This window comes from Canis lupus, chromosome 1 (genome assembly GCF_048164855.1).
Source record: "Canis lupus baileyi chromosome 1, mCanLup2.hap1, whole genome shotgun sequence".
In the NCBI taxonomy this organism is placed as follows: domain Eukaryota; kingdom Metazoa; phylum Chordata; class Mammalia; order Carnivora; family Canidae; genus Canis; species Canis lupus.
The window spans coordinates 122209709-122278769 of record NC_132838.1 but is presented as its reverse complement, the minus strand read 5'-3'; the positions used below and the strand labels follow the sequence as shown (position 1 = coordinate 122278769).

The 69061-nt window shown below is 59.0% G+C and overlaps 1 protein-coding gene and 1 long non-coding RNA gene across 8 annotated transcripts; one reads left to right on the top strand and one right to left on the bottom strand.

Annotated features, from left to right (window-relative positions):
- Positions 1–38181: 38181 nt before the first annotated feature.
- LOC140608254 (uncharacterized) lies at positions 38182–50517 on the bottom strand. Of its 6 annotated transcripts, none has more exons than XR_012010297.1 (5): positions 50481–50517; positions 49738–49849; positions 48890–49069; positions 38723–38933; positions 38182–38577 (listed from the first exon to the last, which is right to left on the bottom strand). It is a non-coding gene; the product is annotated as an uncharacterized lncRNA (long non-coding RNA). The 6 variants fall into 6 exon arrangements; XR_012010292.1 differs by lacking the exon at positions 50481–50517 and adding an exon at positions 50248–50474; XR_012010287.1 differs by lacking the exon at positions 50481–50517 and adding an exon at positions 50330–50474.
- A 3264-nt stretch (positions 50518–53781) lies between these two features.
- CCNE1 (cyclin E1) lies at positions 53782–64698 on the top strand. Of its 2 annotated transcripts, none has more exons than XM_072783073.1 (12): positions 53782–53847; positions 55400–55455; positions 55544–55631; positions 55840–55908; positions 59709–59854; positions 59974–60109; positions 62117–62263; positions 62822–62917; positions 63134–63268; positions 63380–63491; positions 63571–63728; positions 64020–64698. In XM_072783073.1, the coding sequence occupies exons 2-12, from the start codon at positions 55433–55435 to the stop codon at positions 64140–64142; spliced, it is 1233 nt and encodes a 410-aa protein (XP_072639174.1). In that variant the 5' UTR covers positions 53782–53847; positions 55400–55432; the 3' UTR covers positions 64143–64698. The 2 variants fall into 2 exon arrangements, with proteins under 2 accessions (XP_072639174.1, XP_072639166.1); XM_072783065.1 differs by lacking the exon at positions 53782–53847 and adding an exon at positions 54985–55069.
- The last annotated feature ends 4363 nt before the right edge of the window (positions 64699–69061 follow it).

Sequence of the window (69061 nt, the reverse complement as noted above, 5' to 3'; positions counted from 1 at the left end):
ACCACAGCCTGGATTAGGTGGACTTCAATAGCATCCCCCTCTCCTGGGGCGCCCGCGTTGGCACGACACTCCCCCTCCCGAACGTGAGACCCACGGGAGAGGGACTGGCTGTGTCTTCCCTCCCCCCGTGTCCTTGGCACCCACCGAATGACCAGACGGAACTGGAGTCCACCAGCGCTGGTCGTTACCTATCATGGTCTAGCAGGCGTCAGCCTCGTGGGCGTCTCCTAGTCGCTCAGGTTCTATGCAAGTCACTTCACGTTCATGACGAAAAGCGGCTGAGGCTCCCAGCCCACGTGGCGTGGAACGTGGGCGCAGCACCCCACGGACCGCCAGAGAGGAGCGCGGCAGCAGGGCGGGAGCCCCCGGTCGTCCGCTTGCCCTCAGCCTCCTGCGTCAGCTGCTTGCCCGGAGGCCCCTCCCGCTCCGCTTGCCTGGCCCGGGGGACTGGGGCGCCCAGGGCCTCCCGGCTCCTGCCCGAGGCGTCTCTAACCCCGCGCGCTTGCTGTCGGGGACGTGGAGGGTTTACGGCGGCCAGAGCGGGGAGATGCTATTGAGACACCTGCCCTCCCGGGGCCAGCCCCTCGCCCTGTCACCCTGGACACCCCCGCCCAAGGCCCGCGCCGGGTGGATGCTCCTCCCCGGTTGGGGGTCGAAGGCTGCAACTAACTCCTTACCCTCGGGTTAGCAGGTCACATTGTTGGGCGTGCGTCCACTCGAGGACAGCCGTGGGCGAGACGGCTGCCTGGAGTCCCACGGCGGGTTATGTAACGGCCCTTCCCTTAGAGACGCACGCACCCCCATCAATCATTATGCGGTTTTTAAAATAGCAAATCTTAAATTCTGGGTCTTCGTAGATACACAGACGTGCCCGCAGGACAGCTGATTAACACAGAAATAGCGTCTTGAGAAAACTGACAAATCTTGAGTACTTATTTATTCATTTTTAAGGTCTTATTTATTTATTTTAGAGCAAGAGCCAGAGAGCAGGAGGAGGGAGGGTTGGGGTTAGGGTTAGGGTTAGGGTTAGGGTTAGGGGGTCTGTCGGTTAGGAGGAGGGAGGGAGAGAGGGACAATTCAAGCACACCCCCCGATGAGTGTGGAGCCGGACACGGGGCTCGATCTCAGGGCCCTGAGCTCAAGGCCTGGGCCGAAACCAAGAGTGGGTTGCTTCTCCGCCCGGCCATGCAGGCGCCCCAAATCTTGGGTACTTTTTAGAACTACTTTTGACGGACGCCTGAGTGGCTCAGCAGTTGAGCACCTGCCTTCGGCCCAGGGCGTGACCCCGGGGTCCTGGGATCGAGTCCTGCGTCAGGCTCCCTGCGTGGAGCCTGCTCCTCCCTCTGCCTGGGTCTCTGCCCCTCTCTCTCTCTCTCTGGGTCTCTCATGAATAAATAAATAAGATCTTAAAAAAAATAAATACAACTACTTTTGTAAAAGATCTCTCGGTGTATCCCACATACGCCATCGCTTTGCAGAGCAATCTGTTGCCCTGCCCTGACCCGGGGCGTCTCGGAGACGGTCTGTCCTGCAAGGCTGTGAATGGGAGCAGTGGCGCAACTGAGTGCGTCCCCAGTGCTCCGTGGGCAGGTGCGCCGGGGCAGGGGGCCAGAGGGCGTTGCGACGTCTCAAACAGAAATATAACATCTTCTTTCATCCTCTGCAGAGTCTGGAGCTAAATTCACACCTTTTTTTTTTTTTCTTCCCATCACTTAAAATCAGATCCTCGCCCTTAATACTTCCTTTCAAAACTGCACCAAAAACGATAACGTCTCCTCATGCATATGAATTACCCGAAGCGCGTGACAGTCGGCCCCACTGGACTGTGCTAGAGCCTCAACCCAACTGCACTGGAAGCTGCTGAGCCCCGCTGAGGCGAAGGTGCCTTTTCATTCCGTGAGACATTTAGGGCAGTGGACGTCACCCTGCCCTCACGTGCTCGCGTGGGCCGACTGTAAGGAGGACATGTGCTCCCCGTACCTGTTCCTGAGCGAGGCAGGATAACGAATTCGGGTTTGGGACGGAAGCAAGCAGTGGCCGCTGTCTCCCCTGCGCCCACCCGCGTGGATGCCGCTTTACCTGCCTCCTTCGCTGTTCCTCTGCGGAAAGGGGCTGCGCCTTCCACCGACATCTCGGCCCCGCAGCCACGCGGACGCTCAATGGTTACTCGCTCCGGGAACAGACGGAGCATAAAACACGATTATTTATTCTAAACACAGACGTAGCACCAAAGACTCAAACACCTGATGACTGGTCCTTAGAGGAAAAAAGCCCTGAAACGGGCTGGAAATTTCAGGCTTCACGGCCAAGCTCGGAGCATGAGTGGAAGCCGCCACGAGGGGGAGCTCGGGATCTGGAAATCCGGGAAGCGCGGCTCCCAAGCCCTGGATTTTGGTCCAACAGACGAAGCTCTCACTTTGCGGGGGCTGCGCAGCGACAGCGAGGCCGAGTCTCCCTTCGCCATGGTGCTCCGCGATTCTTCTCCACGTGCCCGGACGGGGCACACGCGCCCCTGCAAGGCCCAGGGTCTCGGGCTGGCTCCAGGGACAGCGCGGCGGCCGCGCACAGGCCTCCCTGTGCTTTCTCCTCCCTTTCGGCCCCCCGGGGACTGACAGGGGTGCTTTCCCAGGGGAAGGGGGAGTTTGGAGACTCTGGCTTAACCTAGGTCCTTCCCAAAAATGCGGAGCTCCAGGAAAGGCCTTGACCCAGGATGGCTGCTCTGAGAGGCCACCCCAGGGACAGGGATGAGGGTCGGGCGGGCACGGCCCAAGAGGAGGGAGAGCAGGTGTAAGGATGCGAGGCCTCGGCTGGTGGGTGCTGCTGGGGGCGGCCAGGGCGCAGCCCCACGCAGACTCCTGGATTCCCTGCCTACCCCGCCCCCCGCCCGGACGCCAGCTAATCCCCCGTCCCCACCGGCCCCGACCCCCCTCCATCGCCCACCCCCCAAGGCTCCCCGAGTGTCACCTCCTGCCCTCCTAGGCTGCACCTGTGCCCCGTGTGCCGTCTGCCGCCTGGTGCCACGGCGTTAGGGAGACCCCGGGGCAAACAGCAAACCACACACTTGAGGCAAAGGTGCTATCGGGGCCAGATAAGCTGAGGCTTGCCCCACAGCCGCAGCTGTGGCGTCAGAGCTGAGGCCAAGGGGGACGTGGGGCAGCGAGAGGCTTGTCCAGCACGGTCCACCCGGCCCCGCTCACACCCTGTGCGCTGCATCAGCTCCCATCTGCCGCCAGGTCTTCAAGGCAGAGACCAGCCACCGTCCCCGCGGCCGATGGCCCTGGAGCCACGGCGATAGCCATCACCCCCGTCCCACACCAGCCACTCCGGACTCCCTGGTCTTGGCCGGTGGGAAGCAACAAGCCCTGCTTCCCCTTCCGCCAGCCCCTGTGACCCATCAGCTCGCTGCCTCGGTGCACTTGCCTGCTCTGGACGTTCCCCGCGAGCATGGTCGCACCTGCTGCCCGTTCAGGCCCGGCGTGTTTTGCTCGGCGTCGTGTTCTCAGGTCCATCCCCGCCGCAGCGGGTCTTGGAATCTCATTCCTTCCTGAGGCCGAATGTCGTGCCTCTGCGCGTCGACCCTGGATTAGTGTCCGATCTGTCGATGGCCACTCGTGTGCCTCCCGCCCTCGGGGCTCTTGCGAATACTGCTGCAGAGGCCGCCGGCGTTCGTCCGAGTCCCTGTGTCCGATATTTTGGATCTATCCCCTGACTGCAATTGCTGCTGATTCTGTTTTTAATTTTTTGAGGACCCACCACCCCGCTGTGGTCCACAGCAGCCGTGTCCTTGTGCATTCCCGCCGACGGCGCACGCCAGGGCCCCGACATCTCCACATGGTCACCACCACTTGTCCTTTGCTTCCTTGTGTACTAGCCTTTCTAACGGGTGTGACGCCGTGTCTGCTTCATGGTCCCACTTGCATTTCCCTCAGGACCGGTGCTGTTGACCATCTTTTCATGTGCTTTTTGGGCACCTGTACATCTTTTTTTTTTTTTTTTAAGATTTTATTTTAAATAAAATAAAATAAAATAAAATAAAATAATAAATAATGAATAAATTATTTTAAATTTTAATAAATAATAAATTATTTTAAATTTTAATAAATAATTTTAAATAATAAATTAGATTATTTTAAATAAAATAAAATAAAATAAAATAAAATAAATAAAATAAAATAAAATCTTTCATGAGAGACACACAGAGGGAGGCAGAGACACAGGCAGAGGGAGAAGCAGGCTTCATGCAGGAAGCCTGATGCGGGACTCGATCCTGGGACCCCAGGGTCACACCCTGAGCCAAAGGCAGGCACCAAACCACTGACCACCCAGGGATCCCCGGGCACCTGTACATCTTACTTAGAGACATGTCTATTAAGTCCTTTGCCCGTTTTTCAATCGATTTGTCTCTCTGTTGTTGAGGGGTAGGAGTTCTTTATATACAGTTGACCCATAAAAACACGCTTTTGAACCATGTGTGTCCATTTCCACATGGAATTTTTTGATAAATATACTACAGTAGTATGAATGTGGTGTCTGTTCCTTGTGATGCTCTTAATGACATTTTCCTTTCTCCAGCTGACTTTATTGAAAGAATATAATACATAGCACATATAACGTACACGATATGTGTTAATCAACTCTTCATGTCATTGGTGAGGTCAACAGTAGGATACCAGTCAAGTTTGGGGGGAGTCAAAAGCTATACGTGGATTTTTAGGGGGCCTGGGTGGCTCAGTCGGTTGAGTTGTGCAGTCATTGTTTTCACCTTGGGTCCTGACTTCGAGGTCGTGGGATTGAGGCTCATGGTGAGCTCCTCGTTCAATGTGGGACCTGTTGTCTTTCTCCTTCTGCTCCTCCCCAAATGTTATTAAATAAATCCCCGCCCCCCCAAAAAAAAGACTTTCCAAAAAAGAAAAGGTACATAGATCTTCAACTACGTGGGGGTCAGGGCCCTAACCCCTACATTGTTCGAGAGTCATCTGTATTCCAGATATTAACCTCTTATACGATTTACAAATATGTTTTCCATTCCATATATTATCTTCTCACATTCTCACTAAGGTCCTTTGATGCACATGTTTAAGTTTTGATGAAGTCCAATATATTTTTTCTTGTGTTCTGCATGTTTTTGGCGTCATAATCTAAGAATCCATTTCCAAACCCACGGTCAAGAAGTATTGCCCCTATGTTTTCTTCCTAGAGTCTTATGGTTTTAGCTCTTGTGTGCAGGTCATCGATCCATTTTGAGTTGGTGCTTGTGGGCAGTGTGAGGTAGAGGGTCCCTCTAGCTGTGTTAGGCATTTCTTTTTGTCGTGGGAGTTGTTTGTTTGCATCTGGCCCACTTCCGTGAGGAACCCAAGGTGACCAGGGAGTAGTCATGTTGTCAAGATCAGTGACGTTTCCAACGTCCCCCTGTGGAAGAATGTGTCCTCCACTCCCACCACCCTCGTCAACAACCAAGACGGCTAATTTGCCAGAGTGTGACCTGAGGTCGTGAGGACAAACAGCACGGATTTCTCAAGTTGGTCCCTAAGATAGAAGGTGAGAGAAGCCACTCCAACGTCCGCCCTTTGGTTCCCAGACCCATGTGTCTCAGCTGCTGGGAAGAGAAGACCAACCTGGGGTTTAGCACATGAACTACCGTCTACAGGATGGCCTCCCAGCTACCTGGGTTTTCCCTTCACGGCCTCCTAACAGGCCATTCCGATTTTCTATCAGGCCAGCTGCTTCTGGGTGAATCCTGTGGTCACAAGCCCATTGTCTACCTCCTTTCCTAGCAAACAGATCCCCAGGCTTGAGCCAATGGTTGAAACTCATGCCAATAAACCCGGCGTCTGTAAGTCCTCGGATGGTCACGCTGGTGAAGACACTACGGCAGGGAAGGAAATCTGTATCTAGAATAAGTGTTGATGCTGGCGAAGAATAACCACTGTCCCTCGCGGGCAGAAGGAATCTGATTAACTTCACACCGGTGGCTGGTCTCCTTAAGAAATGGCGTCACATGTAGGACCTGCATAGTGGTTTATGTTGCTGGAGAAAAGGTATTGAGCGGTCGCAGCAGCCAGACTATCTTTAGTAAGAAGGAACGCATGGTGTTGGGCCTGCCGATGGCCTGATCTTTGCCACCTTGGCCATGTCAATCAGGAAAGCGTTTATTGCCCAAGCAGTGAGGTGGCTGATGATAGAGCCGCAGGATGAATCATCTTATCTACCTCAGTGTCGAGAGTCTCCTCTGCAGGAGATGTTTTCTGACTAACCCTAACCCTAACCCTAACCCCCAACCCGAACCCTAACCGCTAACCCTAACCGTTAACCCTAACCCTAAACCCTAACCTGAACCCTAACCGTAAACCCTAACCTGAACCCTAACCCCTAGCCCTAACCCCTAACTATAACCCCTAACCCTAACCATAACCCCTAACCCTAACCCTAACGAGGGGCGGGGGGAAGGGTGAACCCTTAACATAAATCCAAAGATTGGTGCACGCGTTCCCATTCCCATAGATTAGTATCACTGATTTATCCTTTTGCCTCAAGCTTCAGTATAGCCCAGCACAGTGCTGTTACTGAGCCTGTGCTTATTGCAGTTTTTGGTATTTTACTCATCATGGGTGTTTTCGTATTAATTTTGACTTAAATGTTATAGTAACATTTATCTTCACTACTGATAAATTTTTCACCCAAGGTGTATCCCACCCTTGTCCCAGCCTGAGGGCAATAGTTTATTTTTACTTAACACCTACGTATGAGCCAGGTCCAAGTTTCCTCCTCCTCCATCAGCAGGACACAGGCACACGCGTCCTCCACCCTACCGGATGCCTACACGGCCCTATCTTAGTGCTTTCGGGCTGCTGTAACAAAACGTCGGGGACAAACATTTATTTCTCACAGTTCTGGAGGCTGGGAAGTCCAGGGTCACGACGCCAGTAGTTTCGGTGTCTCGTGACTGTCTCCTATGGGTTGCAGACCACCAACTTCTCCCTGTGTCCCTACCTGGTGGAAAGGGCTAGGGAGCCCTCTGGGGCCTCTTTTATAAGAGGACTAATCCCATTTGTGAGGACTCCATCCTCACGGCCTCCCAGAGCCCCCATCTACTAATACCACCACCTTTGGAGTTTAGGAATTCAAAATATGAACTAGAGGGGCAGGGAACACAAACATTCAAACCATAGAGGCTCTAAGTGTGAGCTGAGGGAGACCTGTCATTGCATCAGAGACAGATGATGTAAGGGTCTAGGCCTCCTGTTCACACAACTTCTACGTTCCTACTAGACTTCTTTGGGCCTGATCCCAAATACACCATTTTCGTTGCATGATGGATTGCTGTGATTGCTATTGTGCCCTTCCAATCAGTGACTGGTTGAGTCTGGCCATTGCCAACTCATTGGTGTTAGTCCAACGGCACGGTCGCTGCTCTCCCTTTAGTCGGTGCTAAGTCTCTGGCCGACCCAGCTGCACAGCAGGAGCTGGTTTTCACACCAGAGTAGTTCTCTGCGGCAGAAGGAAGCGTCTTTCTCCAGAAAGCTGAAGGTCTCTACTAGGACGACTAGGACTCTCCCACTGGGGCTCGCCAGAGACAGCATGGAACCCTTCTCCGTCATAATGGATACTGAGTCTATCACCTTTGGTTCCTCTGGGTCACGCAACCTTAGTAGAAGAGCAGATTGCTGAAGAGCCTGCTCTTGCTCTGAACTCCCTCAAAACGGGCAGGCCTCCAAGTCATCTGAGTAATGGATTTGGAGAAATATGTCCAAGTGTGCCTCTCCTGGAATCCCAGGAGTGCACCCAGCTCTGTGCTTCTTTCTCCGTAGGAGATGATCCAGCATTGCCACTGCTCATGCTTTACCTTAGAAGGGAGTCCTGCCAACTGGCAGGCCAGTGGGACCTCTAAAAACTCACCCATACGGCAGTGCCCTGAATACCCCCCACCTCCTGCCCTTGGCATGCAAGTGTCGTCTTAGTAAGACATCCAGGGCTTGCCACCTGCTGCTCACCAGGTCCACTTGGCCTAACGCCATAATGGACACCATCGTGCTGTTCAGACCATATCGTGGTAGAGAATCCCGAGGTATCATTTTAAATTCATGGCATTCTGATTCTTAGTTTTATAAAATCATTTTGAGGACAGGGTCTATGTAGGATTCCTTTCTGGTTTCCAGCCCTTGCCCAGTCCCTGGCACATGGCGAAAGGGTCAGTAAAGGTTAGTTGCTTGGTTGGTTGCTTGGTTGCTTGGTTGGTCGGTTGGTTGGATGAATACATGAATGGATTTCCATCTCTTTGGAACTTCTCCCAAGACATCAGTAGGTTCCCACAAGGTCAAAAGAGCAACTTATGGTAAAATTTGAAGATCTATAGATTAGATAACACTATTATATCAGCAGTTATTTCCTGATTTTGACAATTGAACTGTGGTTGTATAAGACAATGTATCTGTTTTGAGAAAATATACCCAATAATACTTAAGAAAGGGGAAGTAGATCAGCAACTTATTCTCAAGTGTTTCGAGAAAGAAATGATACTATATTTCTATCAATTAAGAGAGAGTGATAAGATAGATGTGGCAACGTGAAAACACTTGGAGAAGCTGAGTGAGGGACAGATAGAAGTTCTTCGTTCTATTGTTGCAATTTTTAATGAAATTTGAGATAATTTCAAAATAAAAGTTGAGAATAAATACATTAACAATTTAAATTACCAATCTGATCAGTCATAAATTATCATGCTCATTAAAATCAAAAGCCAAAACAAACAATAAACCTGACTCCTTGGGACATATTTGTTCACTTAGAATTGGATGGAAAGCTTCAAACAGAAGCCGCTTAAAATGGACGCCTGGGGGGCTCAGCCGTTGAGTGTCTGCCTCCGGCCCAGGGCGTGACCCCAGGGTCCTGGGATCGAGTCCCACGTTGGGCTCCCCGTGCGGAGCCTGCTTCTCCCTCTGCCTGTGTCTCTGCCTCTCTCTCTGTGTCTCTCGTGGATAAATAAATAAAATCTTAAAAAGATAAAAAAAATAAATAAAAATGAGTAAAAAATATGATTTGGTTATTGCCCTCAAAATTGAACCTATCAACTATTTGAAAATAAGTTTGTTTTCAATAATTTACTAAATTAAACTAAAATCTAGGTTATTATGGCCACTATGCTCTAAATATTAGGGCAAAGGATGAATTGACTATTTCCTATTATAACTTTTATATTTTATATTATTTATTTCATTATATTTTATTTATAACTTTTGTATTGTTGTTCCTAACTGTCTTAGTTTTAGGGAGAGAAGGCTTTTCTGGCCGAAGCGCATGATGACATGCTGTGGCCCCCTTAGCTTACGACTTCTACAGGGTGATCACAAAAATATCATTCTTTTTAAAAACATGTGAGGTTTCAACTATTTGATATTTGAATCATTCTCCTTTGAACTCCTACAAGTCAACATTTTTGTCGATTTTCTTTCTTTTGATCCTTATCTGATCTAAGTTGGCCAGAGGCTCAGGGCTTTCCACATGATCCCAGAAACTCTCCAACAGCATTTTCATCAACTTTCACAAAGTCCTTGGTCTTTGTCAGGATTTTCAGCCCCATTCCACAGACAGTTTGCATCCCACCTCCTTTCTGTTGGTGGAAGTTTCGAACATGCTCCGGTCGGAGCCGGGTGCTGACGTGCCGGGCAGGGAGAGATTCTGGTGTCGAGACGAAAATGAAGTTGGGGTGATCCGTGTGCACACAGCGGCCTCTGCTTCCCTTGCCTGTGCCCCTGAAGCCACGGGGGTGAGGGGGGCCCTGCGCGCTCTCTAAGCGACGGAGCAGCCCCGACTTACCTTCTGAGGAGTTGGTAGGAAGCTTGGCACTCACCGGGCTTCCTAAATCTATGGAATCGGGGACCCCATGGGGTCTGCTGGAGACAGAGGGCGAGACAGAGACCAGCAGCTTTTCCAATCAGATGGTTCTAACCATGGATCAAAATCCTCCTTCCTGGTTCCTGGGAGTTCCTCAATCTTTTTTTTTTTTTTAAGATTTTATTAATTTGGGGCACCTGGGTGGCTCTGTGATCAGCTCAAGTGGTGATCCCGGGATCCAGGATCAAGTCCCCCATCGGGCTCCCTTCAGGGAGCCTGCTTCTCCCCATGCCAGTGTCTCTGCCTCTCTCTGTGTCTCTCATGAATAAATAAATAAAATCTTTTTTAAAAAAAGATTAATTTATTTGAGAGAAGGAGACAGCACAGAAGAAGAGGGAGGATCAGACTCCCTATGGAGCAGACAGCCGGACACGGGGCTCGATCGTGCCTTCAGCTCCATCCCAGGCCTCCTGGGTCACGCCCTGAGCCCAAGGCAGAGGCTTAACCCACTGAGCCCCCCAGGGGCCCCGTGCGATCCTCAATTCTTAACACTCAAAATAAGTGTTAAGTGAAGGTTGGGGCCTTTCAAAAAGTGGTTTTGAAAAGGGAGGCCGGGGAGGGATGGACGGGTTAGGAGGGTGGAAATGCCCCCTGTACGGTGCCAGAGTAGGTGCAGGTCAGTGTACATTTGCCCAAACCTATCGAGTGAACAGCCCCAGGAGTGACCCCGAGACCGTGGACTCTGGGGACGACGACGTGTCAGCACAGCTTGGTTCACAGTGACAAATGCACCCCCGGGTGGGGGCGCGCTGACGGCGGGGGGTGGAGGGCGTAGGTGGGAAACCTTTACACCTTCCCCCAATTTTGTTGTGAACCTAAAACTGCCCTAAAGAGCTAAGTATAACACAGAGGGGGATTTGTTTCAAGGTGATTCGGGACTTGGACTTGGGGGCCAGGATCGTCGCTGCCTCTGGTTTTCCCAGCCCTGGGCTGTGGGGTCGGCTCCCGGCCCCCCGTGTGCAGCTCCCTGACGGAAAAGCAGTTACCGCCTCTTACCAAGGACCCCCCAGCCCTGCCGTCCCCTTTCTCACCCCCTGGGGCCCTCAACCTCATCTTGGCCCCTGGGACCTATGGACCCTCTGAGGCCATCTGGGACCCTCTGCATCCATCCCAGGCCCCGCCCGTCCGTGCCCCTGGTCCTTGTCCTGGAGCCCGGGGCCGCGCTGAGCTCCTCGTTCTCCGGGGACTGCAGGGACGGGGGGCGGGCACAGGCCCCGTCCCGCGTCCCAGGCTCACTCCATGCCAGTCCCCCAGCCTCCCTGCTCAGGACACCCCAGCGTCCTCCACCTTTTCACCCAAGGTGGCACCCCTCGCCCACGTAGGCCTCCTTGGCTCCCCGGAACACAGCCCCGGCGGGCTTCCTGTGCTGGGCCCAGCAGGCTCCGAGGTGGGCCTGGGGGCCGGCCCCCTCCCCGCAGGCACCCCATCTCTCCCTGCGACCGACTCCTCAGGCTCCGCAGCACACGCCTGAGCCCGGGGCTCCCTGCGCAGGGTCCGTGCCCCTCGGGAAGCAGGGCCACAACCGTGTCACGGACCTGGAGCCTGTCGTCTGTGCGGCCACCATCCTTTCTCCTGGACGCCGACGGCCCGAGGAGCCAGACCGTCCTTGCCTTTGGGGCAAGGGGCCCCCCAGTTAACAGGACGTTTGCTGCTTCTAATGCATCTCCCTGGGCTCCAGTGACACTGGGGACAGTCCCGGGCACGACAGCTGCAGCCACGTGGGCTCTGGGGGCGCCTCCTCCGAGCCTCAGGGCTGACCAGGGCCCCCCTTTCACGGATGCGGCCCAGGGCGGCTGCAGGGGTCTTTCGCCCAGAGCCCTGCGGCTCCAGGCCCCCCGAGCGCTGTTGCAGGAGCTCTCAAGGGCCGGAGGGTCCTCGTGCAGCCACCTGTCACCCTTTACCGGCCGGGGGGGACGCGAAGCTCGGAGGGGGAGAGGATTTCCCATAGCGGCTCAGCTGGTCGCATCGCTCAGCCGGTCCCCCACCTGCCCGTTGCCCCCACCCGCTCACTCCTGGCAGGTGCCGGTCTGCACCCAGTCGCCACCCTGGGGTCCAGACTTCAAGGTGTCCGGCCGAGGGGCCGCTGTGCCGCCCAGGCCCGCCCCTGGGAGCCCCGCGGGGGACCCGGGCGTGTGCAGGCAAAGCCCAGGCTGTCCTCGGGCCACCTTCCCCAGCGCGACCTTTCAGTTAGGAGCAGAGGCTCCCTCTTGTCTTGCCTTGAGGGGCAAAGATCAAGTCTAGGCCACAAGGACTTGCTAGGAAGATGCCCTTTGATTGCGGTTGGGGCTGAGGTGCCCCCCGAACCCCCTTGCGCAGGTCCTCCCCGGGGACCCTGTGGCCCCCGCCGCCCCCGTTCAGGATGAGAGGGGCCCGCTGGCTCCTCACAGCCCGTGAGTGCAGGTTATTCGACGAGGTCCCGTCTCATTGCTCCTAAAGGCCCTGCCCACGGGACAGAGCCCCGGAGGGCCGGGGGATGCGGGGACTGTCCTCGCGACGTGGAAGCTGCTGGGCTGAGGGGCCGGCTCCCAGGGAGAACCAGGCCCTCGGTCCCTCATGGTCCAGCATCTCTGCTACGGCGGCTGCGCGAGTCTCTCCCGTCGTCTCTCATCTCCCCTGTGTCCTGAGGGTCGGGTGGGGGGGGTCAGGATGAGCTGCGGCAGGAGGGGCCGGCCGGGCCTGCGGGCCCCACTGGGTCATGGGGCTTTGTCCTGGATGCTGGGCTGCCAGGCGGTGTGGGGGCAGGCGGGGCCTGCGGGGGGAGCTGCCCCCAACAGGAGCAGGGGCTGGGGGTGGAGGAGCCTGGGGGGCTGGCCCCCACCCCATTCATATCTGAAGCCCTAACGCCCAGTGTGATGGTCTTAGGAGGTGGGGCCCTTGGGAGGTGCCCGGGGTAGCTGAGATCACAAGGGTGGGCCCCTCCTGACGGGATTAGTGTCCTTATCAGCGGGGAGCCCAGAGCTGGCCTCCCTCCCAGTGGGGCGGGTGCGGCCCGGAGCCCAGCTCTGCGCTTCTGCCTCCGAGGCTGTGGGGAAACACGGGCCCCCCGACCCCCACCGACATCTCCGGGCGGCACCCGGGCTGGGCCAGGAGGGCCAGGAGGCGGGCTGGGGGCCCCGGCTGTGAACAGCTGGGGGGCCTGGGCGGAGGCAGCCGGGGGGCACGACACGCCTGCTGCTGTGGGCACAGAAGAGAAGGGGGTCAGGAGGGACCCCCAGGTGTCCGCTGGAGCCCCAGGGAGACGGGCTGCCCTGCTGTGGGGGGCGCCTGGAGGGCCGCAGGCGGAAGCGGAGTTACGGGGGGAGGGCCCGGTGGTGGGGCCGCTGGGGCTGCGCCCGGGAGCCGGGAGAGAGCGGCGCTGGGTTACGGGCGCCCTGCTGCGGCCGCCCCCCGGACAAGCCATGCCCGTCCCCCGCCTCTGCACATTCAGGCTGTATCCGTCCTTCGAAGCCACCGTCTGTCCCTGCTTCTGTCCTGAGCTCCCCAGGCCCCACTCCCCTCTAACGTCCGACCCAAGGGCTGCGTGTGCGCCCCCGGGATGGGGGTGAGCTCCTCACCCGTGTCCGAGTCCTGGCAAACGGTCAGGTGCCGGGCAGACACGCGAGGAGGGGCGTGGGCGGCTCCACGAACACCCGAGCTAGGGGGTCACGGTCGCCGGAGCATCTGCTGAGCCGGAGCACACCAGAGGGGTCCGCGGCACACGCAGGCGCACGGGAGGCACGCGGGCGAGGCACCCCTGCCACAGGGAGGCCGCGGGCACAGCCCCAGGACAGCGCTCGCCGACCCCGGCCCCCCCTAAGAACGGGGCAAGAGGAAGGATCCGGACGGCGGGAGGATTCAGCGTCGTAATTCCAGAGGTTGGCACTTGGCTTAATCGGAAAATATTTGCCAACCTATTATGAATAACAATATTTGCAGCTTAAAATGCTTACCCTCCGCAGCCCCCGCGTGGGAAGATGAGCTTCCACCCGACAAAGACGTGCCCACCGCTGCCAGAGCAAATTGACACAGGGAGCTTACCGCCTAATTGTTGGCGTCGCTGCCGCACCTCCTCCCTCGGGGCCCTTGGCTCACCCGCCTGACACGCGGGGGGTGCAGCGGGGCCCCCGGGCCAGGGGCTCAGAGGGCCCCCAACCCCACCTCCTGCCAGCCCACGCACAGCCCTCGTGTCGTCGCGGGGTCCCGGGCCATCTTTCCCACGTGGCTTCAGGGACGTGGTGACCGGCACGTGCATGGCCTGCAAGGCCCCGTGGGTGTGTGGTCGGCGCCATCCGCCGACGTGGGTGGCCCGGCCCCCGGAGCTCTCAGGCCCCGAGTGTGTGCACACATCCCTGGAGGAGGGGCCTCTGTCCCTGGGGAATGGCCAAAGACCAGCCGGAGCCCCGGGGACACAGGGAGACGTGTCTGCGTGCCACTGGGCCGGGCGCAGGCACGGACCCATCAGGGGCCTCCCGGGAGCTCGTGGCAGGAGTTGCCGGGCCCCGTCCCCACCCTCGACCCGAGCAGTAGGCGCAGAGACAGGTCGCTGCCGTCACAGAGCCCACGTCCTGCTTGAGGGACGTGGCCGACGCACAGGACGAGCCAGATAACAGTGGAGGCTCCGGTCAGAGGCTGGGGAGCAGGGCACCTTGGCACGGGGGTCCGAGGAGACCTCCCGGATGTGACGCGGGGACTCGGGGAGCTGAGGAAGGGAGCTGCGCACAGGGACCGCCAGGGCCAGGGCCAGAGGACGGAGGTGCTCCCGGGGATGGTGGGGAGCCCAGGAGCCCTGTGCACTGGGCCTCGCCCGCGGGGCTCCCTGGGCCGCTGGGCACAAGGGCCCAAACCTGCTGTCCACGGGGAGGCGGAGGCGGAGGCTGGGCCAGCACCCCGGGGCCTCCCGAGACCCACACAAACAGACGATAAACCTCTGCAGGGCCGTCCCGTCGGGCGTCTTAGGCCTGAGTTCCCACCCAGAACGTCCCCTTTCGGTCCTCAGCGGGCCGGGCAGGACCTGGGGGTCTCGTCATTCTCCAACCTCAGGAGTGAGTACGGCCCCGGCCCTGGGGGAACAGGGACCACGGCCCGTCGTCTTGTCCGTCGTCGCTCGTTGTGACCCGTCAGGGGTTTGGATGCTCACGTTGGCAGACCCGACCCCGCCGAGGGCGCCCGCAGCACCATGGGAGGCCGGCCGCTCGGTGGCCCCACGGCCCCAGCACACGCGGCGGTGGCTGCGCTGAGGCGGCAGGTGCTCGGGGAGGCACCGCGGCGGGTCCGCAGGCCTCGACCCGGGCCGCCTGGAAGCAGCGTGGACGCTGCCCCCGTCCCCCCACCCCGGGCAGCGGCTGGGGCCCTCGGGGCGAGGCTGGGCGGCGGGGCCACTAGGCAGGTGGCCCGACACGGACGGCCCTCAGCAGGTCTCGCACTCGTGCAGCTGGGAGGCCGCCTGCGCCCTGCCAGCCTCGCTGCTGTCGCTCGGCATCGACGGGCGCACTTGAAACCCCTGCCGTGGGCCCGGCTCGAGGTCACGGGAGCAAAGTTTGGAAGGAAGAAGTTTCAAAGTAGAGCTCTGGCCTCCGCAGCACTTGGCAGCAGCCGGCTCGTGTCGCAGATGCACCCACCCCCCCGCCGTCAGCCGGTCCCCCCACCCGGGACCCGGAGCCCACCCTGGGGGCAGGGACCCAGCACGGATTGGAGGCGCGTCACCCCCACAGCCAGCACGGGGCCTGGCACACGCTTCCATAGTTCTTCCCTTGTAAAGGACGCTCCGTGTCACCAGGTACAGCTGGGCTCGCGGGTCAGGCCTGCTGCGTGGCAGCGGCGCTCCTGGGGACACCTGGCGCTTGGGGACGGAGTGGAGGCTGTCATGGGCCTCCCGGTTCTGCGTGGGCAGAGGGACCCAATCAACGCGGGCCCAGCGGGTGGGTCACCTCCATCACCAGCCTCGGGCCTCCACTGGGCAGGACCTCAGGACCTCAGATTCTCTTCGGATTCGCAAGATTCTCCGAGACTCACCCCGTCCCCTGTCCTGAAAGACGCATCCCGGGTGCCCGGCCTTGCACGCTCGTCCCCGGCCAGCTCTAGACCACGGCCACTCCCTCAGCTCCCAGCCCCGTCCCCCACGGCCCCCCTCCCTGCAAGGCCACTGTCCCCCGGCCGCCAGTCCGGGCCCTTGAACAAGGACGGAGAAGGAGCAGGGCCCAGGGCACAGTGAGCGGCGGGGCTGGGCCTCCTGCAGGTGGGTTTGGGCAGCGGGGCCAGACGCAGGGAGCGGGGAGCGGGCCTGTCCCCGGCTGTGCCCGGCCGACGGGTCCTGCACTGCACAGCGGGGCCCGCGGGCCGCAGCTCTGTTCCGTACGTTTGCATTCTGATTATTTCATACCCGGCCTTCTGATGGACTCATTTACTGGGAAGCTAAAGATACTCTTAAATGCCTAAAAATAACCCCGATCTGCTAAAAATTCAGCATTTCTCTCCCTCGCCTCCACCAGCTGGGCCTGTCTGCTTTCACTCCAACACCATCAGGAGCTACAAACAAGATTTACAAAAGCGAGCAAGTTTACACGGGCCTGATTAGCAGATTCTCTTTTCTCTTCAATTTGCCAAAACATTTTGGGGATGTTATTATTGAGACACTTTCTTTTCTTTCTCTCTCTCTCTCTCTCTCCTTCCCTTTTTTTTTTTTTTTTTTAATCATCTCAGGTTTTGAGACTTGTGCGCCTTTACTGTAGCGTTCGGGAGGACTTTGGTCAAGAAAGCAGGCTTCCGAAGTTCTCGCCCGCTGGCCGGTAGTTTCTCCCCCTTCGATTATTTCAGGAACTCTCCTGGGTCCCCGTGGGCACCGCGCGGGTCTGCCTGAAGGCCAGTTAAGAATAAACCTGCTAAACCGATAAATTACATTCACCCTCATTTCCAGAGGAACCCTTTTACATAAATATCCGCCACGGAAATAAATCAGATAAATTAATAAGAACTCTCTCCTCCCCCCTCCCCCCCAAACCAAACACTGAACAGTAATGGTTATCAGACCAGTTAAAAGAATAAACCTATTAAATAAATAAATTTGCTCTACACCAATTTATGTCACCGATGTACTTAAGGGGAAACCTTTTAAAGGAGGAGATTTACGGTGCGCACACACAGATCTCCACTGGGTATGTGTAATTACGCATAAGAAAGGCATTACTTTTAAAGTGGATGGATGGGCGATACTTTTTTGATTTACTGTTAGAAACAGAAAAAAAATGGTAATGGCATGAAATAAGCGTTTGCAAACCCATTTCGGAAGACGGGAAATGCTTGATTTACCTCGGGCACCCATCATGTTCTGTATCTCAGATCGAAGTAGATAAATGGCAAAGGCAAATGGATATTTGGGGGGAAATCTATAGCCTTTCTGTCAACTGTGCGAGTTAAATGTTTGGAATAAAAACGCAGAGAGCGTCTGTGGGAGGGGAAGCCGTGGTCCAGCAGCAGCCCAGCCCCCGGGACGGCGGGCTTCCCCGTGGGCCCGGCCCGGCCCCTGCCCTGGCGCCGACTCTGCCTTCACCCGTGTCAGCGGGGTCGCAGATGCCGCATTTCGCACCACGCAGAGATCAGTACGTGGAACTGGCCACGGTGTCAGGAGCCACGTCTACACCCAAAGAGAGCATTGAAGCGAGCCCAAACCTCGTTCTCCTAAACCGCTGCCCGAGTCGCTCCGGGTACCGCCCCCTCTGTGTGTTTTCCCTTCAGCTCACACGGCCACGAGGGGAGCGCCAGGCGGGACCCGACGGCCGCCTGCATCTCGGGGTCTCAGGCCCGGCCGGGGGTCACTGGCCGGGCCACTTGGTGCCTCTGAATTCCCGTGTGCGCATCTCCAAACGAGTGTAGGCACCCCGAGCCCGCGGCTATTAAATGGGGTCACAAATACAGGGACCGACCGTGCGCAGCGGGCAGAGAATAGGGACAATCGCTGCGCTGTCGTCACCACCAGGGACTCGCTGACCCGGCGACACTGGGCTGTGTGTCAGCCCTGTCCTAGGCGACCCCGGGGCCAAGACGCTGCAGCTCGGCCTCCAGATGACGCGTGTTCCTGGGTGCGACAGAGAAGGAAGAAATGTTCGGGGGTCTCTGTGTATCCACGCAGGCAGGGGAGGCGGAGGGGCGAGCCGCGTCCACGGGGCAGGATCGTGGAGAAGGCAGGAGGGCCTGTGGAGGTGAGGCCGGGGGTGGCAGGCCGTGGGCGTCGGGCCAGGAGGGTCTCGGGCGGCCTCCAGGAGGGGCTCCCTCCCTCCCCGCAGCCCCCCAGGCAGGATCCCTACGGCGCCCCCAGTCCCCACCCGTCCTCGGAGCCCCCAGCAGCCCCGGGAAGGGTCCCCATGGGGCCAGGGCCCTGGGGCCGGGCGGGGCCGCGCCGTGAGCTCCCACGCAGGCTGCAGGTTCCAGGCGGTGGCAGATTTACGCAGTCGGATGCGCTACCATCCTTCGACCGGGTGAAGAATAAATCCGGCCGCGCAAAACGTCGTTTTTATGGGTATTTACAACCAAGACACTTTGTAGACTAAGAACTAATATTTCCCGGGGTGGATTCCGGCTCTCGATTCTTGATAACCGATTGGAAATCGGCTGCAGCCCCGGGTCAGAGGCTCCCGGGCGACCGCTGCGGGGCCTGAGTCCCGGCCCCAGGGATGCGACGGGACAGGCCGGCCGCCCCGGGGTCAGCCCGCAAGCAGCACCGCCGCCCCGGACGCAGGATGAGGAAACCCGGGCGGAAGGTTCCAGCAGTTCTGGGAAGGGCAGCGGGGCTGACCGGGCCTCCAGCTCCGCAACACTGAAAGGACCGCCGCCTGTCACAGGTGGGAAGGCCCAGGTGACACGGACATCCGAGCCGTCAGAGAAGCACGTTGGCGCAGGTCATAAGGAGGTGCAGGGCTCCTGTCCCCGTGCCCGGCCACCCTCACCCCTGCCCACCGTCCCCCAACCTGAAACTCCCCTCCCGTTCAAACGCAGAGGGGACAGGAGGTGAGGAGCTCGTGGCCCCTGGGGCCGCCACACGTCACAGGAGGGGAAGGACCCATAGAGGAGCCGCGACCCCAGGAGGCCGCCCGTACCCCCAGCCGCCGGTCACCTCCAGCGTGGGGACAGGTCGGGGCCCCGCAGCGCTGGCTGCTCCCCTGATGGCAGGGAGGACCATAGCTGCCGCCCGCGGCCCCGGGGTCTGGGGAGGGCCGGCAGGTGGTCCCGAGGCCACCGTACCCCGGCATGCGGGCCCCGGGCACACGCCTGATTACCTGGTTAGGGTCCCCAGCCTCTCACCTGCTGGAATCATGACGCGTCTTAGGATCGCTGGGCGCCTGGTCCTACTTCTTTGATTCCCCCAAACCCGGTGTCACCCAGGCTGTTGTACAAGCGACGACACAAAGGGTCCCTGAAGCCAGCTGGCACTAGGCGGGGGCCCGGGGTTCTCACATAGCCAGAAAGCAGGGGCCGTGTTGAGGCACCGTGAGGAAGGGGCTCGGCCTACAGGGGCCCTGGGGACCGGGGAGCCGGGGGGCCGGGGAGCCGGGGTCGGTGGGCAAGGAGGAAGGGCGCCAGCCCCGCTCTGCCCCCGTGGCACCTTGGTCCCGAGGCCCAGATGGGAGGGCGGGCTGCAGGCCGGGGCCGGGTTTGGGGTCTGCAGGTTCCAGGAGCGCGGCCACCACACCACACAGTCGTTGGCACAGGCGCTCCCACCCCTCCAGTGGTTCTGGGAGCAACAATCCAGCAGATGCACGGACTCGGCCAACGCACGACTCTGACAGCTTGAGCCTGAAACCACTTTAAGACTCACAAATGTTGCCTCAAAGCAGAGCCCTCTCCACCCAGTGCGGGGGCTCCCTGGGCCCCCGGTGGGGCCACAGCAGGCCCGGGGGCCACCCCCCAACCAGCCAGGTGGGGCTGGGGCCCACACAAGGGGTCCTGGTCCCGGGGTCGGGGAGGGGGTGTCCTTGCACAGACCGTGGCTGGTGCCCTGGGTTGGGGTGGAGGAGGAGGCGGTCAGGGAGGCAGGGGGCTGGGCCGCGGCCACAGGGCGCCCAGGAGGAGCCCGGCCGGGACGCCACCGCTGGGCTGAGAGGCAGGGCTCCGGGAGGGCCTCGACACAGTCCTCGGGCCGATCCTGATGGACGGTGAGGGGGACCCACACCCCGGATACAGAGGCCGCCTGGACGTGGACGGGGGAGGAGTCACGGATGCTGCCCAGCGCTCGGGGCGCAGAAACAGGACAACTGCACGTCCAGGACAGGGCCCAGTCCCTCCAAGCGACGAGGACACATTGAGAGACCAGCCGCGTGTCTCGGGGGACGTGGTTGGGGGCTGAGGTCGGACGAGGCAGCGGGGCGCAGGCGGGACCAGCCGTCCCCAGCGCTGCTAAGTTGTATTTATCTGAGACAGAGAATGAGCATGAGCGGGGAGGGCGGGGAGAGGGAGATGCTGAGCGCGGAGCCTGACCCGGGGCTCGAGTCTGCAACCCTGACAGCCTGACCCGAGCTGGAACCGAGGGACAGAAGGTCGACCGGCCGAGCCACCCGGGCGCCCCCAGGTCTCCCCGTGTTCCAGGGTCACTATGAAGACACGGATTCCCGCCTTGCTCGCGCGTCTCGAGTCACGGCAGCCGCCATCCCTGCCGCTCCCGTTGTCGGCCCCTAGGAAGCCAACCCTCCCAAAGTCCCCTCCCTCAAGACGCCAGGGACACGGCAGGCCCGATGGGCTATTTTTCTCTAGGCACCCGTGCAAAGCACTTGGAACTATTAAAATATAAGCATCGTTCGCCCGTGTGTTGCCAAGACTTACCCTGAGCACCCAAGAGGCGGCCGCGCACCACCCGGGGCTGCAGGCAAGGGGGACTTCAGGGAGGAGGGAGCCGCGGACTCCCCGGGATCGGGGTTACCTGCTGGGGGAGGGGGGCGGGGAGGGAGGGGTTCGGCCTCATTCTGGAAGCAGGTTGAACGGGTCAGGGCCGGCCACGAGGGAGGCAGTGGCCCCCGTGGGCTCCCGTCACCGTGCGTGAGTGAAGGGCGGCCTTCATCGGGCCTGTCCCTCCCCGCGAGGTTGGAATCCCACCTGGCCGAGGGGACGCGCCCACACAGACACGGCCCCCTCCCCAACCACGCTGGGCACCTAACAACCTGGAACGTCCTGCCCGAACAGCCCCAGGCCTGCTCCTGGGCCCCGAGCCGACCTCAGGACTGTGTTCCTCTGGGTCGGCGGGGGCCGTGACTGCCTCCCGGGGCCCTTCGGCCGTGTCTGCACACGTTTGGTGTTTGCAGCTGGAGGAGGGGTGCTCCTGGCATCTGGTGGGCAGAGGCCGAGGGTGTAGGGTGTTTACACCCTGCGGTGCCCAGGGTGGCCCCTGAGAAGGACTCATCGGCCCCAAAGTGTCAGCGGTGTCCAGATGGAGAAGCTGTGCCCTGGGCCCCAGGGGCGGCTGAGGGGCGGCGTCGGGGGAAGAGAGCCAGCATCCCGCGGGCGGCGGCGCCCCTGCACGAGGGGGACAGCACAGCCCGGACAGGGGTGGGGGCCCAGGAGGCCGGGTGGGAGGCCGGGCCCGACTGCTGAGTCAGAACCTGGCTTTCGGGGTGGTCGTGCTGTTGGACCCGTGGCGGCAGGTGGAACACGGAATGTGTGGAGCTTTGGTTCCAACCAAGCCGCAGCCGGCAGCGCGCAGCCTCCGCCTCTGCCCTCGCTCCCGCTGAGGACCTGTGAGGTCCCATGAGGGCCCCAGAGAGCTGGGGAGGGGCGAGGGGGGCCGCGCTGGGGGCCCCGGGCCGGGGTGACCTCTGGGACCCGGTTGCTCATTGGGCGACTGCTTGCTGATGCCCAGCTGGGTGCAGGGGCTGTGGCAGTCCAGGGCGAGAGGCCAGGGTCAGCACGAAGCCACCGCGACAGCCCGCGGGGGGGCGGGAAGGACACAGCGGGCACCTGGAGAGCCAGGCCCGGGGCCGAGTGCACGTGGGCACCCTTACCCCGTGTCCACAGCTGGGGGGTCTCCCTGTAGACCACGCTTGGCACTGCCAGGGTCACCCTGAGGGCAAGTGGTCACTGGAATCCGGGTCCAGACACACAAGGCCGTAATCTCCGAGATCGCCCATGTGCCCATTACAGAGATAAGGAAACCAAGGCTCCGACTTGCACGGGGCCAGGCACAGGGGGCGTGGCGGGGCCCGGCCGAGCCAGATCAGCCAGTTTCCATAGCATTCCTGCCGCTGCCACAGGCCTCCCCACCCAGGCTGCCCCGGGCGCGGGGGGAGGGAGCCTCCACAGATACCGGTGTTCTTGTGTCTTTGAGAGCCGGTCCTGCTTCTGTTTCACTAGACTAAAGAGCACCCACTAGGGTCGCCCTGCCCCAGCTGGGCCTGTGTTATGAGCCAGCATGGAGCCCAGGACGAGGGCCTGAGGGATGAGCAGGGGGCTCGGGGTGAGCCTGTCGGGGCCTGACTCTGCAGCGGGCATCCCGGGGCGACCATGAGGAAGGGCAGGTGCCCGCCTCTGCACCCACCATCCTCGCCCACTGGAAGGCCCTTCTCTGCCTGGTGCCCGCCCCAGACCCCGGTTTCCGGGACCCTGGCCCACTAGTTCAGTGAGGCGGGCTGAACTACCACCACGGGTCCTCCGAGGGCCCGGTCGGGAGACCCGCTCAGGAGGCTCCTTTTCCTGGAGCGCTGGCCCAAAGCATCTTCCAGAAGAAAGCAGCCCGGCTGGACCCCAGGGCCGGGGACAGCATCCACACACACACACACACGGGCCCCATGGGAGCTTTGAGACCAGGCTTTCCGCCGTCGCCCCTGCTACGTGTCCTACCTCCCTGACCAGCTCCCCACCTCGTGTGCTGCTTTGCAAAAATTAAAAGCAAATTCCTCACGGGGAGCCGTGTTTCAAGCTACAAAGACCCACGAACCTCTGCTCTGCCCCCTGGGGCCCTGCAGGGAGTTCTGAGAAGTCAGGAGTCCCCCCGACCCCCACCCCCCGCCCCTGGGATAAGAACATGAGCTGGGCATGAAGCCCACGGACGAGAGGGTCTTGCGGGCCAGGTTGGGAGTAGGAGGGAGCAGCAGAGCTTTGCTGCAAAAGGTAGAGGCTGGGCAGCCCGGGGGGCTCAGTGGTTGAGCGTCTGCCTTCAGCCCAGGGCGTGACCCTGAGGTCCCGGGATCAAGTCCCGTGTCAGGTCCCTGCATGGAGCCTGCTTCTCCCTCTGCCTGGGTCTCTGCCTCTCTCTGTGTCTATCATGAATCAATAAAATCTTAAAAAAAAAAAAAAAAAAAAGCTAGAGGCTGACTCTGGATCCCCTCGGCCGGGACTCAACCCTGTTTTCAGCTGCGTGGCCCTGGGCAAGTCACTAACCGCTGTGCCTCAGTTTCCCCCTCGTACAGAATGAGGGCGCTAGGAGTGCTTGTCAGGGAGTTCGGCAGGACGTCACGGGAGCGAGTGCTGGGCCTGCAGGTCCGCGTGGACGCGCTCTGGGCGCTCAGCGTGACGCTGGGGCCGGGCCTCCGCCTCCGTGGAAGGGCTCGGCAACCTGGCCGCAGGGGGCGGGGTGCGGCCTCCACCCGGGCACGCGGCGGGCTGAGCATCTCAGAGCAGAGGGCCAGGGCTCAAGCTGCAGAATGCGGGGCTCTCCAGGGCAGAGGGGGCAAAGGAGGCGGGGGGCCGCCCCGCACCCCCACCCGCGCCCAGCACCACTTCTCTGCCTTCTTTTCTTTTCCTCTCCTTTTTTAAGAAGAAAACTCGTCTTGCTACAGTCTGCGGCAGCCCGTAAAAGCACGTTAATCTTTAACGTGTTAGCAAAACAGCCTCCAATTTGAATACCGGCTCTTCCTCCCATCTGTGGTCGCTCGCACAGATTTCCCCCCCGAGTGGCAGGATGCCTCATCCACGCGCCAGCCGGCGGCGGGCTCCCTCCACCGCCGCAGAGCCTCCCCCGAGGTGAGGACCCCTCTCCCAGATGCCCGCCTGGCCCCACCCGCAGCCTCCGCGCAGCACCGAGCCTGGCAGGGGGCTCGGGCCCCACCCAAGTTCGCGGCCGTGGGCCCCCGGGGCTGCGCAGCGCACATGGGACAGCTTCTCCCCCAAACCGACTGCAGGGCTCCCGGCTTTGCCAAGGAAAGCTATTGGAGAGGGGGGGAAAAAGAAAAAAATAAAATAAAACAAACCCAAAAGCTATCATCCAAAGTCGTCTTCAGTTCACCTACGAGAGGAAGGGAAAGAGGATTTAAGAATTTAAGAATAAAAGTTCTTTAAACTGAGCAAATCCAGCTTTATGAAGACCCTCCCTCCCGGCCCCTGTTGTTTCCATTTTTCTCCTTTGCACTTAAAAATCACCGTTGGGGAATCTGCAGGTCTGCGGCGGGGGCGGCGGTGAGCGCAGCAGGGTGGGAGCGCCCGGCTGGCCGTGACCCCCAGGCCCGTGGGCTGCTGCCCCCCGCCTGCGGCCCCCTCGGCACAACCACGGCGGAAGATGTGGTCCTCGGGAAGCATACGCTGCTCCAGAGCTTGTCAAGTGGCAAAGAATCAAGGAGGGAATAAATAGCAATATTTTATAAGTTTCAAAATGCTATTTTAGCACAACTACCAGAGCAACTATAGCATAAATCAACAGAGACACCCAAAAGTATGTTTGTACAAGAAATGTAATAAGCTGGTATGAAAAACAGTGTCAACTGGTGCAGATGGCAGAAAAAGCCAATATTCAAATGTATGCTGTTTTACTAACACATTAAAGATCAACATTTTGCTACCTGCTGCTCATGATGGCAGGATTTAAAAAAAAAAACACACACACAACACACACATATAGTCGCGCGCGATACCCTAACCCGGAGAGCGAGAGAGTCTTAAAGAAATCGTCAGGCACTTTCTATACTTCATCTGGTGGTTTTAAAGCTTCTGTGGTTCGGAGAAAAATTTACATCTGAAAATGCAGCTTTCCCCCCTCTGCCTGATGTTTGAGAAAATTAGCCAAGGCGGGCGAGAAAGTGTCAGCGCACCCCCCGGAGGTCCCGGGGAGCCGGAGCCGCAGCGGCAGGAGCGGCGCCACCCTGCACGCGGGCTGCTGCGCCCCGGCCTGTGCGCCGCCCCGGGACCCTTCCTGGCAAGGCGCCTCGGGGTGCCCCACCGGGCGGGGCGCAGCAGCCCCGCACTGCTGACAGGCCAACCGAGGCCCAGGCACGGCGGACAGATGGCCGAGGCTCGAAGGCCTCCGGGGGGGTCCGGGGGGGTGGCGGATGGAGCCGTAAGGCAGCCAGCAGGTTGCAAGGGGCCTATGGTGTTTGCTCTGAAGCCCTTCAGCTGGGGGGAGGGGAGCAGCCCGGGCTCAAACTCCAGCTCCGCCCGACCTGACCTTGGGCAGGTGACCTCACCTGGAAGGGCGCCCCGCCTAGGCTGGGGTGAGAACAGCGAGACCCTTCCCACAGGGGTGAGGCCTGCAGAGCGGGGAGCCACCCGAGCCAGCGAGCGAGCGCGTAGGGCGCACAGGGCAAAGCGGCCACCGACAGAGGGGGTCAACGACCCGTTATTTGGGGCTTCAAAACATCCTGAGGCCAGGAGACGGTTCACCTAAAGATCCAGGGTGCTTCCTGCCTTGGTAGTCGCACTCAGAAGCTCTGGGAACCCAGAGCCGGATCCGAAGGCTCCGCAGAGATCACCCTGGGCCCCCCGACGGGCCTGCAGCCGTGGCAGGTGCACTCGCGGGACTGGACGGGCGACCAGGAGGAGGCGGGAACGCAGACGGGCCCAGAGACTGGAGCGCCGGCAGCGGGACAAGGCAGGGACGGGGCGCAGGCTTGCTCTGGGACTTGGGCCTCCAGAACCCAGACAGAGAACGCAGTTCCGTGGGTTCAGCCACCCAGGGGCGCCGGGGCGGCTCGGGCAGCCGAGGGTCTGCCTTCGGTCCAGGGTCGAGCCCCCAGCGGGCCCCCTGCTCGGCGGGGAGCCTGCTTCTCCCTCTCCCTCTGCTGCTCCCCCTGCTTGTGCGCTCTCTCTCTCTCTCTCTCTCTCTGTCAAATAAATAAATTAATTGAATTAAGAGAAAAAGCCACCCAGTTTTCACCGAGGGTGCTCTGTTAGGGCAGCCTCGGAAAGCGCATCCATGGGAGGCAGCTCAGATGCCTGTGGCCCCGCTGTTCCGTGAAGTCCCCTTGGCTCAGACTTAGGGGCTCCCGTGGCCACGTCCTCAGGACCCGGCCCGGCCGCCAGGGTCCCTAAGCCCCACCTGCCCTGCCGGCCCCGGGACCCCTGCGCAGGCTCCACGGGCCGGGCCCTCTGTTGCCTCGGCCTGGACGCTCTCTCCTCCCCACCGCACCTCCTCCGGGCAGCGGCCCCGACCTGGAGTCTGACCTCGACCTCTGCTGCCCTGACCCCACGGCCCCAGCACCCAGCAGAGGTGCTCAACCAGAGCCGAGTGCACACACAAATTCACGCGCAGACACCGGTGAACGCAACAAGGGGATGCCGCGTTTACACACGAGGTTGGCAAAAATGGGAAAGTAGGATAATAGCAAGTGTTGGCGAGGGTCCTGGGCAAGTACGCCAAGGACGGGAGTGTAAATGGGGACTTTCTGGTGCACTTTTCAGTGTATTGAACCATTTTAAACAAATGTGCTCTAGGATACAGCAGTTCCACTCTTCATATCTACCCTGGACTATCTTAGAGAATAAAGAATGACATGCACACGACAAGACTCTATTCCTATTTTTACTTATTTTTGTTTTTTTGGCAAAATCGTCCGACAAAGTAATATTACCCATCATCTGGGCCGTGGCTCTGTGATGCTGTGATCTATAATGAGAAATAAGTATTTGGTCTCTGTCCCTGTCTGTCCCAGAGAGAGCGCCTAAACCCTGGGAATTTCCCAGGTGATGAGAGCTTTAAAGGTGTCTTTATGTTCCTGAGGTCACCCAAGGATGGGAGCTGGTGGCCAAGGGGAACCAACCTTGTGATTTCAAGGCTGCGACTTTCAGCCCCACCCCCCTGACCTCCTGAGGTTGAGCCAATTCCAGTGGCGGGTGATTCAATCCATCATAACTATGCCTTGAAGCCTCCATAAAAACCCAAAGAGCTTGCAGGCTGGCGGACACGTGGCGGTTTGGGGGCCGTGGTGGGCTGGGAGAAGACGGGAGCCCTGAGCCCCTTCCCCGTACCTCTCCCTAAGCACCTCCTCCATCCGGCTGCTCCTGAGTTCTATCCTTTTATAATATACCCGTGATCGAGGGAGTAAAATGCTTCTCTGAGTTCTGCCAGCCGCTCTAGCAAGCGGATCCAACCCAAGGAGGAGGCCGAGGGACCTCCACTGGGGCACAAGTGCAGGAGACAACCCAGACATGGGCTGATGTCTAAGTACAAGGGGACGGCCGGCTCTGTGGGATCTGCCCCGGGGCTCCCAGTAGGTAGCGTCAGAACTAGGCTGAACGGGAGGGCACCCAGCTGGCGTCAGAGCGTTGCTTGATGCTGTGGGACATCCCCCCCCCCAACACGCACACGCACACGCACACACATTGACATTGGGAATTGGGTACAGAACCGGTTAGGTCCACAGCAGAGTGGTACTGCCCGCCCCCACCACCACTACCACCGGCCACGTAACAACGTCGGGGGGTATTTTGGTTGTCACCACTAGGCAGGGGGTGTGACCGGCACCCAGGTGGAAGCCAGCATGTCATCGTCCCACAGAGCTCAGGACGGTCCCCACAACACAGAATCATCCAGCCCCAAGAGTCAGTAGTGCCAAGGTTGAACCACCCTGCTCTAAAGGAGGAATAAAACTGGAAACACACAAGTCAGCCCGGTGACGGAGGTAGCAGCCTCTGGGGAGTTGGGGTGCGGGTCAAGAAGAACTTTAACCCTGTGGGTGACGCCTTCCCTTTATTTCCTAGGATACATATGTACGCTGTCGTATAAATGAAGGACAGGGGCAGAAGGAAGGGGGGAGGGTCAGAGGGGACCACGGCGGCCCCAGGCCTGGGCTGCCCCTCCACGACCCAGGGCAGCAGAGGCACGACAGGGGTGTCCCCACCCTCCAGTCCAGAGGCCTTGGCTCGGGGCAGCTGGAAGCACCCAGGCCCTCCTCCCCTGCCGTGACGGCCACGCCAGCAACATATTAGGGTTTCAAGTCCTTATAATGAAAGTGACTTTTAGCAACTTGGCTACGTGTTTTTAAAAACAGCCTCTTTCACTGAAGCATCGTCACCAGCAAATTTGTCACAGCTTCCACACCAACCTCCCGTCAGCTCACGGCTACGAAGCGCCGCCATCCTCATGGGCCCCTGTGGGATTCCCCTGACAACTGGCGGGGAAGGGGTGACATTGGTGGGGCCATTTGAACACTCGGCAGAGACGCGGCTTTCCTCTCTGATCCAGCAGGGACTGAGACCTGGGCCGGGGACGGCGCTCGATGTTTTATTACCGTTTAAGCACTTGCTTGAGACCTGAATCTGGCCTCCTCTCAGGACTGATGGGGCACGGCAGTAAGGCCAGCGTCCCTTTGACCCCGTGCGCCCCACACCGCTCCAGTCTTACCCAGCTGGTGGGGGGGTCACTGCTGGATTTTTATCCTGTGTGTGTACATAGGTGTATGTACTTGGTCGATACAGGTGATGGGTTGTCAGCTCAGAGGGATACCTAGTCAGAGAGGGGTGGGCCGCAGACACAGGTGGATCCAGGTGAGAGAGAGGGAACAGGCGGCAGATAGATCGATAGACACATAGACTTGCAGCAACTTTCCTGGGGCTTCCCTCTCATCGGTGGCACCACATTTTTCCTCAACTTGCCTTTTCCCCCCAGCACGAGCCTTGGAGGTCTTCCCGTGGCCGTGGCCGCGGCGTGCTGTCAGTCACGTGTCCTGAGGCAGGCCAAGGGCGAGTGGGGGCTGAATTCAGCCTTGCTCTCTGGCCTAGAGGCGGGGGCACCTCTTTGTAATGCACCTGCTCGGGGGAAGCTCCTTTCCAGGAGCCACACAGGTGTCGCGGGCTGGCCAGCATGTGAGGGCTGCCTGGTACCCAACAACAAGTGGGGGCTTCCACTTTGAGTGGGTGACCATTTAGGGTCTTCCTAATGGATTGTCATAAAGGATTCCACCACAAGCACACTTGTCCTTGCCTCCTGGGATGCATGTGCCTCTGCTTCGAGGTCCCAAAGCAGCCACAAATGCCATGTTTTTTGAGCCTCCCCTACCCCATGAGGAAGGCAGCCTGAGGACTGCAACTCATGGACAATGAAGGAAGAACCTGAGCCCCGAGGAGCAGAGCCTTTCCTGAAGTCGCCTGGTGAGGGAGAAGAAGCACTGGACCAGCCCCAGGCACCAAGTTTGGGCCACCTCCTCTGCTCTGGGAGGCAGCCAGAGCCACAGGCCCAAGCCTGGGACCCCTGCACCAGCCTGCCATGGTGACTATCTCAACCTAGCTGGCCCTTCCACTGCCCAGGACCAGCTCCATCCATGTCTCCTTCCCTCTTACCTCTCCTCCCATCTGTTCATCCATCCCTATCTATGCACTTGTCTATCCATCTAACTGCTCATCCATCTACCTATCCACCCATAGCCCATCCATCCATCCCTATCCATCCATCTATGATCCATCCATCCATCCATCCATCCCTAACCATCCCTATCCATCATCCATGATCCATCCATCCCTATCCATCCATCCTTATCCTCCATCCATGATTCATCCCTCCCTCCCTCCCTCCATCCATGATCCAACTCTCTATGACCCATCCATCCATTCATCCCTCCAGCCATGATCCATCCATCCATCCATCCATACCTAAACATCCCTATCCATCATCCATGATCCATCCATCTACACATCCCTATCCATCCATCCCTATCCATCCATCCCTATCCATCCATCCCTATTCTCCAACTATGATTCATCCATCCGCCCCTCCCTCCCTCCCTCCATCTATCCATGATCCAACCATCCATCATCCATCCATCCATCCATTCATCCCTCCATCCATGATCCAACCATCCCATCTATCCATCCCTAACCATCCCTAGCCATCATCCATGATCCATCCATCCACCCATCCATCCTTATCCAACAATCCGCTAAGCGTAATTCACAGAACACATAATTACTGAGTACCTACCGTGTAGAAGGCACTATTCTAGGCACTGGGGCTAGAGCAGTGAACAAATAGTCCATGATCCCTGAGTTCAACAAGCTGATATTCCCAGGACAGGAAGGTCACAATAAGCAAGATACAAGAGCAGTAGGTCCCATGCAGAGGAGACAGTAAGTGTCACAACAGATGGGGAAGGCAGGGAGCTCAGGGAAGCACGTTCTGGGGAGGGATGCCTCCTGCAGGGGGAGGAGGGGCCAGTCATGCGACACTCTGGAGGAAGGCTGTCCCACGGAGAGGAACAGCAAGTGCAAGGGCTGGGGTTGGGACGCACTCGGTGCGGGCTGGTAAAGGTGTGCAAGCTCTGTGACTGAGCCGTGATGGGGAGGGCAGTGGGCTGGTGGGTCCAGGGCCCATGGCGCTCAGCAGCAGCCACACCTGGAGCAACCTGGGAGATGACACCAGGTGTTGCCCCCGAGGGCCCTCCCACAGCCTCCGGAGTCCTGGGCCCACTGATCCCGCTTCACCCCCAGCCCCAAGTGGTGCGGCAGATGGGGGAGCATCGTGGGTCCCTGTCCCTGGGGCCCTACAGGGCCCAGAGAGGTCAGGACCTGTCCCACCCCTCACCCTCCAGCCCTGTGTCCTATCCACTGGGCTGTTGCTCTGAACACACAACAATGGCAACAGGACATGTGCAATCAGGGCCCCAAAGACCTTCCCCCAAACAGACCCCTATCCTCACCCTTTGCACGCCCATTGCTAACGAACCGGGTGGCTGGTGGGTGGGTCAGCTGACATGTCAGACCCAGCTGTCACCCGCCCCCAGGGTGGCCCCCAGCCAGCCACCCCCCTCTCCCACCTCAGATCCCTCCTGGGTGCAGGATGGAAGCTCCTGAGGGGGAGGCTGGGGTCTCGGGCTCTCAGTCCCCGTGCTCCCCAGAAACCCGTTCTGAAGCAGGAGTGGCCTCCCACCAGCACCCCCTGAGTCCCAGGCCTGGCTTGAATTCCTCCCCCAGGGGCTCAAACCCCGTCAGGGTTGCCTCTGCTTGGCGCACTTTTTTTTTTTTTTTTTTTTTTGCTTTTGAAACAGGGTTTTAAGTGACTTTGAAATCATTGCCAATGTTTAAAAATTGGGAGGAATGACATTAAAAAACGAAAGATTCCCTGCTTTTCTGAGAAAATAAAGACCTGGTGGCGCTGGCCCTGCTGAAGCGCGCCGGCCGCCGTGACACCTGGCAGGGTTGAGGGGTGTCCGCCCAGTGCCCTCTGGGGTCTGCACCCGCCCCCGCTCACCCCTGGCCCCGGGCACGGGGACCGGAGGGGGCACGTTCCCAAGCCTGGCGTGTCGGACAAGCTCCCTGCACCCAGATGGGACCAGGCAGCAGAAACTCTTGGATGGGCACATTCTTGGTTCGAGCGTCCACACCATCTTGCCCCTGCAGCTGGGAAGGAAAGGCGTCAAAGTCACCAGAATGTGCACTGACGTGTCTGAGAGTCCCCACGTGCCCTTCGGGATCAGGCTGGCACCTCCGCAGGGCGGTCACCGTGAGCCGGCTGGGCCCGTGCTGCCGGCCGTCACACTCCCTGTGGATGCCGTGTGGCCTCTAAGGCGGTTTCCAGGCAGAAACCGGGAGGGGTGCGCCCCCTTTCCCGCCCAAGCTGCAGGTCCCGGCCTTCCTGCCTGTCAGGTGGCCCTGCTCGGGGCCTGGAGCCTGGCCAGGTGAGGAAAGCAGGGGTCCAACGTCCCGGGCCCGACCGTGCCCGCGGCTGGCTGGGCGCTCCTCCCGGCCCTGCTCGCCGCCCTCACCGCGCCTCTGGGGCCGGGGCTCCCTGGGGCGGGGAGCTGGCCCTCGGGGCTATTTCTGGGCCCCCAGGACGCGCTAGATACAGGAGAGGGCAGCCTGAGCTGGGCGTCGCCTGTGGCTCATGAAGACACTCTGCAGGCAAAGCAGCCCGAGGGTGCTAGAGGGGGCTGCGGACCCTGCCGCCCCCCAGCCCACCGGTGCTGCACCCGGGCATGTGGCCGGGCCTGCCTCCGCGGGCACACGCGGCTAGGCCCGCACCCCGCACCCCGCACCCCGCGATCCCAGAGCCTGCTCCTCCCTGCCCCTGCCCCTAAGGTTCCGCGGGCCTTACTGGCGGAGGCTGCCCCACGTGGAGCATGTTTCCCGTGTAGCGGGTCCTGCTTCCTGGGGTTCAAGGGCAGTGGTGGCATGACTCTGTCCACCGGTGTGGGACGGGCTGGAGGCCTTCTGCTCCCTCCCCAGGGGAAAGCCCCTTGCACCCGAGGAGCCGAGGCAGTTCTCAGCCCAAGGACCCCAGCACGGGGTGGGAAGCGCCCGAGTCAGAGAAAGGGCCCGGGCCCTGGCTCACCCCTTGCTGGGGGCCTCCGGGTGGGGCCTGTCTGCCCTCCCCTCCCTCCCCCTCCCTCCTTCTCCCTCCCTCTCCCTCCCCCACTCCCCCCACACAACCCCCCCCAGCCCGTCCCATTCTAGGACAAGCTCCAGGCACCCACAGCAACATCTCAGCCGCGGTTCTGCTGGGCCCCCAGGCCTGAGGGAGGAGGGCTGGTGGACGTGGAGCCCACGCCCCGGGGGCGTCGGGTGGGTGCTCGTAAAGGCCCCTGCTGACCTTCTGTCGGGGGCAGAGGAAACGTCTGGTGGGCGCAGCCTACGCCACGAGTACGCCTTGGACCGAGGAGGCCCGGGGAGAAGCCCTGCTCCGGCCACCGAGGTGGAAGGCGGGGAGGTGTCTCTGTGCCCCGAAGAGCAGGGCGCGCACCACGTTGGAGGGCTGAGGCGCCAGCCTGGGGCTGAGGCTGTGCGGGGCCGCGGGTCTTCTGTCGGGTGGAAACCAGGGGCGCGCGGGGCCAGCTGGTGGGGGGCGGGGGGCCCAGCTACTGCTCAGGCTAGGGCTGAGGCGACGCCAGGGGCTCTGCCGAGGGGCTCCCAGGGGCAAGTGGACCCGGAAGGAGCCGCCGAGGACACGGCTGCCCCCCAGGGTGCCAGAGTCGCGCCCCTGCCCGAGGCTCGGTCCCCTCCACTCAGCGGGCAGCCACCGAGCTGGGGTCTGAGGGCGCAGCCGCCCCTGCTGCCACCCGGCCGCCCCTGGATGCCCGGGGACAGTGGCCCACACACGCGGAGCCTGGGAAGCAGGCGGAAAGGACGGGGGGCGCTGAGGACAAAGCGGGGTGGCCGCCGGGCTCGCCCCAACAGGTGCAGGCGGCTACGTTCAATCAGGAGGGGCTCTTGGGGGGAGGGGTCACGCGACCCCCGGTCCACGCACCCCTGCCAGCGGGCCCCGATGCAGCCCCCTGGGGTGGCGTGGGTGCGGCACGTTCCGGAAGGCCAGTTTGCAGGGGCCACAGCCTGGCGGCGCAGGGGGCAGCGGGGCCGGGCAGCTCCCGGGACCAAGCCGGAGTGTCGCCGGGGAGCATGAGGACCTGCCGCGGGCTGGCCGGAGGGCAGGACGCGCCGCGGCCACAGAGGGGTCGGGACAGGCTCCCGCGGCCACAGAGCAGCGTCCTGCCCCCGGCCCTGGGCAGCGGCGCGGGGACAGCTGCTGCATTGTCGGCGCAGTTGGACGCCGTTCAACACGCTGCTCAGCCTGTAATTTCCGCGGGCTCATCCAGTTCCGCCCGCGGGCGGGTGTCGCGGGGGCTGCGGGCGGGGGGCGTCCTGTCCTGCTGCGGCTCCCGGGGCAGGGGTGGGTGCCCAGGCGGCCTCCCCGGAGGGGCCACCTTCCTGGCGTGAAGCGTCGAGTCGCGGCGGAGGCCGGGTGCACTGGGCGGGCCAAGGGCGCAGACGCAGGGCCCAGGGCACGAGCGAGAGGCGGGCGATGGGCACGAGCTCGCGCAGCACAGCACCCCTGGGCCCGGCCAGGGCCCGAGCCCCAGCACCCGAGGCTGTGGGTCAGTCCTGGACTCCGACAGCACGGCCATCGCCAACGTCCCAGCTGAGGTCGCAGTGACCCCAAGCGGTCCCCAGGGTCAGGAGCGTTGGGGCCAGACCCTCCACGGCGGGGACAGTCCTCACAGGGGCACCGCCCAGCCCGGCCCCTGGTCACGGGCTGAGAAGGGCTGATCACAGCCCCGGGAGGTCTCAGGAAGATTCCGGGGACTCTTCTCAATGTTTTTGGTGTGTTTGGTTTTGGTTGGGTTTTGTCCCAGCCCGTCTGGATGGGGAGAGGGGAAGCGGGGACTCGGGGCTGTTGGGGCGGGAGAGGGGCCCTTCCCACCCCGACCCACCCCTGCACGCCCCCCGCGGGCTCCAGGGCTGCCCACAGTCCTTGCGTGAGCATCACTTCCAGAGCCCGGCAGCGCAGTCTCAGCCCCTCCGTGTCCCACGGAAGGCCCTCAGCCGAGCAGACACGCGCGGGCCGGTGCGCAGCCCAAGGGAGCAGCACTGCCCCCCTGGCATTTCTGACCCCTCCGTCCCACGAGGGAAGCAAGCACGGACCCTGGGGGCCCCTCTATGGTCAGCACCCACGGAGGACCCCATCCCTCCTCTGGCTGCGCTTCAGGACAGCCCGGGGAACAGCTCGGAGGGTGCGGTGGGGTCCTGTGCCCTCCTGGGGCCAGTCCACTGCTGCAGGGGCAGGTGGGGGCGGGGAAGGGGCTTGTGGCCAGACCCACGGGACTACAGCAAGGGAGGAGTCAGTCCCCAAAAGAGCGAGTGTGCGGGCAGGGGCGGGTGGGGGCAGGGCGTAGTGTTTCTAGAAGGCAGGTGGGGAGCAAGGTGGGAGGGAGGCAGGTGCCCTCTGCAGGGGCTTCAGATGCTGGGCACCACCCGGCACAGGGAGGCGGGAGCACCAGCAGGAAGCAGCCCAGATGTGTGGGCAGGGGCTAGAAGAGGGTGCGGCAGCAGGGTGGGGGTACGGGGGGCCCCGCACAACAGAGCCCCGTCTCTGAGGGCTGGCCTGGTGCCCTTTGGAAAAGCTGCCGTCCTGAGCTGGTGCACAGCATGGTAAATGGAGCGCAGCATGGGATCGTGCAGTGTGCAACGTGCACAACTATGTGTAGCAGCCCTGATTAGAAGATCGGGACTACGTGGGGGGGCCTCATTGGCCCACCTGAGGCCTGGAGCCGAGTAGTGTTGTGCAGGCGTGCCCGTGTGTGCCCGCGTGTGTCCAGGACCCAGCCTCCTAGGGCGACAAGGTGCAAGTGGAAACACGGACACAGCCCCTGCACCCCGGGGCGGGCAGCCCCACCTGCGCACCTGCCGAGAGTGAGCGCCCTCAGCAGCCTGGGAGCAGGAGCCCAGGAGGCGCCTCCTCCGCGGAGGGGCCCACGTGGCTGCCGCCGACCGGAGCCAAGGACTTGGCTTCCGAGGGGTTCTCTGGCCGCGCAGGAGCGAGGGGCGCGTGTCTCCAGATGGCCGGAGCCAGTTCCCGCAGGACCTCTGCCCAGTGGGACGCAGGACCTGTCGCACCCGATGACCAGCACAGCCAGATACCCGCTGAGTCGCTCCTTAGTCCCCACAGTGGCCCTATGGGTATCCCCGCTTCACTGAGGGGGAGATTAAGGCACAGAAAGGTGAGGGGAGCCATCCAGGGTCACACAGGTAGCGCACGGTGAGCGTGCTGGTCTGAGTCGAGAGGGCACAGAAGCTTCTTTGTATCTTGAGGGCGGAGCGGGTCAGGGGCTGGGGTTGGCGGCTCAAGGACCTCCCTGCCGTAAACGTCCTGTACCATGGCAGCATGCCGGTCGGGCCAGGATGCGGTCCCAGGGCCAGCTCCCCAGGGCCAGCTCCCCAGGCAGGGTGTGTGTGCAGGGCCCACGAGCTGCGCCGCCAGGCCCTCGGTGCCGCCGGGGTCACCGACGGGGGGCCGCTGGGGGCAGGGACCGCGGGGTGGCCTCCAGGCCCAGTCAGAGGCTCCCGCCCAGCATGCCAGGGAGAGGACGCAGAGCAGAAGGACCCCCTCCCACAAGGAGCCTCGTTTGGGCAAAGACCTTTCCTCAGCCCACAGGAGGTCAACAGCACCGGTCTCACCGCTGGGGCCCCTTCTGCCGCAGAGGAAAGCAGAGGCAAAGCAAGAAAGCCCCCCGTCGATACGGTCTCAGCCCCTGGATCCAGCTGTGCCTGAAGCCCCGAGACCTTGACAGCGGGGCCCAGTTCTTGGTCTGTGCTCCCCCAGCCCTCTGGAGCCTGCTGCCTGCTCAGGTTTCGTCATCTCCATTTGAATGGACCTGGACAACCACGGCCCACCCCCAACAAGCCCCTGGAGATCCCCATGGAGAGGAGTCCCCCTCTGGCCTGGAGACGCAGGAGGCCCACAGCCCCGCAGTGTCAGCGGGAAGGGCCCCCTCCGCAGCTCGGACTGCAGGCACCTGCCCCGGCCCCACGGTGCACCGGGCAAGTGGGTGGCCTCATCCCTGCCTCATGGGCCCCCGTCCACCCTGCGTTGGGGACAGTCCTGCGCTGGAGGCCGCGGCAGGGCAGGGCGGCTGGCTGCCGGCAGGGCCCCGGAATGAGTGGCTTCTGCAAGAGCACAGAGACCGAGGGCCTGTGGCGTCGGTGATGCCCCGGCCCCTCCCGTGCGGCGTCCCTGCAGAGGCCGCCCAGCTCTCAGGACCTCGGCCCTGCCTGGCCCTCCGCGCCCCTGCTCCCCCAGGCCCTCCCCTCATCCGGCGCGGGAAGCATCTCGAATTCCGGAGGGCTCCGCAGCCTGCAGCTCCTCCGCGGGCAAATTCGGCCCAGGTGCCAACTGTGAGTGCACTCGCCCGGCGCCCACTTCCGCAGCTCAGCACCTGCAGAGCCCCCGGCACGGTCCTGCCAGCGGGAGGGGGGCTGCGGCTGTGCGTGCGAGCGGGGCGCGGGCCCACGTGCTGGGCTGCTGGTGCCTGCGGGAAGCCACGGGGGAAATTTCCAGCACAAAGACCGTATGCCTGAGAGCGAGGGGAATTGCTCAGCAAACTTCAGAAGCGATCAAAATGTCCTTTCCATAAAGTCCCGGCTTAAAAAATGTTAGCAGGTGCGTATACAATAGCGAGTCAGTTGGGATGGATTACTATAGAATACCATTTCCGCTCATTCCAGATTATGAATTCAGGGCATAATTTTCTGTAAATTGTCATTCTTGTCTGGTAAGGAAAAGCTAATTTTTTCTCATATGGGAAAAAAAGCACCCCACCGCTACCCTGGGCCGCCGCTCTCTGGAAGGGGACCTGCTGGAGCCGCACCTCCCTCGGCGAGGCCGGGATGGGAGTGGCTGTGGCCTCAGAGCCTGCAGGGGTGGGGCCCTCTGGGGTGGTCGGGGCGGGGTGGGGGGGCTGCCGGAGGGGTGGCTCGTGGGGAAATGGGCGAGCCCTGCTCTGGGAGGAGGGGCACGGAGGGTGGGCCGCGCTGCATGCGTGCGCGGTGAAGGTGCCGTGCGGGGCCAGGAGCCGGGAGGCTGTCAGCCGGCACTGGAGGCTGTGTCCGTCGGTCGGTCGTTCAGCCAACAAGGGTGCGCGGAGTGCCCGAGGTGCAGGGCCCCTTCTGTGGCCCGAGGTCACGGCGACGCTAAGATCCTGGGGTCCAGGGGAGACCAGCAGCCACCACTGCTGCAAAGGCAGGAAGTCCCAGTGATGGTGGGGTCCCGGGAGGCCCCAGGGGAGCTGGCGGGCGGCGGAGCAGACGTGAGGCCAGCGGCCCTCCCACGGCGCTGAGCCACAGCCAGGCGCAGGCCGGGGGCGCGCACGGGGACAGGAGGCCGGCGAGGCCGGAGGCTGCAGAGGCTGCGCGGGCGTCGGGGACGGGCTAATGCCTGAGAACCGGGGAGCTTCTAGGGAGGGAGACGTGGCTGGTTTGGGTCAGAAGCTCCTCAGGCTGCTGGCGGAGGTGCCGTGGTGGGAGGGGGGCCTCTGGGCGTCACTGGACTCAGGGTCCTTAACCCCAGCTCCCGGGGCCTGGTGGGGGCTCCGTGCCAGCCGCCACTGCTCCTGGTGGGACACACGGCAGGACCGTCCCTGCACCATGGGCAAAGAGGCTCCCTGCAGTGCGGTGGCCGGACACTCCTCGAGGCGCCGAGGGCAGCGACGTGGGGACCTGAGAAGCTGGATCCAGAAACACGCACTGAAGGTCTCTGCGGCCGAACATTTCAGAATACCTCAACTGACAGCAAGAAGGAGCGGCTGAGCAGCAGCAGGGAGAAAGGAGGAGACGTGCTTCCGTGGAGAGGAAGCTCCAGGATAAGTAAGTAAGTTTAAAATAGAATAAGATGCGATACTTGCCGTGTAATTGTACTTTTTTAAGACCCTCTTTTAAGATTTGTCTGTTTATTTACGGGGGAGGGGCACAGGAAGAGCAGCAGACTCCCCACAGAGCCCACCGGAGGGCTGCAGCTCACAGCCCGGACACCACCACCTGAGCTGAAATCGAGTCGGATGCTTGTCCAGTCGAGCCACTCAGGTGCCCCAACTCTTCTTGCAATCCCGCGAGATGACTGGGCCACGTACCGTGATTGGGTGCAGCCCCAGCCACGCGCCCACGCGCTCGTACACACAGAGAAATGCCCAGAGGAAGCCGTGGAAGGGAACGTCCCCACCATCAACCACGTCCACCTGCGGGGCGAGGGGGAGCTGGGGAGAAAGGGTAGGTTCGCCTGCCTGCCAGGCTCGCGTTCCTCCCACGGCAAGACGGGTTCAGCATATGCTTCTGTAATTAAAAGTTAGGAATCGTTGTAAAATGAGTGAAATGCACAATAAGCTGGTCCCTGCCCTCACTTTCCCCATCAGAGTCTGAGGCGGGACGACCCACCAACCTGGACCACCTGGAAGCCCTGCTTATCCGTCTCACTCACTCGTTCATCCATTCAGTATGTCCCACTCTCCAGTCATTTGTCCACCCGACGAGGATTCCTGAGCACCTCCTCCAGGTTCTGGGCCGCAGCAGAAAACAAATAGAGAAGGTCCCTGCCCGGGAGTTCAATCCATGTGCACGTGTCTGCCCCACAGTCCCGCGGGGCAGCTGGGCAGAGGGGAGAGGAGCAGGGGCAGTTGTCGTCCCTCACCCTTGAGTTGAAAGATGGGGGAAGAAGAAAGGGGACAGTCACTAGGCTGAGAGCACGTGAAAATCACGCACTGGCACGGGATGGCATCAGGCTGTTCCCTCTCCTTGCAAAGCGCCTTCCGTGAGTCCTGGGCTCACGGACTCTGCTCAGCCTTCAGGCTTTCGAACGCCTCCTCTTCTTGGCAGCCCTGCCCAGCCCCCTCAGCTAAGATTCCTGCTGGAAGCTCCAGGTCAGATTCACAGACTGGCAGCCAGCAGCCATCAGCAGGCAGAAGGGGATATTTTGTTGTATCAGCCTGGTGGGTTGAGAGGTTCCACGCCACTGCGGGCACCGTGCCTGGTGTTTCCTCCTGCCAACACTTGAGCGTGTAGTTCCCAGGTAACATTACATCTGTGGGTGCATTGTCTTATTCCTCCACCCACCACCCAGCACATTCATTTAGGGCCAGTCCATGCCCAGTGGGTGGGTGGGTGGATGGATGGATGAGTGAAAAGATAGGTGGACAGGTGAATGGAGAGATGGACAGATGGGTGAACACACAGATAAATGGACGGATGCATGGATAGATGGATGGACAGATGGACAAATGGATACCTAGAATTTAGATGCATGGATGGATGGATGGATAGAAAAGTGGACACATCATCAGACAGATGGGTGGGGGATGCCTAAGTGACCCGGTGGTTGAGCCTCTGCCTTCGGCTCAGGTCATGATCCTAGGGTCCTTGGATCAAGTCCTGCATCAGAGTCCCCACAGGACTGAAGGGCCAGGTCACCAAGGGTGGACACACCCTGCTGAGAACGGACTTCCTCCAAGGGGCAAGGGGGCACCAACCAGGGTTGAATTAGGATGGGATCTGCTTGGGTGTTGGAGAGACCCCTCCTGGCTGTGGCAGACAGAACGAACCCCGGTTGGCCGTGGGAAGGAGAGAAGCAGGGGTCAGTTCCTGCTGAGAACACAGAGCAGGTGCGAGAAGCACCCAGGAGGGAGGTAAACACGCTACTGACCCGAGTGGGGCGCTGAGGGCGGGCAAGGAGTCGGGGAGAATCATCTCAGGGTTCCTGCGGTTTGGCCTGCCCAGTGCCCATCTCCCTTGGGAAGCACCCCTGCCCCCCATCCATGACAACACCCCAATCTCAATGAAACCACGACATGGGCCTGACCAATCCTAGCCGGCTGCTCCCTGAGCACGTGACCCAAACCTGCCCCCTGGACCCCAGCCCGGGGCCCCTGCCACCACCCAAGAGGCTGCTGACAGCAGGACCAAGACGTGGGCACAGCCATGACACAGGGGACCTGGACCTGGCCGTACCTGACACCCCTAGGCTTTCAGGAACATGCACCCTGGATCCTTAGGCCAGTCTGAGCTCAGGTTCTGGCGCTGGTGACCAAAATCGTTCTGAGCAAATCAATAAAGATGGCAGAGGCGAGCAGGACTCAGGCCCTGCCCTCGAGGAGAACCCTTGTGTCTGTTGGGACCAGAAGTCACTGCCCTGGTCACTCTGCACACACACGGTAGGATGCCAGGTCAGCGTGAGGGAGGCGCAGAGGCACCGCGACCCACACCTTCAGAGGAGGGCAGAGAAGGAGAGGCGGCAACACTTGGCCAGGCCTCGAACCTGAGGCTGACAGGTGAAGACGGGCAGATGTGCAAGGCAGGAGAGAAGACAGGAGAAGATGAGGGGAGCATCCCAGAGGGATCTGGCTCCCAGGCAGCACGGGCGCTGGCAGGGTGGGCAGGAGACTTGGGCTGCGGAGAGGCCATCCCGGGGTAAACCGCTGCCTGCCTAGCCTCACCTGGTCACACGGAGCCAACTCCACAGCCTGCAGAGCCAGGAAGGCCCCCTAGCTCCAACGGGGGCTCTGGTCCCGGAGGAGGGACCGCAGTGTAGACAGGCTGGCCGAGGCCGCAAGGGGCAAGGGCCGCGCTGGGCCGGCCTCCTCCAGCCAGCCTCCAGGCTGGGGGTGGGGCTGCACCCCGGCCTGGCCACTTCCAGAGAAGCCCAGTTTCCCACAGCATCAGCAGCTCCTGCGACGGGGAACAGAAGCACCCAAGGGCGGAGAGTCCTGGGTGTCGTGTAGCGCGGAGGCCACTCCTATGGGGCACTCACTCTGGGGAAAGTCCCCTTCCCACCACCTTCCCCAGGGCCACGTGCTGCAGCTCGCAGGACGGCAGCCTGTGCACTCGGTGGCAGGCCCGGGAGCCCCGGCTGGTCTCTGGCACCAGCTCCCCGGAGCCACCTTCACCTGCTGGAGGCAGCTCTGGCCTGGCTGCTTCCTGGGGATCCTCAGGTGCTAGGAAACCCGGTAGGAAAGTGCAGGAGCTGGCACCCCCAAATAAGAAAACAGTGCCGTCCGGTCTGGTCCTATGTGCCATTTGCATCCTTCGCCGTCTGGGTCTGGGAGGTCTGCTGGGGTGAGGCTGCGACTCGGGAGGCCGGGCAGAGAGAGAAGCCTCCACTGCGGGACACCGAGGAAAACGGCCTCGGACAGATGACGACGAGCACGGGCCGCGGAGAGCTCAGCCTCACGTGCTGCCCACAGGACTGGAAGATGTTTCCGCGGCTCTGAGCGGCAGCCCGACAATTAAACAAAGTCACCCAGCAATTCAGCTCCCAGGTGTCTACCCAAGAGAGATGAAAACCCGGGTCCCCACGAGCACCTGCACCCAAATGTGCAGAGCAGCACATTCGTACTAACCAGAGGGGAGACGGCCCCGATGACCCCCGGTGGACGAGTGGATAAACAAATGTGGCGCGTCCACACCGTGGAGTACCCTTCAGTCGTGAAAAGAAACGCGGCCACGTGAACAAACTTTGAAAACGTGACGCTAAGAGAAGGAAGCCACGTACCAAAGGCAGCAAAGCACACGAGTCCCTTCTATGAAAAGCCAGACCGGGAAAACCCAGAGACGGAAGGTGGATGAGCGGCCGCGTCGGGCTGCGGAGAGGGACTGAGCTGGGAAACAGCTACTCGGGTTCTTTTCGAGGTGATGACGATGTAATAGAAGCAACTACGGTGATGGCCACACGCATCTGGGAAGAGACTAAAGGCCACTGAACTGTTCACTCACACGGGCGAGCTAGGTTACGGGCGTCACATCCCAACAGAGCAGAAGCAGCAGCAGCAGCAGAACCGCAACCGTCAGACAAGCCAGAGTCCACGACGTCCTGCGAGAAGCTGCCCAAGAGCCGGGCCACAGGAAGAAACGGGTTGCGGTGGGGACGGGGCTGCTCTACGTGGAAGGAGACCAAAGAGCAGACCCCACGACCAAGAGCAAGGACTTCGACTGAACACAGAAACCTGGGGCAAGGGGGAGCCTGACCAGGATCACTCATCAAACGGTGTCACGGGATAACCGCGCCTGTTCCAGGACGGTGAGGTTCTGAGGAGCGAAAACGCGACCTTGCTCACTGGGGAGACTGTCTTCATGTTTAAGGGGTACAAACGTTTAGGATGAGGTGTGGTGATGCCTGCAATTGCACAGCAGACACGTGCGTGGCGGACATGTGTGTGTGCACGTGAGTCCGAGTGCGCATCCGTGTGCGAACGTGCGCGAGTGGAGAGGACGGGCAAGCAGATACGGCAAAGCACCGACCACTCGTGACGAAGATGGCCGTGAGCAGGTACTCGTCGTACCATCCACTCCTTCAAGGTTCTGGCGTTTGACCTCCGAGAGAGCTGGTAAGGGTCACTTCCGCCTCCGTGGCCCTGCCCAGGACCCGAACATGCCAGTGTCTGCACCGCGCGAAGGGTCTCCCTGGTGGCCAGCTCTGTGGGCCACGATCTCTGGGTCTCTGGCCCCTGCCCCGACCCTTGTCCCCGTCGCAAGTCCGCTTGAGCCAAGCGGATCTCACTGCCAACAGCGCTGGACACGGCCGCTCCCCGCCTCCTCGCCCTTGGCCGCCCCCCACGACGACAGCCCCACACAGGGCTCCTCGGGGCCACTCGGGTCCCTCCACGGCGCACCTCGCTGGCCTCCCGCGGCTCTTGGGACGAGGCAGGAGCCCCCGCCTGTGCACCCCACACCTGCCACCTCCCAGCCCCTCGAGCCGTGGCTCAGCTCGCCCGTCCTCCGGCTCCATCGCCTCGTCTGTCCATCGTCAGTCCCCATCTCCTGCCCACGGCTCAAGCATCGACTCCTCCGGGGCAGCCATTCTGCACCTTGCCCCGTCCACACCCGGTCCCCGCTCTCCGAGCACACACAGGCCTCCACTGTGTCCTCACGGGCGGCCCTAAGGGCTGCCGTGCCCCCTCGATGGCCACGTCCCCATCTGAAGGGAGCCAACGGCAGCACCAGGTGGTGGAGGATGGCGCGGGCCTAGTCCTCGTCCTCCTGGAGACGCACATTAACAGGCCACGTTGGCCGTCACCCGTACTGACGACGTGGTCCTCAGGGGGTCCCCGCCCCCACCAGCATGCTCCGACCCCGAGCCTGGGGACTGCACCAGGGCAGGATGCCTGGGGCTCTCTGCCCGTCCAGCCTGAGCACCAGACACGCGGTGCGGGCCTGTGAAGAACATCACCAGACCAAGTGGCACCAACACGGGGCTGTCACCAGTGGCCCGGCCGGCTGTGGACCAAGGGCACCGGGCTGTCCCCTTTGGCTGGTGGCCTGTAAGCAGAGCCCCTCCCGAGTCTCCAACCTGCCTGCTCAGGGACTTAGACCTTTGGCTCTTCCCTCTTTAGGAAAAGGACGGTGTCGCCTGAGCTCTGCCCCAGTGGCTGCTTTATAACCCAGTAGCATCTGCATTCGTGTACCACACTGTCGCGGGCTAGGAGGTGCCTCGCCCCTGCAGCCGGGAGCAGAGCCAGCACTCGGCCTGCAGCCACCAGTGCCCCCGGACGGCCTCTGCCTTGGGCCTCCAGGGCCCCATGCGGCCCCACGGCACCCGACGGAGGCAGACGGAACCCGACCCGAAGCGGGGCAGCCCCGTGGGCCGCGGGCCTCCACGCTCAGGGCCTGTGCCCACGCGTGCTTCTGCTCAGCCCGCCCGCCTGCAGGTGCCAGCCTCTCAGGCCTGCCCGCCCACTGCCCCACACACAGCCCTGCCTCCCCTGCCGCGGAGGTAATGGGCCCCCAGGACAGCAGGAAGCCCCGCCGCGGGGACCGAGCAGGGCCGTCATCCTTGATGGGGCACCCACCAGGGTCCTCTGCCAGCAGGGACGCGGGACAGTCAGGTGGACCCTGGGCGGGCTTCTGGCAGCCCAAGGACACGGGTCGCCCATGTCCGTGTGGTCCTGGGCACTGCCTTTCTCTCCCCAGATGCCCACCTGCAGAACGACAGCCGCTGTGCTTAGGACCGTGCAGGGGAGGGGACGCGGGAGCAAAACTACAGCTCTGCACACTCAGCAGGCCCTGGGCAGCCGCCCTCCCTCTGTTGGCAACCACATGTGACCCCTGTGACCACCTCCACCGCCCCCACCCTGGCCAGGCCGCCACCTGCGGCACCAGGAGACGCCCTCTTCCCATCCACGCTGCCCTTAGCAGCCGAGCAACCGTAACCGTGACTCCCCTACTACGGACTCCCCAAGGTCTCCTGCAAGCCCCAGAGCCCCAGAAGCCCTGCCCCTCTCCCACCCGCCTCGCCCCACTCTCCCTTGCTCGCTGCTCTCCGGCCTTCCTGCGGTTCCGCTACTAACAACATTAAATCCATCCCCACCTCAGGGCCTTTGCACCCACTGTTCCCTCCGCCAGGGATACTTTCTCCCAACAATTCTTGCCACATTTCCCCAGGCTTCAGAGCTTAGCTGTGCTGCCTCCGCCTGTTCAGAAAGGCCCTCCTGAAGCACCTGAGCCTTAGTGACCAGCCTCTGCTCCACCTACGGGCGCCAAGCATCCTCTCCCTCTCCTGTGCTTTACTCACTCATGTCCTGACCCCTCCCCCACCCAGAGACAGACCTCTCTGTCCTGGTTCCTCTATCCTGGTGAGGGGACAGTTCTTGGCATGGGACAGGAATTCAAGGAACATGCAATGGACGGAGGGACGGACGGATGGGAGCTGGCCGGCCTGGGCCAGAGCAGGCAGGCGGGAGGAGCCCGTGGCCCTGGCGAGCGCAGGAGCTCCTCAGACGGAGGCAGGGACGACGCAATTCTTCTGCCTCCCGTCCCACGCCTTGGCCATATGGCGTGCTGCACACTGGGCTGAGCTGCAGATGCTCTAACTTGGAGCTCCCTTGCTTTTGTGTGTTAATCACACAAGGATGGAACGGGCTCACCACACGTCTCGTGTTTGCTAACTATCTACATGTACATAAAACAGACTGCGGCGTTACCAGCCAACCCACTTGTGAAGTGGAAGGAAAACAGAGCAATTAGCAGGAGGGAGGAGGCGGTGCCGCCTGAGACGGTGGCCAAGCCCCGCACTCTGTCCCCGAAGAGGGTGGGCTCTCCCGCGGGTCCGGGACGGGCCTGGGCAGAGAGACCTTCTGGCTCCTCGGCCCTCAGGACAGGGCACGGGGGTGCCCCGTGAGCCTCGGGGCCCCCTCCACCTCGCTCAGGCCCAGACACACCCGACACCTGCCCTTGCCCTGCCAGGACGTGCCGCTCGAACTCTAGCCCTGAGCCCTCTGCTCTGCTCACTGCACCTCTGACACGCGCTCGCCCTCCCGGCTTCGTTCTCGCATCTTCCACTCAAACGTGAGTACTGAGCGCCTCCCATGTGCCCTCGCGTAGCTGCCTCCTGAAGCAGGCCCCAGACAGCAAACAAACGCACAATTACAAAATGTCTCAAGTGCGATGAAGAATAAAAATACGGGGCTTAATTAAAAAGACAGAATTAAGCATTGATGCCACCCTAGGAGCTGCATTTCAGGACAACCAAGTAGCCCCAATTGATATGGAAGATTTCTTTCCAGAAGACTCCAGTGGGTAGAACCTGAACAGCCGTGCACTGCAGCAGGGAGGAGGCAGGAGCCCCGGGCCCCGTGAGGAGCAGCAGTTCCTTCAGGGACACTGGTTACAATGGCAAGGCTGTGGCAATTACACAAGCAGAGGACTTGTCCTTTCTTTCTCGTTCTAAGTTCTTTTTTTTTTAATTTTTTTTTTATTTATTTGTGATAGTCACAGAGAGAGAGAGAGAGAGAGAGAGAGAGAGAGAATGAGGCAGAGACACAGGCAGAGGAAGAAGCAGGCTCCATACACCGGGAGCCTGACGTGGGATTCGATCCCGGGTCTCCAGGATCGCGCCCTGGGCCAAAGGCAGGCACCAAACCGCTGCGCCACCCAGGGATCCCTCTTTCTAAGTTCTTTACAGGTAATGCACCTGCTCTTGCCGGCATCAGGGTGGAGTGCTCCCGCGTACCATCCCTCTGGGTATGTAGGCCTCTAATTAGGAAAGTGATGAAGGAAATAGAAAATCACCATTTTGCAAACCCTAATCACATAACTGATTCAGGAACCAATTATGAATGGATGAAACTATTAGGTGAGGCCTCACGGGGGCTGGTACTCTGGCTGGAGGAGGCTGTCACCACCTGACCCCACTGATCGATCTCAGCGTCACGAAAGTGGACGGCCAGGCACACGGGCCTCTGGAGGGGTGACGCACAGCGCCCACAGCATCACCGGCAGACACGAGCTTAATTGGCTACGAGAGCCGGCGTCCGTGTCCGGGGAAGCCAGGGGAGAGCGGAACGAGTCAAACGACTCCATGGAGAAGCAAAAGGGACAAATGCAGAAAGTGAGGTGAAGGAGACTGACCTGGATTACACGGCAAATGTGGAACACAAGAGGCTACTAGGCTACTCCCCAGTGGAGAGCAAAGGACACGGGAACCACACGTGGTGTGCGGATCACACACACCGATGGTTAAAAGACACATTTGAGACAACTGGAAAATGTGACTGTAGACGGAGTATTAAATTCTACCAAGAACCGTTCAGTTTGGTAGGCGTCTTACTGGCACTGTGGTTATGGAAGAAAGCGGCCGTGCTTTAGAGATGCATACTCAGGCACGTCCAAGTGAAACGACAATGTTTGGAACCTGCCTGGAAGTATGTTAGCAAAGAAAAAAGAAAAAAGCCGCCGCAGGGTCGATGAAACAAATACGACAAAGTCTTAATTATTAAACCTACAGGACAAGTATACAAGGTGTACAATCACTTCTCTACTTGTATGTTTGAAATACTTGTAATTAAAAAACAAAACAGGATGCTGAGAGAAAGCGGCGAGTGGCGCACCCTGAGACAGAGAGAACCTGATGGAGGCAGGTGGCTGGCGAGGCCTCCTCCGGGAGGGGCTGCTGGAGCCTGAGCTGGCCCCTGGGGGTGGGGGTGGGCAGGGAGCAGGCAGCAGGCCAACAGGTGCACACGCACCACAGAAGCGGAGCCCAGTGAGGGCCGGGTACAGGCCCAGGACCCCAGGACCCCAGGACCCGAGCGCAGCAGCAGAAGCCGAGCCTGGCGGGGCCTGGCTCTTGTGCAATCGACTATTTTGTGATCAGCACAAGGCTGTCAAATGCGGCAGAAGGGGCAAGTTTCACTGATTCACAGAAGTCAGTTATTTTTTAGGAAAAAGATGATTTGGGCTGTTTGGTGACAAAGGCATTTCCGTGGGGAAGAGACAGCGACACAGTGGGAAAGAAGTTCAGGACGGGGTTCGGCTGCCCAGAGAGCAGACCGTGGCTCCCTCCAGGATGGGACGGAGACAGGTCAAGAGACAGACTGGAAATATTTGGGGTGGGTGCACAGGGAGCCACTGGGGCTTGCCGGTGCCCGCAGTGAAAGCTGTTCTGAGCCTTGAGTGAGTGGTGGCAGCAGGTGGTGCTGCAGGCAGGGCAGGATGGGGAACCCAGAGTCCACCCTGGGCGTTGTACCCCGAGGGGCAGTGGAGATGTCACGATGTCAAGTAGGCAGAAAGAAAAGAGCAAGCAGGGAGGGGACATGTGGAGTCAGTCCTTCACTGCAATGTCCCGAGGGGGGGGCGGGGGGAGGTAGAGCAACCAGGAGCGCGCAGCTGTGTCCTCACAAATACCCCCGACACGGCTGGGAGATGCACCTGGGAGTCGATGAGGTGGAGGGTGTGGGTGAGCTGGCAAAGCCACCCGCAGTGACCTGCAGTGACTCTCCCCTCCCCAGCCCTCTCCTCCCCCGAGCAGGATGAGGCCTCCACTGCCAGGTTCCCCAACCCCTGCAGTTTGGGGAGGACCACGGGCGGCTCTTCCACTGGATCTGAGCATCTTGAGGATGGGATGCTTGCTTCACACTTCATACTCCCAGGACAGAAGTCATCCCTGTAACCATTTAACAGACACTTAATGAGCGTCAACTGGATGCAGTTCCCTCGTGAGCCCAGTGACACGGTACAACCACCACGTCCTCTCGTCTGGCATCTGGAAGGATGTGAACACAGGGAACCTGGTCAAATGTCCCACGGGAACTGAGTTCACAGATCCGTGAAAACCTAGGGGACTCTTGAGGAGATCCAGGAACAGGGCCCCAAAAGACGGCCACCCAGGACCCCTAGACCATGCGCACTGAGCCCGCCCACGTACTTTGCCAGGCCAAGCTCAGGTCAGCCTCACCGCAGCCTCTTCATCACCCTGTGGGCCGGTGACGTGCCTTCCCCAGGATCACACGGATGGAGCCCGGCAGCTGGGATCTGCAGCTCCCACTTCCCTTTCCTGTAGTGTGGCCGGGGCACCTGCCACAACTGCCCCACGGCCTCCTCCTGCAGCACGGGGGCCAGATCCCTCCTCGGCCTGCCTACACCTCTGCACCTTCGTCATCCCCTTTCCTCCTCTGACCACAGTGTGACATATTAATTTTAAGTAACAGCACATCCACATCATACAGGGAGTGAGTCATTGCCTTTCAATTCTCTTTCACGTGTTCTGCTTCATCAAGGACAAAGCCTCATCTGGAAGCGGAGGGGGCTGACACCTCTCTCACGTTCGTTCATCTCCTTTTCTAAAACACTGTGCTGAGAAACACACAACACAAATTTACCATCTTACCTACTTTTAAGAGCTGAACCAGGGATCCCTGGGTGGCGCAGCGGTTTAGCCCCTGCCTTTGGCCCAGGGCGCGGTCCTGGAGACCCGGGATCGAATCCCACGTCGGGCTCCCGGTGCATGGAGCCTGCTTCTCCCTCTGCCTGTGTCTCTGCCTCTCTCTCTCTCTCTCTGTGTGTGTGACTATCATAAATAAATAAAAATTAAAAAAAAAAAAAAAAAAGAACTGAACCAGTGTCGTGTCTACATTCACCTAGTGGCACGCCCTTCCCTACGCTCTGTCCTCAGAACTTCCATCTTGCAAACTGAAACCCACTAAAAACTCCCCGTGGCCCTCTCCCTCCCCGGCCCTGGCAACCACCCTTCTGCTTCCTGCCTCTAGAATCCGAGGGCCCCAGGACCTCCTGTACCTGGAATCACCACCTCACTTCTTGATTTAAGTAGGAGATCAGGCCTCGAGGCCATGACCTGCCTCTGGCCTGCAGTTATAAACACTCACCGCTTCCCTCTGCTTTGTGGTGTCGCGTGCGGGGGGCGGGGGGGGGACGGGGGACGACACGTGGGGGACAAGTAGGTCTTTCTTTTCAAACAGATTTAAGGAAATACAACGTGCAGGGAGAGGCTGGGGGTGGAGAGGCTCTGAGACAGCGGCCCAGGGCGGGAGGTGGGGAGGTGGGGAAGCCCCAGCCTGCAGCGCGGAGGCCCCGTGACCTCCAGACCAGCCGCACCTGGGCCTCAGCACCCTCAGCACAAGGATGTGCCCCACGTGGCACACCGGCCTGCCGGGCGGCCGTCACCATCCGGGAAGCACTCTGGGCGCCTCTCACCTTCGCCCCCATCCGCTCACCCACCTGCTCAGCCAAACTTGCCGTCCAGACGCTGTGCAGCCACCGGGGATGCTCGGGCCTCTGGGCCTGGGTTACTCCCAGTCCACCCACTCCTTGCTGCCTCCTCCTCTCCTTCCTGTTTAGGGAATGGGGACCCACCCTCACCCGACACCCCAGCGAATTCGGGGGCGGGGGGGTTCCTCTGGGTCAGACAACCACAGTGGCCAGGTTGACCCCTAAAGGAGGACACGGGGCGAGGCTGTCCTCCCCACCCGGTGGGCCACCGCGTCGGTAGCGACCTCTATTCGCCCCCTGTTGGCAGGGAGTCCTGCTCACTTCCTGTCTACCTGCCCCCCCGAGGGGGAGGTGTCCCGGGAGCTCCCGGAGGGCGGGGGACGCGGGGTCGGGTCGGGGTCAGGGTCAGGGGCTGCGCCATGCAAGCAGGTGACAGAGGGCGCGGCCAGGGGCGTCAGGATCCGGGGGATGGAGACGAGAGCGTGTCCCGCTCCCAGAGGCTCCCAGGTGGGCACGCACCTGCGGAGCCGCAGCCATGGCCCGACCGCGCATGCGCGAAGCCCAGCCGCGGGAGACCCAGCCTCCGCGGCCTGATACATACACCGGCACAACGGCTCCGGCATCTGGAAGGTTCTAGGGGCCTGGTCTTGGGCTGGGCTGCGCCCAGGAGCTCGGTGACCGACAGCTGCCTCCCCTTCCTCCGCCTCTGCGCCCCTCGACCCCCGGGGACCCGCGTCTCTAAGGCTCGGCACCTCGAGCGGCAAGATGGCCTCCGCGTAACAGACCCACTTCCGGTCAGCATAGTGACCCCCCCCCGGGAGGTTCTTATTGGCCCAGCGGGGGGTCACGTGCCACCCCCTGAGCCAATCACACGGTCGGAAATGGGCGATGCCCATTGGCCAAGCCTCCCGCACCTGCAAAGCACAAAGCCTGGTGCTGCGAGGAAAACATCCCGCGAGGGAGGCGCGCAGGTGGGGAGGGCCGCGTGGGACCCTGGGGACCCTGGGGACCCTCGGGACGGAGCGCTTGGGCCCCCCCCAGGGCGGGCGGGCGGGGTGGGAGGAGCTGGTGCGCTGCCTGCGCGTCCTTCCAGCGTCTTCCACCAGCCGTGCGCCCCGGGGACCCTGAGCTCAGCACGGAGTCCGGAGTGTGAGCCGCCGCCACTGCGCTGCCGCGTATAAAGCGTAAACGGCAATTTGAATTTTCATTGGAATGTTTTAACTGATCACAGCCTTCCGCCTGAAGACGTGGGACTGCACTTGCTCCCCCGCGAAGGGAGGGCCAGGCCGCGCCGGGACCACCCATCGGCTGGCCAGCGTGCCCCCCACGGAGCCCATAGCCCCGTGACGTTGATGGGAAGCCCGACCTGCGGAGCAGCCGCGGGGGCCCGGACGTGGGCTGACCTGGCAGGCCCGGGCTTGAGAGAGGACAGGGGCCAAGCCCCCGGGGCCTTCCCACCCTCCGGTTCCCTGGCACCGGGTCCTGCTCCTCCTGCCTGGCCCCGGCCTCACTGCTCACACCGGTGCAGCCAGTCTGACCTCTCTTCTTCTGGGATTCCCGTGCTTAGCGCACAAGATGCCCCCTTCCCGCCGCCACCGCCCCTCTTGGCTCAGCCAAGCGGCTCTAGGTGCCCAGCTCTGCCTGAGAGCAAGGCCCGGGCCAGCCAGGCTTCCAGCACAGCCCACACCTTCCCTGGTCAACTGGGGGTCAACAACCCCAGCCCCCAGCACTCTGTAACTTTCCATACGTGCCTCTGTGGGACTGCTGACCGTTCTGCAGCAGGGGTTCCTGGGCCACTGAAGGCCATCTGGTGGCCCCAGGTTAAGGGGTCCTCTCTGGGAAGGACTTCCCAGAAGGACTAACTTCTTAGTCCTTCTAACCTGGCTACTGTTCTTACCATGTATTAAGCTCCTCCGATGCCCTTTATACTTTATAAGCAATAATGATTGTTAATACAGGACACTTACTATGTGCTAGATACTATTGCAAATGCATTGTGGGTATTAATCCACTTACTCCTCACAGCATCCCTGGAGGTTAAGGTGATTAGAATCTCCCCCCATTTTACAGATGAAATTGAGGTCCAAAGAGGTTAAGGAGCTTTTCCAAAGTCTCATTGTGGACTGATACCCTCTCTAGCCAGCAGCTGGTTTTCTAGTTCAATCTCCAGGCTCCCTCAAGGCCTGAATCCAGAGCTTGGATGCTCTGACCCTGATCCAGGCAGCCATAGAATGAAATGAAACCAAACAGCCGAAGGCGAGCTACCCCAGACAAGTGGCCAGCAGTAACTTCCGGGGACCCCAAGCCTTGCTGCAGCCTGTTTCCACAGATGTCTTTTCTATTGCCTCTGCCAAACCCATTCGTCCTTCTGACCTAGGTGTTGCTTCCTCCATGGAGCCTTCTTGGCATCCACGAGTAGGCTGGATGCCCTTTCCTGCCACCACTCCATGTGGAGTGCTGGCTCCATGTGGAGTGCTGGCTCCTAGAAGTTTCCCGTCCCAGCCCTTATCACTCAGCCCTTATCACTACAACTACCAATCTACATAGCTGCCTCCCTTCCAGACTGGATGTTCCCAAGTGGGCAGGGATCATTAAAGTCTTACTTTGTTTTAAATGATTTTTTTGAAAAACAATTATTTTTATTTTTGAAATGAACATACACTCAGGAAAGTACATAAATCCTAAATGTAGAGCTCGATGAATTTTTACATACGCAACCACGCATTCAGATCAAAGCAGAACACATGGGAAGTGCCCAGGAGGTTCCCTCGGTCCCCTCCCGGTTATTAACCCCACCCCAGGAGTAACTGCTGGTTTCACACTGTCGCTATAGTTCTGCCTTTTCTGAGACTTCAAATAAATGGAATCACACAGTAATACTTTTCTGTGTCTGGCTTCTCGTGCTCACGGTTACGTCTGTGAGATTTCTTTCTTTCTTTTTTTTTTTTTTTTTTGTGAGATTTCTTCATGTTGCTGAATGCCCCAGTGGTCTGTCCTTTTTACTGCTGTGCAGTATTCCACTGAATGAATATACCACATTTCTGTGTCCACCATATTGTTGATGAGCGCGTCAGCTAGGAAAAAGAACATCTGGAACTCTCATTCTCGCTGGTGGGACAGTAAGTTGCTACCATCACTAAGGAAAAGTCTGTGTCTATCATCGATAACAATGATATATATTGATATCTGTAATACTAACATATGTTGTATTTATCATTGTCCTATATCTCTCATTTACTAAGCACTGAGTGTGCACCAAGCCCTGTAAGCTGTGTTACCCCAATCCTCATAATCACCCTAAGAAGTAGATAGTTGCCTTCTTTGAAATAGCAGTATGGTAGCAGCAACATGATGGGATTATCATGAAGTTGAACACTCTGACGGACTGAGTCCAAAGCTGACGTTTTGGAAATGCTGTTCGTGGTACCTCTTATTGTTATTACTGAAGGACACCGGGCCCGGAGCTCAGGAGCCTGCATTCATGTCTCCCTGAGATAACCTGAGTGAGTCATCTCAGCAGCCTTCAGCTCCAGGCCCCTGGAAGGCCGACATCTGCTAGCAGGGACTTCCGGGGATGACACAGGGCACACTCTTCAATCAGACCCAGGCTCTCACTTCAAGAAGATCCTTATGCTTGGGGGGGGGGGGGGGGGGGGCGGAACAGTGCATCAGGAAGGGTCTTGGGAGTGTTTGGGAGCCCTCTGCGACATGGGGACCTGCCGCTTCTGCCAAGTTTAGTTCACAAGGTACTTTCAGGTGATGGTCTCGTTGCCCTGGAAGGTCCACAAGGACTTGGCAGCTGTATGCTTCTCAACAACTCACCCACAGAGATGAGCAAGTGTCTCCCTCCCCCACCCGCACCCCGGGACTCTGCCAAGAGCTGGGGGCTGCAGCCCGGAACTCCCGGGAGGGAGAGGGACAGCGAGCGACCAGGGAAACCCAGGAGCACGAGGCTTCTGGCGGCAAGTTGGGTGAAGGACACACAGCGGGGCAGGAGGTGGAGAGGAAGTGCGGGGGGCGGGGTGCTCCAGACTCCGTGTTCACCGGAGACCCTGAAGTTCTAGGGAGGGAAGAGCAGCCCCGAGGGCGAGTGCGCAGCGCAGGGCAGCTCCCGCCGAGGTGAGGGAGGACGTGGGGGAGGACGTGGGGCAGCGGCTGCGAGGGCACCGGGTGGGGCGGGGGTCCGCGGGCGACGGAGCTCCAGGGGAGCCCTGCAGCCCGGCCCGGGAGCCCGACGGGAGCCACCGGGAGGGCTTTCAGCCAGAGGGGCGGCCCGGGCCCCGAGGCCCCAGCCGCGGAGGTGGCGGGAGGGGCCCACGGGGGAGGCGCCGGGAGGTCAGCTCAACGAGTGGCTGCAGGGCGAATGCGCGCTCGGAAGGGCGGGCGGGCGCGCGCAGGGCAGCCGGCGCCCCACGGACGCCCCGGACCCGCGGCTGCCGGCCCAGGTCGTAGGCCCGCGACCAGGCGCGGTGACCTTGGGCACAGGCCCGCCCCGGCTCCCGGCCCGGAACCCTGCGTCTCGGGGGCGGGGAGGACGTGCCGGGAGGGGCAGCGCGCGCGGCGGGGCGACGGCCGGCGGGACCCCCGCTCCCCGCTCCCCGCTCCCCGCCAGCCCCCGCGGCCCGGCCCGCACCCTGCCGCGCGCCGTGTTTACATCCCCGCGGGCCGGCCACGCGGCCTCCCGCCGCCCCGCCGCCCCCGAGCCCCGGCCCCGGCCCCGCCCCCCGCCGCGCGCGCCAGCCGGCCTCCCGCGTCCCGCGCCGCGCCGCACCTCGCGCCGCGCAGGCCCCGTGGCTTGGCCCCGCCCCGCAGGCCCCGCCCCGCCCCGCAGGCCCCGCCCCGGCCCTCCGGCGCGCAGGCCCCGTCCGCTGGCCCCGCCCCCTGCAGGCCCCGCCCCCCGCAGGCCCCGCCCCGGCCCTCCGGCGCGCAGGCCCCGTCCGCTGGCCCCGCCCCCTGCAGGCCCCGCCCCCGCAGGCCCCGCCCCCGCAGGCCCCGCCCCCCGGCCCGGAGCGCCTCTGCCCGGCTGCGCGGCGGCGGGGCGGGCCTGCAGGCGGCGGCGGGGCGGGCCCGGGCCCTGGGGCGGCCGCTGAGGGGCTCGGAGCCGGCCGGGGCGGGGCGGAGGCTGGCGGGAGGGTGCGAGGGCGGGCCGGGGGCCGGTTCCGCGCGCAGGGATTTTTAAATGTCCCGCTCTCGGCCGGGCGCAGGAGCAGCCGGCTCGGCCGCCCGCGCGGTGTAGGGGGCAGGCGCGGATCCCGCCACCGCCGCGCGCTCGGGCCGCCGCTCCCGCCTCCCGCCTCCCGCCGCCGCCTCCCGCCGCCGCCGCCGCCGCGGACAGGGCTCGGTGAGGGCCGGGCCGGGCTCCGGGGCTCCGGGGGGGGGGGGGCGAGCCGGGCCAGGGCGCGGCGGGGTCGCGGGGTGGCTCCGGGCCGGGCCGGGGGGCGGCGGGGCGGGGGGCGGCGGGGCCCCGGGCGCGCGGCGGACCCGGCGCGGCGGGTGACAGGCCCCCCGGGCCCATCGGCCATTTTCCCGGCCGGCCCGAGCCTCCCGCCGCCGCCGCCGCCGCCCGCGCGGGGGGAGGGGTGTCCGGGGCGCGCGGCCGGCCCTGCCCCCGCCCGCGCCCGCGCCCGCGCCCCCGCCCGCGCCCTGACCCCCGCCCGGCTTGTGCCCCCAGGGCCCGAGGTCGGCCCCGCGTGCCGCGCCAGCCATGCCGAGGGAGAGGAGGGAGAGGTGAGTGCCCCGTGGCTGCGCGGCGGGGGGAGGGGAGCCCAGGCTGCCAGCGCCCGCCCTGACCTCGGTGCCACCCGGCGGCCCGCAGGGATGCGCAGGACCCGGACCCCATGAAGGACGACGCTGGCACCGACGTGTCCGTGCGCTCCAGGAAGAGGAAGGCAAATGTGGCCGTTGTGAGTACAAAGGAGACAGGTGGGGGAGGAGACCCCCTCCCGGGCCTTACCTGGCGGGGCTCCCCCCCCCCACCCCGGGGGCCCTGCCTCCTTGTACTGATTGGGGTGCCCGCAGCCTAACCACCTTTCTCTCTCTCCTCTCTCTGTGTTTTTTGTCTTTGGGCCGTCTGGTGTGTTTCCTTGGGGGCTGGGGGTCGCCCTCCCTTAGTTTTTGCAGGATCCGGATGAAGAAGTTGCAAAAATTGACAGGACTGCGAGAGGCCAGTGCGGCGGACAGGTAGGTTCACGTGCCCACCGGGCCTGGGCGGAGGGCCTGCTGCGCCTTGTGCTTTAGATGGACGCTCGGTCCCCGCTGCCTCCTGCTGGAGCTGTTCCTCTACCGGGGGCCATGGTGCTCATCCATGGGCCGAGGCCTGGCCGGTCGGTGGCATTGGCCTCGGCCAGCCGTGGGACCCCAGGAAGGCGTTGGGTTCCTCACCCGCACCTCCGAGGTTACAGATAACGCGCTGATGTCCCAAAGAACCAGAGTGGACATCAAATAACTCAGTCCTCTCCTTTTGCCCTTGAGGAAACTCAGACTCAGGGCAAGAAAGTGACCCAGAGTCCTGTGCAAGCCAAGGGCGGAGTCCATCCCGGAGCCCTGTCTCCAGGCGGGGGAACTGGGGGAGGGCTCCTGACACAGAGCTCTCCGCGGACTGTGATGCGGGGGTTTGTGTGTGTCCATAGCGACCCAGATTCTCCCCGTCCCCGCTTCTGTCTTTCGGTCCTGGTGCTAAGGACCTCCCTTCCCCCCACCACACGGTGAGCAGCAGGTATGTAACTTCCCCCCTTCTGGAGGTCCTCAGCCTGTCCTGCAGTTACCTACGGTGATGAGGACTGCTGTCCGGGGCTCTGCCTGGCCTCAGCCAGAGTATCAGTGGAACATTCTCTGTCACGATACCTGTGTCTCAACACATTTTTTAAATTGACTAGTCCATTTCTCTTGTCTCTCCGTCATGGAGTTGCCGCCAAATTTCCTGCGTGCTCGTGATATCGTTACAATATCAGCAGTTCCTAGCAGAAAAACCTTGCGTTATCTTCCTACCTCCAGAAATGGCTGGAGACTGTAGTTATGGCTCCAGTAGGGGAAGCAGCCTATCTCCAAACTAGCGGGTCAGGCCTTCTGACCCTATCACGGAGAAAAGCTTGAGTGGGAATAGTATCTGAGCAGAGGGCTCTGGTCCCAACTAGGTTAGCAGTGGGCAGCACGTCGCTGTGTTGGGCACTGAGCAACAGCTGTGGCAGCTGGTTCTGGCAGAGTGAAGGGCTTTGAAGCAGTGGGTGTGCAGGAATAGTTGTCGTCCCTGCACGTAGACCCTAGAAATTAGCAATTCTGGGGAGATCGACCTAATATCGAACAAGGGGTTGATGATTTCCTTCTCATTAGATGAAGAAATACTTTCCTTTAGGGAAGGAAATAAGACATTCCTTTCTTTTCTTTTCTTCTCCTTGAAAAAACAAAAAGCAAACAAACTTTAAGCAGGTTGATTTTTATGAGCCGTGGTAAAATGGCTCTCCACTTTGTGAAACTCGGGATTGCTTATTTTCCCAGCTGTTTTGGGAATTGAAATTTCTGAGAGTGAAGCGAAGGCATCCATATCCACTTGTTGGAGTAGTTTGTTCTCGAGGAGGACCGGAGCAGTGCTAGGGTGCCTAAAATCGGGCTGTGGGCCTGTCCCCAAAGTGTGCACATTGATAGCCGTGGTATTTAAATACTCCTATCATTTCCCACTAACGAGAAGGAATTTTCCTGGTTGTTCAGAGATTAAGGACAACAGGTTTCTGTACGTTTTGTAGAGCAGATAGCTTGAAGATTGCCCATCTATCTATGGAGCACTCGTTCTGGTTTTTCCCTGTGTAGATTCATGAAGCTAGAAGTTTGGGGTAACACAATTATCACACGGAATTTTTGTCAGGAGTTCTAGTTCAGCCCAGTACAGTGGCCTGGAGCTACTTGTGGCGCATTGTGCTAAACTCCTTATAACTCCTTCCTCAGGACACAGAGAACCTTTGAGTGTTACCTTAGGCCTTTCCTAATCAAAAGACTACCCTTTTATCTGAAATCCATTCAGCATATCCGTTTTGTTGTTTAACTTTTTGCAGGAGACCCACCTTTTTAATTGAAGTGAAATCCTGGACTTTGTAGTAGTTACTTCTCAGCACCTGATTCTACATAGGTAGTTCTGTTCTTAGTTAAAAGCGGCATAAGGGGTCGGGGGTGTTTAGAAATAGTCAAAATTGGTGTCTTGCTCTTATCCCGGTCCTTCCTAAAGTCGGATGGATCTGGCCTCTTTGAAACCCAGCGTACACTTGAGACTTCGACTTCATTATTGTGCCTCACGTGCTGGATCCTAAAGGGTCCAGGTTTCCGAACCACTTGTGGCTTGTGGGTCATCCAGTCTGTCTATGCACTGTGGTTTAGGAACTGCTGCCATTTTATCCTCAAAGGCTGCTCTCAGCCCTTTCAGCCATCTGGCTGTAGAGGGTGGCACCCAGCTTCTGCCTTCACAGCTAGAATTCATTCTCGAATGAAGAGCAGCTTGAAGCAGTTGTAATGTGACTCGTTTTGAGTCAAGGAAATGCTACCAGCACATGAGACTAGAGCTGGAAGGGGAGGTTGCCCTTCTGGAACAGCTGTTGGCAGGAGTTGTCATGGTTAATTTGCATGCCCAATTCTTTGCACCCTGGGTGGAGAAGAGCTTTATCCTGCTTTGCTCTCCTCAGCACACTGAAAGTGCTCTGGCCGCCTCTGAAAGTGGCCGGTGTGCTGTGCGCGCCCCACTACCGTATCCTCCAGGCAGCACCTGGAGCCCACATCCCATGCTCATTTCTAATTGTCCCATTTCTTCTCTGGTCAGCCTTAATGAACTGTCTGCTTTAAAACAAAAGGCCAAGAGTCTCAGACTTCCACAGGACTTCCGTGCTGGCGGGATTGTTACTTGCCGCACTGTCCACAAAACCACTCTTACGACTCAAAAAAAAAAAAAAAAAAAATTCCATCGTAGGCTTCTTTTCAGAGTAGGACGATAAACAGAGCAGCTTGACAAAGAAAACTTTGTAAATGGCAAAAGGACCTTCTTATTTTCCAAATACTGAAAATCGAATAAAATTAAGTACCTAGAATCTTTGAAAGGAAAGCATATTGTTTGCGTTTTTAATGATGGTTTATTCCCTTATCAGTTCTTGGATCCTCATTCCATGCAAGACTTTGGGGGCAGGATTCAAAGGTCTTCAGGGGTATCTGGCTTCTATCTCCACGGACTTCTTAGTATATCCTGTGACCATTCCTGGATTTGGTTTTAACTAGGCAGATATTCTTTTTGTTTTGTTTTGAGTTAAGGAAAACAAAAGGTCCTCGTTATGTAATATATTAGGTAGTCTTGCAACCAGGAGATGTCACATTTGATGGTTTTACGTCTTAAGATGGGGACACTAAATACAGATGGTAATTTACATTTTTGGTCTTTACGCTTGTGAATGTGCGGTGCGCATGTAAATATACTTTTATTGGAATTCTTTCACTTTTAAGAAGTTTTGGTAGATTAGTTGTACCTGTTAAAAAAAAACAAATCTTTGAGTTGTGACCAAATAATCCCACAGCATACCTCAGAGGTTATGCCCAGTTTCTTACCGAGCTGCAGGTGGATTTGTATAGGTGGTGGTGGTGTCGGTTTTTGTACTCCTAAGAGCTGTTTGCATTTTGTCTTAATCCCTCCTGGGTCCATCTTCCTGCTCAGGTACTGGTTTGACGGCGACAGTGTGGAGGATAAAATGCTACTGACTTTGTAGTCGTCTTAGATACTTACTGCATAGACTCCTAAGCCAGTGGCAAGTGAAACGAAAGCTTGGAGTCCTTACTGTGGCTTTTACTTACTCGTTCCATCTTCATCCTCATTTAGGCCAGAATAGGTATTTAGGCCTGGAGATTGCTCTCTAGTGTGAAGATATTTTCTGTTTTACTGGCTGTTCTACAAATCACTGAATGTACACATAGCTGGTTCCTATCAAACATTTAAGAATGTGTGTTTTCTTCTACAGCCTTGGGACAATAATCCCGCATGTGAAAACCCCTGCTCCTTGATTCCCACACCTGACAAAGAAGAGGATGAGCCAGCATACCCAAGTTCCGTGTGTGGACCGCAGAGCTTCATGCCCTCCAGAGCCTCGCCGCTGCCTCTACTGAAGTAAGTTGCCTGCCACGTGCCTTCCAGGTCTTTTGCTCCTTGTGCACAATCTCACCAAGTCAGTGTGGACGCATACTGACGCCTACTTCTTGTCTTTCGCTTGGTTTTGTTTCTTGTAGCTGGGCAAATAGAGACGAGGTCTGGAAAATTATGCTAAATAAGGAAAAGACATACTTACGGGATAAGCACTTTATGCAGCGGCACCCCCTCCTGCAGCCCAAGATGCGAGCAATTCTTCTGGATTGGTTGATGGAGGTGAGCTTGAGTCTTCCTGTCGACTGGAAGCATTGACCACTTCTAGAACCTTTGACGACCTCTTTGTGTGTCTTATACCCCATTGACACTTTTCTGTGTCTCCAAAGTACCACTCTTTTGCTTGGGTTCTTCCGTAGAAGAATTTCTGAAGTCTCTTTACCTCTTAGATATTTTGAGGTTGGCATTTAATTTTTTTTCTTCCAAGTTCAAATAATTACAAAAGTTCTCTTTTCCACTGAACTGTAAATATTGATATTTGGTCTTTAATTAAATTGCTTTTGAATCTATCCGGTGGAATGCAGATAACAGCTGTTTGATAGCCACTATCATAAGTTTTAAAAATACATGAACAGGCTTATCTTTAACAGTCAGAAAGCTTACATTGTTCTTTTTTAACTCCTTGGAGTCCATTTGTCTTTCGCCACGGAATAGCATCGTAAAAAAATAATGTATTCAAATCTTTTATTTCTCTGCAACAACTGGTCAAAAGGACAAGTATGACAAATTGTGATGGATAATTGTTAGACATCAAAAGCTATTGTATGGGCAGTGTGCCTCTCCTGGGAGGACGCGTGTGTGACCCAGTAGTGCCTGCAGGGGCACCAGGAGGCACCGGGAGCCTTGGGTGGTGGGATGTGGGCTTTCTTCTGTGATGCTGAAGGACTTCTCAGCCAGCTCCGTCTTATGAAAAAGGAAGGACATAAGGAAGTTGAGTGTCTGAGTATTCCCTAAAAACAAACACGGTGAGGTACTGTTTGGAAAGCCTCTACTCCCAGGCTCTGTGCACCCCCGTTAATGCTCATCGTAGGCTCAGATCCCCTGCTGCCAACTCGCTGGGTATGGGTCTTTGTGAGGCAAGTCATTTAACCTAGAATCTTGGTTTTCTCATCTGTAATATTTTCTAGCAGTATTTTCCTTACAGAGTTTGTATGGCCTAGACGTGGTATGTGTGAACTGCAGCGTATGTGGTTGGCGAGAAAAGATGGCTCTTCTCACCGTTACTAATTTGCTTGTCTTTCGTTATTGAAAAGCTAACATTTTCTGTACTGAGCTCTTTGGCAGGCCTGCCTACTTGAGACTCCAGGCCTCACACGTGCCCTTCTGGGCCCCCCGAGACGTTTTATAATCCCTCGAAACATTAGATGGAGGATGCTTCACTCTCCTAGGCGGCAACTCATTGGACATTGTGACTGAGAAGTTCTATTTTATATACCGCAGTTGATGCCGTATACTTTAAGGAAGGTTTTTCTCAGAAAGTCAACCAAAGAAAGTCATGTAATACCACTGAGAGGATAGGCCAGGGGGTAACCTTCGGGTGCTCGGTGGGACGAAGCTGCAGGCGTGTCGACCGTGAGCCGGGCGACGGGGGTCTGAGAGCTTGTCCCTGAGCGGACGGATGCTCCAGCTTCACTTCCGACCTCAAAGATGCCTCAGCTTGGACCTTAGAAATACTCTTTAGTGATTGATGGCATTTTCTGTGAAGGTTCTGTTTGCTGTTTCTCTGGGGCCTTTTCTCCCTATTCACCCCATGAGATGCAGCGGCACATGGGAAGGCCTGTAGGAGTGGCAGTTTTCCGAGCGCAGACGTTCGATGGTGGTGAGGAGTTGGGGCCCAGTGTTTCCTTGTCCTCAGCTCCCTCGCGTGCACCCCCCACCCCATCTCTGCAGTCCTGTGAGGTGGGCCGGGCAGGCACGGTCCTGGTGTTAGGGCTTGAGACCATCGTTCAGTCTTCCCATGAAATGCTCCTTCAGCCTATGAACACGTGCTCTTACTGACATATCGATCACAGAACGTTTAATCCTTCTGTCTGAGCTCCATCCAGGTTTTCGCCCCTGCTTGTGCTCGTGGACAAGCAAGGTAACAGTCCTTTCAGAAAAGCAAAGTTCCTCTCTCTCGATTGGGTTCTCTGGTCCTTCACGAAAACTCGCTGCAAATTTTGTTTGTTGGTTTGTTTTTGTCTCTGTTCCTCAAGTAATTGTTCTAAAACTCACTAAATGTTTTTTCAGGTGTGTGAAGTCTATAAACTTCACAGAGAGACATTTTACTTGGCACAGGATTTCTTTGATCGGTATATGGCAACGCAACAAAATATTGTAAAAACACTTTTACAGCTTATTGGGATTTCATCTTTATTTATTGCTGCCAAACTTGAGGTAAATCATTTTCAAATATTTGTTACGTGGCACACTTTGTTTCTTGAGATCTCCTGAGGTGACCAGAAGAGGCCAAATGCTTGTCTGCGTTTTTCTAATTCGAGGTCGTCTGAAGTATAAAGATACGTGCAGAAAGGGCTAGAAATTAACCAAGAAGTGAGAGAAATAGTGAGTGTATGAATCGCTTAGGTTAGTGTAGTTCCTGGTAGCCCAAAAATTGAACTTTGACCCAAGAGGACTACAGTTTTGGTGTGATTAGAAGGGTGGATGGGCCCAACTTTCAAACGTGTTGCTAAAGGTATTTAAAAGGTGACCATTTCAAAAATATCTCCACCGAGTAAAAGCTGTATTTATGTCTATTTATTGGTAACAGTGGGTGTTTCGTTTCTTTCACAATAAATGCACTTTGATCAGTGGAGGAGCTCCTGTATTTACTCCATGGATGTTCCCTGTCTCTTTCCAGGCTAGTGTACTAAAAACAGTAACTTTGGAAGTACATTGTAAGTTAAAACTATTAGAGATTTTTGCTAATTGTTTCTCCCTTTTATTTCCTTTTAGGAAATCTATCCTCCAAAGCTGCACCAGTTTGCTTATGTTACAGATGGGGCATGTTCAGGAGAGGAGATTCTTAGCATGGAATTAATCATTATGAAGGTAGGTTACAAGTTAATTTTTCAGTCCTTTTTTTAAAATGCATACATAATATCTTTTCCACATTCCGTGTGAGTGCATCTGAGAGGAGGTCTCCCGCTGGACACATTGTGGCATGCAATGTGGCTGCGTTTTGAACTCCTTTAGAGGCCTTCGGGGAGCAGAAATGTCTTTTTCTTCTCTCAGCCATTGGTCTCCTTTCTCTCGGTTTTCCCTTAGGCTCTTAAGTGGCACTTAAGCCCCCTGACCATTGTATCCTGGCTGAATGTATATATGCAGGTTGCATATCTAAATGACTTATATGAAGTGCTCCTGCCACAGTATCCCCAGCAAATCTTCATACAGATCGCAGAGGTAAGCGGCTCCGCTCCCTTGGGGGCTACCTACCCCACTGTGAGCCTGAGGAGCCCTAGAAGGGATGGATGGTGGCCGTCCGTGTGCTTCAGCCTCTTTTCTGCTCCACAGCTTTTGGATCTTTGTGTCCTGGATGTTGGCTGCTTAGAATTTCCCTACGGCGTACTTGCTGCTTCTGCCTTGTATCATTTCTCTTCGTCTGAATTGATGCAAAAGGTTTCAGGTACGTTGGCTTTCCGGTCCATTCACAAGGTGGATTAAACTTACAAACCGATTGAGCCTAAAAGTTACTTTCTTTGCAGGGTATCAGTGGTGTGATATAGAGAAGTGTGTCAAGTGGATGGTGCCGTTTGCCATGGTCATTAGGGAGACGGGAAGTTCAAAACTGAAGCACTTCAGGGGAGTTCCCGCTGAAGACGCACACAACATCCAGACCCATATAAACAGCTTGGATTTGCTGGTCAGTAGTGTTCCTTCGTTCCCAGAAAAACTCATAAAACTGCCTAACCAGCCTCCGCACGCCTCTGCAGGCAGGCGTCAGATAGGCTAGAAAGACCCCAGTTCTTTTAGTTCCTTGAAAAAGAAAACTTGCACTCGATAGATGCGATGCCTAAGTAGCACGGAGACCAGAGACCTTGTCCATCGCTCCCGGCCGTTTGTTTCCCCCGCTGCCACAGAGGGCACGCTCAGCACGCCGAGCCCAAAGGACCGGGTCTTCCATTTTCACGTTTCTCGCTTTTATTCCCAACAGGACAAAGCCCAAGCAAAGAAAGCCATATTGTCTGAACAGAATCGGATTTCTCCTCCCCCCACCGGGGTCCTCACTCCCCCGCAGAGCAGCAAGAAGCAGAGTAGTGGGCAGGACACGGCGTGAGCACACCAGCACTCTCCACCAAAGACCGTTGGGCGGGCGCGCCGCTCCGAGTTCTCTGCCGCGCCGTGGCCGAGGCGCGCGTTAGCTTTTACACATATTTAAGTGGAAGAGCGCGTCTCTTCTGCAACCGAAGTGTTTCCTTGGATGGCATTGGACAGGGAGAAGTGTTTTTTATTAAATGCTTAGGTTTTTTTAAATAAGTGGGTCGAGTACACCAGCCACCTCCAGAACACCAGTGAGTGCTCCAGATGCTGCTAAGGAGGGTGATACTTGACTTGATTGACTATTCACGCAGATAACAAAGGCTTGAAGTTGCAGAGCGCCGTGTTGCTCTTGGTCTCCCCTTGTGTGTGCTGGGTTGTGTGCTGTTGAGCGGGGCTGGTAGTTGTGAGCGTTGTGATGTGGAGCCCACACCCAGCGGTGCTGGGGGCCTGCCCTTTTCACACTATCCGTTGACAATGTATAATGCCTTTGATGAACTGTTGTTTTGTAAGTGCTGCTATGTCTATCCGTTTTTTTAATAAAGATAACACTGTCTTTGAGACAGCTGGTTTTATGAGCTATGTCTGATCATTCAGTTAGAAGTCCTCTTCGAGTGTGGCTCTATCGAAGTCTCTTTTTTAATTTCATGCTTCTGAAAGCTCACACCTTTCAAGCAAATATATTTAAAAGCAGACTTCTGAAGTGAGCCTTAGGTACAGCCTCCAATTTGGCCTTTCTTCCGCATTGCCCTGCGCAGAGGCTGCTCAGGTGGGGTTCGCGGGTGGGCCGTGGCGGCTTGAGAAGCGGCGTCTGCATCCAAGGGGATTCTTAGGTATCATCTCTGCCCTGCAACAGGCCCAAGGTCATACAGCATCTGTAACTGGTGTTAGTACTGTCTTTGTCCTTACCCATGTCTTAACCTAAAGGACTTCTGTTTGGAGAATTAACAAATGTAGGAGGCTTAAAACTCATACTCCAAAGACGAAAATGTAAAATAGAATCCTATGCAGCTCAAGGCCAGACGTCGCCGTGTGGTCTGATCCCTGACCGCTGATGGAGTCCCCGAGTGCCTTGTTAACGAGGAGGTCCCCGTTCAGCTCACACTGCATTTTGTCGAACATTCGCACAGCGGTCTTGTCAGGTTTTGTGTCTCACTTCCTTGCAATGGTTTGGTGTATGTACGGGTTCATAAGAAGGGAGGGTGAATGAGCAAATAAATCCCACTTATTTTCAACTTGGTATTTTATCTCATTTTGCAAAACTCTAAAGGGGAAAAACAGCCATTTTAAATCATTTATGTGAGGTTGGAGAGAGACCCTACTCCTTTACATTGTGATGTTACAGTTTGGCAAGTTTTATTTTTTTATGTATTTTTTATTTTTATTTTTTAAATTTTTATTTTTTAAGATTTATTCATGAGAGACACAGAGAGAGAGAGAGAGAGAGGCAGAGCCACAGGCAGAGGGAGAAGCAGGCTCCCTGCGGGGAGCCCACACAAGACTCCATCCCAGGACCCCAAGATTACGCCCTGGGCTGAAGGCAGACGCTCAACCCCTGAGCCACCTGGGCATCCCCCTGGCAAGTTTTAATACAGTGTCCTAATAAATGCATTCAATATAAATCTACATGTAATGGTATTTAGTCAAATGTTACTCCAAGCTAATTATTTCCTCATTGGAGGCAGAGATGCTCCCACCTTAAAAAGCAGGGAATTTTTAATGGTGACCGTGTGTAATGACTTTCTGGAAAGATCCTAAAAAGTGGTTAATTTACATTTGGCATTTTGTGTGCAAAATTATGGCACTGAGAACATTTCGGTTTCCAAAGCCTTGGATTAGTTTCAGGGCTTGACACACGAGGGGACGTGGTCTGAACGCAGGTCTGGGGTAGCACTTCAAACACGCTTTGGCCCTTGTGTCGCAGAGCGTGGCCGGACCTGCTGAAACGATTATGCAAACCTGAGAGTGCTGCATTTCTGGACATCAGGGCTCTTTGTTTTTGTTTTAGTAATGGCAGTGTTGCCACGGGCAGCTCTTTTAATCATCGGTGCTAATACAGGATCCGGCCTGGGTGGATGAGTGAATTCATAGTAATGCGTCCTGTGGCTCTGCCAGGAACCCTGACAGCCACTAGGAAGGAACACCAAGTTTCCGTGCTTCAAGGAGCTCTTCCTTTTGCCTTGTGCTTTTTCCTTTAGTCGTCAGCACAAACGTTGGTCCCTCGCTGGTCGGCTCTGCATACGCATTTGCTAAGTCACTATCTTTGTTCTGCAATTCAGCTAAGCCCAGCTGAGGCCAGGTGATGCCAAACCGACGACATCAGGGTGAAAATGGGAGCTCTGGTCAACCTGGGTGAGCAGAGATGGTGAGCAGAAAGGTCCCAGAGAAGGGGGTGGCTTGGCCCCTGAGTGCGACTTCCTTGTGTTAGGGGAGAAAGAGCAAGTTATTGAACCGACGGTGAAGGCTGACTGGATTGCGGTCGAGCAAACCACATCCTCGTGTCACGCCCCGGCCCACAGGTCCCTCGCCAGACCTCCCACAGGTGCTCCGTGTCTCTGTCCCCTGGCCGGAGAGTGAGAACACCGGTCCTCGGGTAGTGGGTGTTGACGGCCTCCCAATGCCATGCTCCCCGGGGACCTGCACGGCTCATGGGTGCGTGGATTTCACACCACGTGGCTACGTGGTGCTAAGGTTCACGCGGACGTTCAGCAGAGGAGTAAAGCTGCTGAGCCCTTTGAGATTTGGAGCAAGATGTACCCCCGGCCTCTCCGACACAAACGAGATTGGAGTTTATTCGGGCAAAATGAGGCTCTAGCTCAGAGCAGGGTTGCAAAGAGAAATCAAATCTGATAATGTCTAGTCATATTTACCCAACCGTGCATTTTCCTACCACATGCTCAACATTTTGAAATTCAAATCACATTTATACCTTGGACATTGTTAGGAGACTATTTTTATCCGTGCTGTAATCATCTAATTGGCTGATTACAGGTCTCAAATTGCCACAGAGAACTCAATTTTTGAAAGAATTGTCCTGTTTGATCAAATATGTTATTCAAGCAAAGCAGTCATTGTTGCACAAGGTTACCTGCCAGCCGGAGCTAACCAGGAGTAATAGCATTAGCAGCCTACACTTAAAATCAAGCATTAGCTAATCTGCCGGGGACAATGGAGTCTTAAATATAATTTGCCGCGGATACTTCAGTCCCCGCGCTGACAGACAATTGCATTTCGTATTCAATGAGCACAGATTTTTCCTACCTCATCCCGATCCCTAACGTGACTCCCGGAGCCTGCGCCGCGCTCGGCTGCCCGGGCCCCCAGGGACCGTCCCCCGGGAGTCGGGGGAGGGCGGCGCCGTCCCCTGTCCAGCCCGCGCCCCCTCCGCACCCGGCCCGCCCTGCCGCCTGCCCGGCCGACACCAAGTCCCCAGAAGGGGCGGCACGGACCGCAGCGGGCTCAGCTGCTGGGGGCGGCCGGGCTGCGAGCGGGTGCCCTCCCTTGGGAGCACCCCCCCACCGCGGGGCACCCCAGCTCTGGAGGTGAAAGACTGCGGGGTGCAGCCGCGGGGTCAGGGGGCCAGGGCCGGGCTCCTGCTGTGTCTCCCCCTTCCCCCCCCACCCCCGGCCCTGAGTCAGCCGAGGAAGCAGGCGATGAGGCGGGGAGGTAACCCCGCGGCCCTGGCGGCAGGGAGCTGGGGGCCGCGGCTCCGGGCACCGGGGACCCGCCACATGCAGCCGCCCTTCTTCCCGGCCCGCCTCTGCACCCACCACGGAGACTTCTGTCCCGCACCTCTGCCTGTAGCCCGCCCGCAGCCTCGAGGCCCTCACCGCCACCGCCACCAGGGACCGCCTCTGTCCCAGTCCTCCTGTCTCCCGCCGCGGGCTTCTGTCCCCAGGCCGCACAGCGCCCTGCCTGAGGCCACCCGAGGCCAGCTGAAGCCAGCTAAGGCCACTAGAGGCCACCTGAGGCCGCCTAAGGCCACCTGAGGCCACCTGAAGCCAGCTAAGGCTGCTAGAGGCCACCTGAGGCTGCCCAAGGCCACCCGAGGGAAACCCTGGGGCATCCTGGCCACACCCAGCGCGGCTGACTGCCCCTTCCCTCAGCAACTCCTGCCCTGTCCCCTCCCTCCAGCCACACGCCAAGTCACCAAGTCTCGTCCCTTCCAGGCCTGACCCGCCGCCCCCACGGTCCAGGCCAGCTCGCCACGGGCCGGCCGCCTCCCAGGCCCGCTGCCCACTGTGCAGCTCCCGCTGGTCGGCCTCCGCCTGCCGGCGCCCCAGGGACCGCGTCCTTGGCCGTCCCCGGGGGGATCCCTTACTCCACGTCCATTGTTCACGCCCAGGGAACTGGGCCAGCAACATGCGACACACACGGGGACCCAGTCGGCTCACCGGCCACCGGGGACCGTGGAACTGCACAGCGGGGTCGGTTCACATGCACCGGCGGGCGCCAAAGTTCAAGTGCAGAAAACACCACGACTCACCTGAAGACCCAGCGCCGGCTTCACGTCACTTTTCAAGCAACGCGACGTTAAAGACGCCACGGAAGGGCCGCCTGCCTCCCCGCCCCCTCCCACCGCCTTCCTTGCTCCTCAGAGGAAGCAATCACCCCAAGGCTTGTGTGCATGGTTCCCACACGTATTTTTTAGACTTTTGTCATTTATATTTGGCTCCATAAGCCACAGACTTACAGGGACACTACTCTGGGTGTCCTAAAAGCTCACACAAGTAGAATCACACCGTACCGACCATCACACCACTTCCTGTTCTCTTTCAACCTTATCTTCAGGACGTACCCACATGGACACGGGCAGGGGCGGAATTTTTAAATCTTTTATTTATTTTTTTAAAAGATTTGTTGTTGTTATTCATGAGAGACACAGAGAGAGGCAGAGACACGGCAGAGGGAGAAGCAGGCTCCATGCAGGGAGCCCAA

Coding starts and splice junctions, on each gene's coding strand:
- CCNE1 (XM_072783073.1), top strand. CDS start 55,433: ATGCCGAGGGAGAGGAGGGAGAG. Junction 55,909..59,708: donor GAGGCCAGTGCGGCGGACAG/GTAGGTTCACGT, acceptor TTTCTTCTACAG/CCTTGGGACAATAATCCCGC. Junction 63,269..63,379: donor TCTTCATACAGATCGCAGAG/GTAAGCGGCTCC, acceptor TCTGCTCCACAG/CTTTTGGATCTTTGTGTCCT.